Source organism: Lynx canadensis, chromosome C2 (assembly GCF_007474595.2).
Source record: "Lynx canadensis isolate LIC74 chromosome C2, mLynCan4.pri.v2, whole genome shotgun sequence".
Lineage (NCBI taxonomy): Eukaryota > Metazoa > Chordata > Mammalia > Carnivora > Felidae > Lynx > Lynx canadensis.
Window position 1 is genome coordinate 46,339,985 of NC_044311.2, and position 72,089 is coordinate 46,412,073.

Below are 72,089 nucleotides of genomic sequence, written 5' to 3' on the forward strand. Positions count from 1 at the left end.
CAGGTATCTGACAGAAATCTGAAACCCAAGAGGGGAGTTGGTTCACTTGTCTTTAAGGGTTTCCTGAATAGGGGTGGGTGAGAGCTCCCCTCTCCAGGGAGGAGAGAGTGGGATGATGTCATCTTCACCCCACCCACCAGCACTGTTGGACTTCAGTGGACTTTGCTCAGTGAGCAAAAAAAAAAAGTGCCCGCGATGCAGGCTGGAGCCACTTATACCAAACCCCGACCTCTGCATATTGCAGGTGCATCTTAAGGCAGTTCTGACTGTGAACCAGTGCAGAAAGCCTGTCGCACATAGAACAAATGCATGTGCCAAATGTACACATCATATAGTGCTCCAAAGTGTGAGTTTCAGTTCTGATAGAAATAGGACCAGGATTTCTTTTTTTTCATTCTTTAGATTCAGGCTTGTAGTGTTTGTTTGATTGTTTTTACATTTGCTTCCTTTTTTTTTCTCTCTCTCTCGTTTTCTTTGAAATCAGGCTTATAGTTTTTTGTTTGGTGTTTTGTTAGTTCCTTTTCATTTTCTCTTTTTTTGGATCGGGCTTATTTTAACAAACAAATCAAAGCACACCTAGTTAAAGGTCCAAACAATCCTCCATGCAAGAAAGGAGGAACTCTACAGAGGACTGACCTGTGGAAAAGAGCAGCAAAAACACAACAGCAAAGTGCACAAAGCACACACCAGAAACACTTCCTGAAGTGCTATGCCCTGGACAGTGTATGAACCCTTCTTAATATAGCATTACTGCCAGGAGCAGGAAACATAACAAGCTTTCATAACATGAAGAAAGAGAAACCTAGACAAAATGACATGACAGAGGGATTCTGCTCAAAAGACAGATCAAGAAGAAACCATATGTAGGGATTTACTCAAAAACAGATATAAGCCATATATCTGAACAAGAATTTAGAACAACAGTCATAAGAATGCTAGCTGGGCTCGGGAAAAGCATAGAAGACACCAGATAAAATACTTAAAAACTAGTCAGGTCAAAATAAAAAAATGCCAGTATAACTGAAATGCAAAACTGGATGTAATCATAATGAAGATGGAAGAGGCAGAGGAATGGATAGGTAATACAGAAGATAAAATTACAGAAAATAATGAAGCTGAAAAGAAGGGGGAAAGGAAACTATTAGATCATGAGTATATACTTAAGTGATACACAAAGCATAATAATATCTGTATGAAAGGAGTCCCAGAAGAAGAAGAGTGAGAAAAAGAAGGTTTATTTGAACAAATTACAGCTGAGGACTTCACTAATTTGAGGAAGGAAACAGGCATTCAAATCCAAGAGGCCAAGAACTCCCCTCAGAATCAACAAAAACAGGACAATACCAAGACATATAGTGAAACTTGCAAAATACAAAGATCGAGAATTCTGAAAGCAGCTGGGGACAAAACGTCCTTAATGTACAAGGGTAGATGCATAAGGTTAGCAGCAGACCTGTCCACAGAAAACTGGCAGGCCACAAGAGAGGAGCATGATATATATAATGTGCTAAGTGGGAAAAATATGCAGGCAAGAATACTTTATCTAGCAAGGAAGGAGAGAGAGAGTTCCCAACACAAGGAAAAACTAATGGAGTTTGTAAACACTAAACCAGCTCTGCAAGAATTATTGAAGGCAACACTTGGGGAAGAGAGACTAAGGCAACAAAGACTAGTAGCAACAGAGACAATGTACAGGAATAGTGACTTTCTGGGTAGCATGATGGTACTAAATTCATATCAATAATTACTCTGAATGTAAATGGACTAAATCCTCCAATACACATGATACACATAGGGTATCATAATGGATAAAAAACAAGACTTATTGATATACTTCTTACAAGAGACTCATTTTAGACACCTTCATATTGGAAATGAGGAAATAGAGAGCCATTTATCATGCTAATGGAGAATGTGATACACCACATTAATAAAAGAAAGTATAAGAACCATGTGATCTCAGTAGTTACAGAAAAAGCATTTGACAAAACACAGTATCCTTTCTTAATAAAAACCCTCAAGAAAGTAGGGATAAATGGAACTTACCTCAATATCATAAAGGCCATATGCAAAAGACCCATAGCTAATATCATCCTCAATGGAGAAAAACTGAGAGCTTTTCCCCTAAGGTCAAGAACACAACAGGGTTGTCCACTCTGACCACTGTTGTTCAGTTTGGTACTAGAAGTCCTAGCCTCAGATACCAGATAATCAAAAGAAATAAAAGGCATCCAACTTGGCAAGGAGGAAGTCAAACTTTCACACTTCATGGTTGATACTATACTTTATGTAGAAAACCTGAAAGACTTCACCATAAAATTTCTAGAACTGATACGTGAATTCAACAAAGTCACAGAATATAATATCAATGTACAGAAATTGGTTGCATTTCTATACACCAACAAAGAAGCAGCAAAAAGAGAAATCAAGGAATCAATCCCATTTACAATTGCACCAAAAACCATAAGATACCTAGGAATCAACCTAACCAAAGAAGTAAAAGATCTGTACTCTGAAAACTATACAACACTAATGAAATAAATTGTAGACACAAATGGAAAACCTTCCATGTTCATGAATTGGAAGAGCAAGTACTGTTAAAATGTCTGTTCTACCCAAAACAATCTACATATTTCATGTTATCAGAATAACATTGGCATCTTTCGCAGAGCTAGAAGAAACATTCTAAAACTTGTATGTAACCAAAAAATACCCCAAATATCCAAAGTAATGTTGAACAAGAAAAGCAAAGTGGAGGCATCACAATTCTAGATTTCAAACTGTATTACAAAACTGTAATCATCAAGAAGGTATGGTACTGGCACAAAACAAATAGATCAGTGGAACAGAATAGAGAACCCAGAAATGGATCCACAACTTTATCATCAACAAATCTTTGACAAACAAGGAAAGAATATCCAATGTAAAAAAGACAGTCTCTTCAACAAATGGTGTTGGGAAAACTGGACAGCCACATACAGAAGAATGAACTTGGACAACTTTCTTATACCATACACAAAAATAAATTCAAAATGGATAAAAGGCCTAAATGTGAGACAGGAAACCATCAAAATCTTAGAGGAGAACACAAGCAACAAACTTTGACCTCAGCCAGAGCAACTTCTTACTAGACACATCACTGAAGGCAAGGGACACAAAAGCAAAATTGAACTATTGGGACTTCATTGAGATAAAAAGCTTCTGCACAATGAAAGAAACAATCCACAAAACTACAAGGCAACCAATGGAATGAGAGAAGATATTTACAAGTGACATATCAGATAAAGGTCTAGTGTCCAAAATCTATAAAGAACTTATCAAACTCAACATCCAAAAAATATATATAATAATCGAGTTAAGAAATGGGCAGAAGACATGAACAGATATTTCTTCAAAGAAGACATACAAATGGCTAACATATACATGAAAAAATGCTCAAATAAGAAAGGCTCACATCATTCATCATCAGGGAAATACAAATCAGAACCAAAATGAGATATCACCTCACACCTGTCAGAATGGTGAAAATTAACAACTCAGGAAAAAACAGATATTGGCGAGGATAAACAAATAAGGGAATCGTCTTACACTGCTGGTGGGAATGCAAACTGATAGAAAACAGTATGGAGGTTCCTCAAAAAGTTAAAAAACAGAACTATCCAATGACCCAGCAATTACACTAGTAGGTATTTATCCAAAGGATACAAAAATTCGAGGTAGCACATGTACCCCAATGTTTATAGCAGCACTATCAACAACAGCCAAATTATGGAAAGAGCCCAAATGTCCATCGACTGATGAATGAATAAAGAAAATGTGGTATATACATATACAATGAAATATTATTCAGCTATCAGAAAGGTTGAAATATTGCAATTTGCAATGATGTGGATAGAGTGGGAATGTATTATGCTAAGCAAAATAAATCAGTCAGAGAAAGAAAAACAGCCTATGATTTCACTCATGTGAGTTTAAGAAACAAAACAGATGAACATAGGGGAAGGGAAGGAAAATTAAACAAGATAAAAATGGGGAGGCAAACCAAAAGAGACTCTTAACTAAAGAGAACAAACTGAGGGTTGCCTTAGGGGAAGTGGGTGAGGGAATGGGGTAAATGTGTGATGGGCTTTAAGGAGGGCAGTTGTGGTGAGCACTGGGTACTATATGCAGGTGATGAGCCACTAAATTCTACTCCTGAAACCAATACTACAGGTATATGTTAACTAACTTGAATTCAAATAAAAACTTGAGGAAAATAAAGTGGAACACCATATTATATGATAAATAAAAATAAGTTGTAAAAATACTAAAGATATGAATAATAATTCAAGAATAATTAAAAATATTAAAAGAAATTTTAGGAGTAAGCAATATGTCTCACTTGTCCTGTGACAAGAACCAGGTAGTGTTTTCCATTGCTACCTGTTAAACAGGCTCTCACAGGGAAGAAAGTGTTCCAGAGAATGAACAGTTTTTACAGAGAATGAATATTTGTACATTTTGTGAAAGTTCAAAAGATTTACATTAACATATAGACAGGAATCATGAGTTTTAACATCAAGGAATGCAGGGAGTAGAAGCATTGATGACTATCTTAAAGACAACATGATTTTCTTTCAGGCTGCTCATTTACAAACCAGGTATACAACATGCATTTGGTGGGCCATAAATCAGGCTTTCGGTTTCAGTAAAGTTTATGTACACTCGTGCTGACTTGGAAAGAAATCTAAAGGGCTTCCTTTAAAGACCAGGCCTTTAGAGAGTTTTTCTCTCATCGGGCTTTAGCTTGTATTGTTTCTCCTCCTTGCTGAAATATTCAGGCATGGTGTTACAGTTCCAAGTTAAAGGTCATGACTCCAGGGATTTAGTTTGTGAATTTCTGCCTTATGAAGCAACAGGAGGAAGATTGCTGTCCTCTCTGCAGGTGTTTGCATCACACACAATTCGGAGTTATCTGATCTTCAGTGGGTGTTTGGGTGTTTTTTCCAGTACCTTTCCCCTGTCAGCCTAACTATACCAGGTCAGACTTGTGTTTGGATGGATGTCCAAATAATGTATTGTGTAAACTAAGGTAATTGTGAAGGTGATGACCTCAGGTGAGAGGAACATATGATCACCCTCTACAGCATGGAGCGTTTCCCCAGTTCCTTCAGGATAGAGCTCAAATTCCCACATTTGTCTTACAAAGCCTGTCTTTGTCTCCAGGTCTGTCTGTCTCCGTGGCTTTAGCTGCTGTATATAATTAGACCACCAAACCAACATCTTCTACATGCCTGAGGCTTTCCTTGTGCCAGGAAGATGCTACCTCTTACCCTCCTCAAACACCAGAGAAGCACATATGCAGCTTTTGATTCACTTCTTAAGAGGTATTTAACTGCTCTATGATAGGTTTTTGTGACCCTTTCTCAGTAGAATTCACCACTGAAATAAAGAGAAAAGAGTGTGTACAAAGGCACATGTACATACATTCATATGCATACACTATGTCTCTATACAGCTGTTCTTTCATTTATTGGTGAGAGCTAGGAAAAATGGAGAATTTGCCATGGATGCATAACTCATAAATTTTAAGATTTTTTTTTTTAGAATTTAGCATAGATTTTCTCCTGTTGTTTAAATGGCTTTCTATACTTGTTAATGTCTATTTCATTCTTAGTACTTTCTATTTCAATTGAGTCTTTTTTTGATATTTAGTTGTTTAGAGATTTTTTTTTTTTAGTTTTTAACCTAATTGTGATGAGACCTGAGAATATGGTCAGTATGTTACAGTCCTACAAAACTTCTTGAGATTAGGGTTATTGCATAACATGTGATCAATTTGTGTATACGTTCATATGCATTTCTAAAGAATATTAATCTTTAATTGTTGGTTGAAACAGTCCACTTATACCATGAGTTTGAGCTTGTTAATGTGCTGTATAAATCTTCCACATCTTTCCTAAAACTTTTATCTACTTGATCTCTTAATGGTAGGAAAGAAGTATTAAAATTCTCTCATTAATGCAGTGAATTTTTCAGTTTCTTTTTGAGTTTTATGTTTTTTCCGTCCGTATTTTGAGGCTAGTTTACTAGAGTATGGAATTGATCTGTCATCTAGGTGCATAAAAATTTTTTGTCACTATTTGGTGAGTTTCTTTATAGTTTCTTTATCTATCTATAGTTTCTTTATCTATCTATCTATCTATCTATCTATCTATCTATCCTTTCTTTATCTGTCTATAGGCAAGAAATGATTCTTGCCTCGAGCAATGTAGCTATACCAGCTGCCAACTAGACCATATGTTTCTTGAAATATGTTTTGTAATATGTTGAATGCCAATATTTTTGTATACTATATTTTAGATTTGATTTCTGTGACCAATATATGGATATTTAAGAATGCTATCAGACTATGTTTATTTTATTTTTACGCTATATTAAAGCAACTCTTATTATGGTTCTAGTCATGAGAATTACTGCCCATTTTTTTTAAATGTGGGCTTAAAAAAGCCCATAACAGTGAATTTATCACGTTAACCATTTTTAAGTGTACAGTTCAGTAGTAGTGGTAATATCTTCACGTTGTTTTACAACAGATCACTAGAACTTTTTTTATCTTGCATCACTGAAATTCTTTACCAACTGAACACTAATTCCCCTCTTTCCTGCCCAGAGGCCTTGGCAATAGCTTTTTACTTTCTGTTTCTATCATGTTGACTGTCTTAGATACTTCATATGAGAAAAATCTGACAATATTTGTTCTTTTGTGACTGGCTGACTCTTGCTTGGCATAATGTCCTCAAGTTTCATTCATGTTGTAGCACATGACATGATTTCCTTCTTTTTAAAAGCTGCGTAGTATTCTAATATATGTATATGCCATGTTTTCATTATCCAGTTATCTGTTGTTGGACATTTGGGTTGCTTCCGCCTTTTGGTTATGGGGAATAATGCTGCAGTGAACATGGGTGTGCAAATATCTCTTTGAGATTCTGCTTTTCATTCTCTTTCATTTCACTCAGAAGTGAGATGGCTGGATCACATGATAATTCTACTTTTAATTTTATGAGTAATCTTCATACCGTTTTCCACATGACTGCACCATCTTACATTTGCATTAATGTAACCCGGTGCACAAGTATTCCATTTCTCCATATCCTCACATGTTATGTTTTGTTTTTCTGAATAATAGGCATACTAATGCTATAAGGTGATATCACACTGTGGTTTTGATTGGCATTTGTCTTATGAATAGAGATGTTGAACATGTTTTTGTGTGCATTTTGGCCATCTTATTTGGAGAACTGTTTATTCAAGTTTTTTGCCCAGTTTTTAAGGATGTTGTTTGTTTTTGTTGTTTGGTGGTAGAAGTTGTCTATATATTCTAGATATTAATCTCTTATCAGATATATGATTTGAAAATATTTTCTCCCATTCCACTGGTTTTCTTTTCACTCTGCTTTTGTTTTAAGTTTATTTTCTTAGAGAAAGAGAGAGAGAGAGAGAACAAGCAGAGCAGGGGCAGAGAGAAAAGAGAGAAAGAATCTCAAGCAGGTTCTGCACTGTCATCACAGAGCCCAGCGTGGGGCTCGAATTCATGAACCGTGACATCACGACCTGAGCTGAAACCAAGAGTTGGATGCATAACTGACTGAGCCTCCAGGGCACCCCCACTCTTCACTCTTTTGATTGACTCCTTTGATTCCCTGAAAAATTTTGGTTTAATTTTTGTATATTTTCCTTTCACTGACTGTGCTTATGGTATTATATCCAAGAAATCATGGCCAAATCCAATTTCCCCATGTTTTCTTCTAGTTGAATAGTTTTATGTCTTATATTAGGTTATGGAATTAATTTTTTTTATATGTTGTTAGACTATGTTTATTTCAAAATACTTTTTACTGTAAAATCAAACACAGATATGATAAACCACATTAAACAAGTATATAGTTAATGAATTAGGATACTGTGAAGACCCGTATCAACCGCCATTCTGGTTAAGAAATGCAACTTTGTCAAGTTACCCATGTGCCCATCCTTGTGTCACAATTAAATCACTACTCTCCCCTCTTTCCAAATGGAACCGCTGTTCTGAATTTTCGTTATAGCTTCACTGCATTTCTATATAATATTATCACCCAAGTATGAATCCCTAGAAACTCTATTCTTTCACAACTTGAAACATGGCAGTGTTCTTAATCAATCTCCAAGTACGCTTCATACTTTTTTTTTTTCCCTTTGGCCACTGGGCTCTCCTACAAGTACACTTTATTTCTAATTTATCTGTGGAAGAATCTCAGCCTGTACGGTTTCCTACAGTCTAGATTTTGCTGACTGCACACTTCTTGGCAGTTTACCATGTTCCTCTGTCTTCTGTGTTTCCTGGGAATTATCAGTTGGAATCCAGAGGTTTGACCAGACTTAGGTTCAATCTGTTTAGCAAGAATATATCTGATGGGGCTTTATTTCATCAGGAAACACGTATTTGTCACTTCATGTTAGGTTAAAAGCCATCGAGGCTGAAAATACAGATTTATTAATTCAGTGGAGATTGCAAAATGATATTTTAATTTGATTATTTCTTTTATACATTACCTTGAAAGTATTATACAAGATGGTTACCTTCATTTTTAGTATTTATTTCCTTGTATGCATTTCCTCTTTTCAAGATAACGAATTGATTCCCTGTTATCTTCAGGATGTAATCAACCGATTAATTAAAAAATAACATATCAGTACACACTTGAGAATTAAAGCCTATTTTATTGGTTAATTTCTCTTTTTTTAAAGCATTTTTTGTTTATTTATTTTATTTGAGAGAGTGCAAGGGAACAGGGGCGGGGCAGAGAGACAAGGAGAGAGAGAATCCCTATGCGGGGCTTGACCCCACAAGTGATGTGATTATGACCTGAGCCAAAATCAAGAGTTGGACACTCAACTGACTGAGCCATCCAGGTGCCCCATGTTGATTAATTTCGTGTTAAAGTAGTTCAGTATTCCCTCTTTGGGCCAGTGGAAGCTCCTTGCAGTCCTCTTGATATGACTCTTGGTATGATATTCTTTGCAACCTGATATGTCAATATTTTCCAGGCTCATTTTACACATTTTATGAAAGGGATCTTGGATTAGCCATTAATCCCAGATCCCTGGTTTTCCTTTAATATTTGATTTATTTTAATGGTGGTGATATTTCAATACCACAATCTGAGCAGTAGGGTTATTCAGCGGGCAAAACTAGGAATTTTTATGAATACCTATTTTAAAAGAAAAAATAATTCTTGATATCCTTGATAGTAATTGCAGTTTGTTATTTCCATCTCAAATTCAAGACCATAGGGTTTTTACTTGATCTCTTTAGTATCAGTTCCCTTTTTTTCCACACTGACAACCCAAGAATCTAGGCACTTGGGGAAACATATATATGAGAGAATAAAGACATCCCACAATTTTTTTTAATGTTTATTTTGAGAGAGAGAGAAAAGGAGTTTTAGCGGAGAAGGGGCAGAGTTAGGGAGAGAGAGAATCCCAAGCAAGCTCAGCGCTGTCAGCACAAAGCCCCACATAGGGCTTGAACTCTTGAACTGTGATATCATGACCTGAATGGAAATCAGGAGTCTGGTGCCTAACCAACTGAGCCATCCAGACACCCCTGTCCCACAATTTCTTACTTGTTTTTACTCACCTTACAAATTTAGTGGTCTTAGAATAACAATATGAACGTCACCACCACTAATTTTGATGACTAAAAACAGTTAAATTTTTTTTTCTCTCTGCTCTTTCTTTTCTTCCTTACTTGATCTGCTTTCACCTTTTGGTGCTATTAGACTACAATGCCCTTACTACTACACCCGCCCCTTTTTAACCATAATTGAACACTGACTCTACAATAACAATATATTTAATAATGTTAAGCAGTATTTAGGTTGTCTCACTATTAATTTTGATTACATGAAGCTCATTCTCTACTAGATTTCTTATGAAACACTCTTGGTACAACACACTGATTTATTATATGTTGAATAATTCCAGATATTAAATTATTTAGTCACATTATTTCTATTAAGTATGTTATATATGTATTATATTTTCTCCTGACATGAATAATGATAATTAAGTTCTCATGATAGTCTAATTATTTCCTTCATAAGCCAAATGACTTTTTGCCTGAAGATATAATTTCTTTCCTTTGTTCTTTTCAGTATAGTAACTTACAAGAATATATCTTGCTGTTGGCTATTCTGGTTCAATATTCTCAGGTACACAAAAGCAGTCTCTAATTATGTATTTTCAAGGTTTTGTTTTAATTTTAGGAAAGTTTCTTCAATTATAGTTTTTAATATTTTTCTCTTGTTTTAATTTTTTTAATAACTGCAATTGTCCAACTTGTCATTTCTTTGCCTATCTTTAAATTTGTCACTTTCCCTTGAATATCATTTATCTCTTTTATTTTTAAAGAATGTTTTATTTATTTTTTTCTTGAGAGAGAGCGAGAGAGCAGGAGAGAGTGTGAGAGACAGAGGCAGAGAGAGAATCTCAAGCAAGCTCCACACTGTCAGCACAGAGCTCAACATGGGGCTTGATCTCACAAACCCTGATATCATGAACTGAGCTGAAATCAAGAGTCGGATGCTTAACTAACTGAGCCACCCAGGCGACCCCTTCTTTTCTTTTTAATATTTAATTTTTTCCTTTTCCACATTGCATTTCTTGACCTAAATGGTTAGTTGTGTTTATTTCTTTCTGTTTCTTCTATTTTAGTTTTCTTGTCTATGTTGTATATTTTGTATGAGACTTGGACTTTGATACTTTTCTTCTTCACCATTTTTTTTTAAATTTTTTTTTCAACGTTTATTTATTTTTTGGGACAGAGAGAGACAGAGCATGAACGGGGGAGTGGCAGAGAGAGAGACAGACACAGAATCGGAAACAGGCTCCAGGCTCTGAGCCATCAGCCCAGAGCCTGACGCGGGGCTCGAACTCACGGACCGCAAGATCGTGACCTGGCTGAAGTCGGGCGCTTAACCGACTGGGCCAACCAGGCGCCCCTTCACCATTTTTTTTAATTTGGTTTTTTGAACTTGTAGAAAGAGACAGTTCAGATATTTTCTTCTAATATCAAGAGTTCCTGCTTCAGTTTTTATGAAGTGTTAAAAAGTAGAGTGTCTTGCTTTCAGATATTTTCTGATTCAGTAGTAACTTCCACTGGCCCCAAATGGGAAGTATGGAACTCTTTTATTATTTTTCAAGATTGTTTTGTCTATTTGGAGCCCCATGCAATTCCATACAAACTGAAAGATTGGCTTTTCCACTTATGTGGAAAAGACTGTTGGAATTTTGATAGGAATTGCATTAAATCTATAGATTACTTTGGGTTGTATTGACATCTTAACAATGTTAAGTCTACCTATCCATGAGCATGTTATGTCTTTCTATTTTTTAAATGTATTTTAAAGTTTCTTTCAGCACTGTTTTATAGTTTTCAACATGCAAGCTTCTCACCTCCTTGGTTAGAGTTATTCCTAAGTATGTAAGTCTTTTCATTGCTATTGTAAACAGAATTACTTTCCTAACTTCCTTTGTAATTGCTAGTGAACAGCTATATGTTGGTCTAGTACTCTGCAACTTTGCTGAATTATTTTATTAACTCTGGTATCTTTCTTGTGGGTTTACTGGGTTTTCTATACCTCTGATCATGTCAATTGCAGGAGTGCCTGGGTGGCTTAGTCAGTTGAGTGTCTGACTCTTGATTTCAGCTCAGGTCATGATCTCACGGTTTGTGAGTTTGAGCCCCACATCAGGCTCTGCACTGACAGTGTGGGTCCTGCTTTGGGTTCTCTCCCTCTGTCTCTCTCTTTCTTTCTCTCCATTGCTTGTTCTCTCTCAGTCTCAAAATAAACATTTTTAAAAAGACCATGTAAATTGCAAATCAAGATAGCTTTGTCTCTTCCTTTCCAATTTGGATGGGCTTTTCTTTTCTTATCTGGTAGCTCTACCTAGAACTTCCAGTATAGTGTCAAGTAATAGAGGTGAAGCAGGATCCTTGTCTTGTCCCTGACCTATTTATTTTTTATTTGTAATGCCTAACTGGCATAATACATTGATGTTAATGTTGTTTGTGGTTTGTCTTAGTCTGCTATAAAAAAACAAACAAACAAAACCAAACTGTAGACTGAGTAGCTAAAAGACAAACATGTATTTCTCAGTATTCTGGAGTCAGAAAAGCCCAAGATCAAGGTTCAGCAGATTTGCTGTTTGGTGAGGGACTGCTTCCTGGTTCACAGACAGCCATCCCCTTGTTGTGTCCTCACTGGCAAAAGGGACAAAGGAGCTGTCTGAAGTCTCTTTTATAAGGGCACCATCCCACTCATGAGGGATCTACTTTCATGACATAATCAGCTCCCCAGAGGTCACTTCCTAATACAATCACTTTGATCATTAAATTTTCAGCATGTAAATTTTGGGGGAACAGAAACATTCAGTCTATAACAGGGTTTAAAGAAATATTTGTACATACCATTAAGAGAGATTCATGCCTACTATGTAAATTCAGTTTAGTGTTACTGGGACTATGGCAAAAGTCTACACTTCTTTAGGAGGGTGTAAAGAAAGGGAAATTGATCAATCCTATCTGTCAGGGATCACAAAAAGCATCATAGAAGTGACTGCCTTGAATATTCAAAGCAGGAAAAGTGTTTGATAAGCAGGTATGAGCAGAGAGAACTTGAGAAGCTTTTTCTAGGAAAAGAGATACGACAAAAGCTCCAGAGGGCTTATACGGCTTGTTGCTATAGGATAACTTTCAGTAGTTGAAGTTGACCTGGATTGTAGGATCAAAGGAGAGACTCTGTGAAGATGACTAGAAACATACAATGTGCTACGGAAAAATTTGGATTTTATCTTGGAGGAAATGGGAAAAATATAAAGATGTTTGAGATTGTCCAATCTGCATAGAATTGAGATGATACTCCACAGATGTTAGTTGACTGATTATAATATTGTGTGGTGGAAACCTGTGGGGAAACTAAGCACACTTTGCTGTCAACTGAGTGCATGGTGTTTTTGTAATCTCACAAGCCAAAGGCCAAAAAATGCCAAAAGAAACTATTGTATGCAAAAAACACTACCTTTCTTTCATTTAGTGAGTAAAATAAAATGAAGATTAAAGACAGACCTAGTATGATGCTGTTGACAGCTCTTTAAAGTCGGAAAAGACCCACAGCCATTGAATCTTGGAGGAGATGGTATTAGTTTTATTCCTTCTTCATGTTGTGCATCTGATATGTTCTCCTTCCATACTGAACAATGGTGACCCAAGGGACTTGCAAAATTGTGAAAGTTAGAGATCTTTAGAAACCTAGGGCTGAATCTAAGGAACTGCAAAGTGAAATAAATTTGGGGGGCATTTTCTCCTTGTCTTCACCCCTCTCTCTAGCTCTTCAGATGCTTTTAACATTTGACTACAGTCAGAGATCTAAAGTCCCGCTATAACCTCACTACATAGATCTGGGTCTCCTTGGAGGATCCCATATTCTTAAGTTACCTCTTTTCTTTGATGTCAGCAATAATAAAATAATACTAGTAATATTACACAGGTAATATTTCTTGATTGCTTACTATGTGTTAGGCAAACTGTGTGATCAAAGTAATTCAGTCATTACATCAGATACCTCTGTTCATCTTTCCAAATATGAGAAAAAACCATGTCATGACAATAACAGGTAATATTTCTTGATTGCTTACTATGTGTTAGGCAAACTGCCATGATCAAAGTAATTCAGTCATTACATCAGATGCCTCTGCTCATTTTTCAAAAATGAGAAAAAACCACATCAGCTACATGATATCTGGCTTTTGAAAGATTCCAAACACCTTCTGCATACTTCTTGGCATACTTTGATTATATCTCCTAACTGCTTCTGATTAGGGCCTTCATGTTCACACAGGTACAGCAAATATTTAGCCTGATAACATTATTTCTGTTTCTTCCCAGTCCCCTTCTGTGAGTGTGTGTGTGCATGCATATGTGCATGGGGTGGGGGTGGAGTAGGAGAGACATGTGATGTGAAGGCAGAAACTTTATCTTAACTTTAACTCTATTCTCCTCTCAGTCTTTGTAATCAATGACCACTCCTGATTTTGGTTTTCAAACTTCATTGTTGTCGGTGAACTTGAGATTTCCCCCTTCCCAATATTCGTAAGCATTAATTAATCACTTAACTTGTTTATACATTAATTTATTAAAAATATGTATTTAGCAATTGAATGTGATCAAAGAGTTACATAATTAGGGTAGGTCTGTTAGTACCAGTTTCTCCAGGAAAGTTCCAGTTTAAATGCATTATTAATAGTGAAAGCACTTTTTATAGTGTTGTAGTTTGAAAAACAAATAATATTCCTAAATTACTCCTGGGGGATTCAGGGAAACTGCAATGTAAATGAAAAAAAATAAAAATTGTAGTAATAAAGTTTAGGAGAGACTTTGAAGTTAATACTTACGCTTTCAAGAGGTCCAGTATATACTTAAATTAGACTCTTGATTGAATTTAATTCTATCACTAAAATTTACTTTCTTTAAGTCCCAATCTCTGGGAATGAGCTTGAGAATTGTGGATTTATTGATTTATGACTGTTCTTTTAATTCCTAGGGCCTAACAGATCAGACAGAAAATCTCCAGTGCCTTACATCTCTAAAGAACATTGAAATGATCAGCTTTATGGACAGGAGCTTCTCAGGCTATCTTGGGTTGCAGCAAGCGTAAGTCCAATATTTGCACTTGTGGTTGCCTGCCACACTAGGCTACTTGGTGTAGATTGATTTTAAAGATTTACCAGTTAACCATTAGAATAAAGTCACTATACAATCTCTTTAAAAAGTGTTTCCTGAGATACTTATACCGAGCCTTGTTGTACTTCTATTAAAGTTCCAACTTGATGAATAATGTCATGTGGAAAAGTCCCCACACCCCTTATCTTTTAGCTCAAATTTTGGTCCAGCACAACAAGCAACAGAGTTAGTAATCCATGCTAATTTCATGAGCCAGGATCTTGATGAAATATTAGCTAGTTTTTTTTTAAACCTCTTCTTAAAAAATGCTGCAACCAACCCATCACAAAATTGGATTTTGTGGCTTATTAAGAATTCTCATCTAGGCTCTGACTCATACCTATCGTGCTTTAGGAAGATGACAGCGTCATAGGGTGAAGAAACACTGTGGGAGTTGCTTAATAATAATTAAGGCTTGAACTAATGTCTTGCAGTATCTGTCTCAGAATCTCTTTTTCTCAGCACTGTGAAGAGACTGGAGAAAGGGATATTATGGGGTTCAAAGCTCTCTGTTTGGGTCTGTTTTGTGCTCTCTGTGCTTCTTACATTTATATCACCATTCCAGGCAACATTGAAGAATACTGGAAAGTAATAGCCTTATTTACAGTTGCTAAAACCTGCACATTTATGGTAAGATTAACATTTTTTATTCTGGATATTGGAATGTCTTGTTGACTACAAATCGGTTCTTATGAACTTTTTAGAAATTACTGATTTGAAATAACCATTGCTTTTTTGTTAGAAAAAATAAATTACACAAAATTAACTAAAGTTATAAAACTAGCTATATCTACATCTGTGCAAACAGAGTGGGACAGAATTCTTGCTTCTAAGGAGTTTGTATCCAGATGTAAAGTTTGTGTATACTGTGATATGCATAAGTGGTATTCTTGACAGGAAAGCTTTGAAGCTTACTTGATACCTTACATTTGAGTTATATTTAACATATTTGAGTTTCCAGTTATATTTTACTTATATATAAGTGATACTTATCAACGTTATTGAGACTTGTGCCTATTTGGTGTTAATTTAGGGCTCTCAGTATTTCATTGGTTTCCACTGTTTATCTTTTTTTTTTAATTTTTTAAGGTTTATTCATGTTTTAGAGACAGAGACAGAGCATGAGTGGGGGAGGGGGAGAGAGAGACGGAGACACAGAATCCAAAGCAGGCTCCAGACTGTGAGCTGTCAGCACAGAGCCTGATGCAGGGCTCGAACCCATCAACTGTGAGATCATGACCTGAGCTAAAGTCATACACTGAACCAACTGAGTCACCCAGGTGCCACTCCATTGCTTATCTTTAATCAAAATTTCTAGATTTCAGAGATTGTCTGACTTGAAATATGCAGGGTCGATTATGAATTCAAGCAAAAACAGCTCTTGGTAAGGGAGAGATATGGTTAGGATAGCATTTTTCAGCTCTTAGAATACACAGGTTTTCAGTAATGTATACTTCTCTGAATCCCTACTACCTTCCGACTATTTGGACCAGTTTACAGAGGAGGAAAAGAAGTTCAGAGGAGCTCACGCAGCTAGAAAGCGACCACTTCAAAATTTGAAGCCACAAATGCCTCATTCCAAAACTTGTAGTCTCTCTGCCAAACCAAGTGGCTCCCAGAAAGGTCGTTTGATGACAGAAACAGTAAGAAGCTGAAAGGAGAAGACAAAGCAGCAGCAAATGATTAGAGAAGAGAGAACAATCTATGATATAAGGAGAGGCTGTCCCATGGTACTTTGCACAGCAGACAGTGGTTCTGTGAAAACACAACCATCTCCTGTCTGCATCTGCCGAGTCCTGCTTTTTCTCTCCCTGATCACTTCTAGCAGCTGGCCTTAAGCATAACTGCCTCTTTCTCCAATGCTTCTACTCCTTGACTTAACGTAACATGAAAGAAGATGTGGGGAAACAAGTGCTGACTCCATAGTCTTTTCCTTTTTCAGCTACAAATTATTCCCACCATTGTCCATCTATAACACAATTTTGCACTTTATAGATTTCACATTGTATATGGATTGTTCTTTATTTTTACAAAGATGCTAAGAAGAGCACCCATGTATTTACTTGCAAGATTATTCTAGTAAAATTAACAGTCCTTGGCTGTTCTCAAAAAAAAAAATATTCTTGTCAGTACTGAATTTTGTAACTCAAAGTTGAGATACCAGAAGATACATTACTGTATCACAGGAAATGGAAGTGAAAAGTAAAGTTTTTGAGGAAGTAATCTTGATAAATAAAATGCATTGCTATGGAGTCATATGTTAACTTGGAAGGCTGAGTTTGGTAAAAGAAAGCATGTCCAATCTTCTAAACTTTCCTTAATCCTCCATTGTACATTTTTAACCTATAAAATGGGGATATTAATCATAAATACTTTAGAGGATTGCTCTGAGAATTACAGATAATGTATGGTAGAACAGCACAAAATAATCTCTAAGGTGATACTTTTGTTATTCAAAAATACTTACCAGCTCAGAAACATAAAATGTCTGAGAAATGAGGAAAAAAAGCAATTCACTTTTTAAAATTCGCTTCAGTAAATGAAAAATTAGCTTAATTTACCCATTTCCCAAAATCTTGCCTTAAAGGACACTCTACCTGATTATATTCAGTTAGCATGAAATTACTTAAGAATTTTTAGTAGTAAAGAATACTTAAATAAGGCAAGATTCATTAAATACGTACATGTAGTAGGCACTCCTCTATGTACATTAGAAGTCCTAACTCACTTAGATCATACAACAGCCCACTGAGGGATTTGTTGTTATTATTATGATTACAATTGTGTAGATAAAAAAATTGAGGTAGAGCATAATTTGCTTCAGATCATATACTCAGTAAGTGATGGTATAAGTGGTTGGTCTGGAAAAATGAGTGCAGATTTGGCTTTGACCTTTACTAGCTGCAACTTAGGGCTTCTGCATGCTTCCTCATTGTTAAAGTATAGGAATTAGACATTCTCTAAGACCCTGTAATACCATACTCTGAAATAATTGTAGGAATGTGTTTGATGTACTATTGACCATGTATTTTTAAGTTTTTTTCTTTTGGGTAAACTGCCCAGTGACATGTCACGAATTTCCTAGAAAAGTTATCAGAAATAACAGGGAGATATTTTTTTTCAGTGCTATCAAATATGGGGTTTGGAGATGGGGGTTGGGTGCTAGGACACAGCTATTTAAAGTTGAAAACAGGGCATTAAACAAAAACAAAAATAAACTATTGGGGCCTCATCAAGATAAAAAGCTTCTGCACAATGAAGGAAACAATCAGCAAAACTAAAAGGCAAACTACAGAATGGAAGAAGATATTTGGAAATAACATATCAGACAATGGGTTAATATGAAATACCTATAAAGAATGTATCAAACTCAACACCCAAAAAACAAATAATCCAGTGAAGAAATGGACAGAAGACATGAACAAAGACTTTTCCAAAGATGACATCCATATGGCTTACAGACACATGAAAAGATGGTCAACATCACTCATCATCAGGGAAATACAAATCAAAACCACAACAAGATACCACCTCACCCCTGTCAGAATGGCTAAAACTAACAACTAAGGAAACAACAGATGTTGGCAAGAAGGCGGAGAAGGAGGAAGAGTTTTGCACTGTTGGTGGGAATGCAAACTGGTGCAGCTACTATGGAAACCAGTGTGGAGGTTCCTCAAAAAATTAAAAATAGAGCTACCCTACAATCCAGCAATTGCCCTACTAGGCATTTATCCAAAGGATACAAAAGTACTGATTTGATGGGGCATATGGACTCTAGTGTTCATAGCAGCAATAGTGACAATAGCCAAATTATGAAAAGGCTCAAATGTCCATCAACTGATGAATGCATAAAGAAAATATGGTGTGTATGTATGTGTGTATGGGTATGTGTGTGTGTATATATACATATACCCATACCCATACACACACACACACACACACACACACACACACACAAATTGGAATACTACTCAGTAATGAAAAAGAATGAAATCTTGCATTTGCAACAATATGGATAGAGATAGAATATATTTTGCTAAGCAAAATAAGTCAGGCAGAGAAAGACAAATACCATATGATTTCATTCATGTGAAATTTAACAAATGCAACAGATGAACATAGGGGAAGGAAAGGAAAAATAAGAACAGAGGGAGACAAACCATAAGAGACTCTTAAATACAGAGAACAGACTGGGGGTTGTTCGAGGGGAGGTAATTGGGAGTATGGGTTAAATGGGTGATGGGCACTAAGAAGGGCACTTGTTGGGCTGAGCACTGGGTGTTATATGTAAGTGATGAATCACTGGGTTCAACTCCTGAAACCAATACTACACTGAATGTTAACTAAATTGGATTAAAATAAATAAATAAAAAGCATTAAAAAGAAAAAAAAGATAACCAGGGCATTAAATAACTGTTAGTGTGAGCATAAGAGAACTTTTAAAATTTTGGATTAGATAAAATGAACAATAAAGAAGAAAAATATGACAACATTCCTATAAAACAAAAAGAAAAGAAAATATGTTATAAGACCTGGAAATTTTCCAGGTAAGAATTTACAATTATAAAATAACAGCCAGTAAATTGACAGCTTTTGAATGACCCAGTTACTAATAAAATACAGGATACTTTAGATTTTCAAAGGCAAAAAAGTATGGAATAAAGTCTATACAGTATTACTTGGAAATAAATATTACAAATTTGGTGTAATATAAGATGAAATGTTCAATTTTGTTTTGCTTTTACAGGATATGTGTTTTGAAAACTTAGGTATTATGAAACATGGGGACTTAATTTCCATGATATTCAGTCTGGACTATACACAGCCACTCTCAGATGAAAATGTCACAGTGACCGATACAATATTTGTTGATACTCCAGTACGTTTGTACTTGCCAAAGAGAAAGTCAGAAATCCGAAGACCAGCTGTCATCTATATTCATGGTGGTGGTTTTTGCTTTGGAAGTTTCAGTAAGTTTATCACATAAGGAAAAAACTATAACTGGCAATATGTTTTTGGTATAAGAAATATTTAATATAAATATACATACTTATATGTATAATAGGGATAAGTATAGCTATAAATATTAGATATTGAACAGATGTAGACATATGTTTGGAGAAAAATAGGCAGACCATTATTTCTGTTTTTGTTTTGCTTGGTTTTGATAAGCTCTTTCTTCTCAGCTTCCATATTGAATCAGCTCATATCAAATGAAATAAGACATGAAGGAGTCAATTAGTACAACTTCTTTTCTGTGACATTAGAATATATTCAGGAGCAGAAACGTTGAAGTGATATGGATGTTGTAAACAGTAAATCGGAATCACATGTTGTTGGTTGCTACAAGATCAAGTTTGTAAATACCAATAACAATAATGCTAACAGTTAGTAAAGCTTAGAATGATAGCTAGTCTCAATTCTTGTAAAGGAAAACACAAAATAGACATAGGTTACATTAAACTCCTTCTTATGAAGTCTAATTTCCCCCTTCATTTCTGGCTATGATTTAAGAGGAATAGGTAGAAGATTCAAACCAAAAACATGAATAAATTTTCCTTCATGAAAGCTTTGGAAAACTCTTTGATAGAATGGTGCTGGTATATCTGGAGGAGGCACCATTCTATTTAATTAAACAAATGAAGAGAATGGAGGAAAGATAAACAGGTAAGAAGTGATTTTTTTTAAGCTTTTGCCTTTCTCTAAGCCTCATTGGATTCTAAATAGTGAGAACCTTATAAAAATATGTGCATATAAGAAGCTACACTTCACCAAACAAAAGTTATGAGGATTAGTCACAGAGAAAATTGGCATGGAAAATTGATGAGGCACAAACACTCAGATGAATATACAAAAGGCCAAAACAGACTGAAATTTTGGCTTTCCAGATTTCTCCTTCCTAGCTTTCTGACAACTAACAAATTAGAAATAATATATAGTCAGTAAAATTTCATAGTGACTTGTCAAAAGAAAATTATTTACGTGATTTAAATGGAGGTTAGAGAGTTTAGTTGGCCAGGCTCACTTGAAAATCATTTGATGACCCCACAGGTCCTCACTTGAAGAAGGATGATGGGATTTGGGTTTGGGTTTTGGTTAGGATAAGCTGAGAAAAATTGAGTCCTTGTAATTCCAGCTCAGGAGGCAATATTCAACTTTAACCAAAACTCGTGGGTGGGGCTTGGTCCCTGTGTTCATGTCCCTTGGTTGGTTGGTTGGTTGGTAGATTCTTTTTTTTTTTTTTTTAATTTTTTTTTCAACGTTTATTTATTTTTGGGACAGAGAGAGACAGAGCATGAACGGGGGAGGGGCAGAGAGAGAGGGAGACACAGAATCAGAGACAGGCTCCAGGCTCTGAGCCATCAGCCCAGAGCCTGACGCGGGGCTCGAACTCACGGACCGCGAGATCGTGACCTGGCTGAAGTCGGACGCTTAACCGACTGCGCCACCCAGGCGCCCCGGTTGGTTGGTAGATTCTTGAAAACCATCCCAATAGTCACTATTGAATTTACGATCATCCTTACAAGTATAGGATGATAGCTTGCCTCCAAGACAATAATTAGTGAAAACAATTCTGCTTTTTTTATTTAATTTATGTATTTTGAGAAAGAGAGAGAATGCAGTAGGGGTAGAGGGAGAGAGAGAATCCCAGGTAGGCTCTGAGTTGTGAGCACAGAGCCCAACATAAGGCTCAAAGTCATGATCCATGAGATCATGACCTGAGCTGAAATCAAGAGTGGGACACTTAACTGACTGAGCCACCCAGGCAGCCCAGTCAAAGCAATTCTAGGAGCAGGTAATAGGATGCGGTAAAGATCAAGACTCTTGGAAAGATGTGATTCATAGGTGAATCTTATAACATCCAGGGAAGCAGGCATTCTGAATGTCCTTCAGGAAGTCCTCATAAAGATTGCTTTCTTTCTCAAAGATTTTAAAAGATTCTGGAAAGTGAATTCTAAAGCACACACTGTGACAAGGAAGGGAAGGACAGTCATGTCGTACTTCTAGTAATGTATGAAGCCCTAAGACAGTGCTTCTCAAATTTTAGTGTCTCAGCATGACCTAGTAGACTTGTTAAAAACTGTTGGGCCTGGCCTACAGAATTTGTGATTCAACAAGTAATGGTGGGGACCGATGATTTGCATTTCAAATTAATTTCTAGTTGCTGTTGATGATACTGATCCGGGCACTACACTATGCTTGACTGCTTGTGGAGATCAATGACCTGTGCCCTGCGGTGGCTCAGAAATCCTGTCCCATGTATCTGAGTTCTGTCTCTCATTCGTGTGTCACTCACGGCCTGTTTGACTCTAGGCCTCCCAGTGCCTCCCACTCAGCTAGAGAGCAAGCTTGTTGCTATTTCAGAGGAAAGAGGGTATGAAGGATTGTATGCCCTCACATTTCGAACGCTGTGTCCTTGGCTCAATCCCCCCTTCTGTAAGTTTGTTATCCACCATATCCATCCTTGGCTCACTTCTTTCTAATATTCTCACAGGAATATCAGACAAAATCTGTTGACAAAATCACTCTTTCTCCCTTTGCTCCATATCATATATCTCTTTCCTTCTTATTTGGCTTCATCAGTGTATCTCCACCAATACTCTGTTTTTTTTGCTTTTTAACTTTGAAAAACATGTTATGCTCATTTTTATCTTGAAAAAATATTTTTCCACTTGGCCATGAATTCCTCTGTCTCATTAGTCCCTTTGATTTCCCTTTCCTTCTCAGACCAATTTCTATACGCTGTAGGTTCTAGGACTTCCCTATTTCCTTCTTTACCCACCTTTAATTAATTCCTCGATCTCTCTACTCTAGTGCATTTGATGAATACTAGTCTCTTCTCCTCTTTGACATTCTCACTGCTGCTCCTTTTTCTTTCTATGACAAAGTATCTCCTAGATTTCCTCTGTTATTCATTGTTTTCTCATCTCACTCCCTCTCTCATTTAAAAACAAACCAAGCATGGGGCGCCTGGGTGGCGCAGTCGGTTAAGCGTCCGACTTCAGCCAGGTCACGATCTCGCGGTCTGTGAGTTTGAGCCCCGCGTCAGGCTCTGGGCTGATGGCTCAGAGCCTGGAGCCTGTTTCCGATTCTGTGTCTCCTTCTCTCTCTGCCCCTCCCCCGTTCGTGCTCTGTCTCTCTCTGTCCCAAAAATGAATAAACGTTGAAAAAAAAAATAAGTAAAAACAAACCAAGCAAACAAAATAACAGGTTTCCCATACTTACTCTTCATGAATATTCTTGTCCCCCAGAATTCTCTCCCTATCTTTGGGATTTGACTGTACATACTCTCTTTTCCAATCCCCGATCTTCTCCAAATACCCACATGCTGCTGACATCCAGTCCTGAATCTGCTTCTCTGACACTATTCCTGAGTCCTGATTCCACATATACACCTATCACTTAGACATTACAACTGGACAAACCACAGACATCTCAAGCTCCACATGATCGAGTATAATTTATTGTCTTGTGTCCAAATGGCCTCAGAAGAAACAAACAAAAGAACCACTATTGATCTAAAGCAACATTGAATGCTCTCAGTAAATAGCACTTATGATCAATTAATTATAGTTCCTTAGCACTTACATCTAATTACCATATCCCATTCATTGTACTTCTGAACATTTTGACTTCATTAACACAGTTTAGTACTTCGTCATCTTTTACAGATAATCTTCCCTGATGTCTCTGCCTCTTCCCTGCTCAACCTTATTTCATCTTCTACACTTAGTATACTGGATCTTTCTAACATGCAAGTCTGATTATATGATTTCTTTGTCTAAACTCTTCACTTTTATCACTTAATAAATTTAAATCCATTAGCATAGTGTTCAGATTTCCAGGTTCTTACATATTTAACTTGCCAATGCTCTCATTCATAATTTTGTTTCAGTCATACTGAACTTAATATTTAGTTCCCCACCGACCTGTGTATTCTTATTTCTATCTCTGCCTGTGCTTTTCTAGTATGTTCTTCCCATCTTACTGCTAGAAGACTTTTGGTCACCCTTTTATATTTAAGTAAAGTATCATTTTGTGTGGGGTGTGTGTGTGTGTGTGTGTGTGTGTGTGTGTACTTTTCCTTGGCTCTAAAAGACTTTAGTAATGTTTCCATGTGTCCATTGCAGCTTGTGTTTACCTGCTGGCAGCAATCCTTGTTTTATTTTAGAATCGTGTTGCATGTTTGGGTTAGCCTCTCTCCAGGAAGTGGGATCACCACTGAGCATCTAGCTAATAAGCACATTCCTTATAATGAAGGTTAAACAGATAAATGTCTTCTGGAAAAAATATACTGAATTACTGAAAGGAACTTGTGTTGTTGTTGTTCTAGAGGGATTCTTAGTCGAAATGCTTTCACAGTATTTCTTTTTTTTTTTTAATTTTTAATTTCATTTTTTTACTTTATATCCAAATGAGTTAGCATATAGTGCAACAGTGATTTCGTGAGTAGATTCCTTAATGCCCCTTACCCATTTAGGCCATCCCCCCTCCCACAACCCCTCTAGTAACCCTCTATTTGTTCTCCATATTTAAGAGTCTCTTATGTTTTGTCCCCCTTCCTGTTTTTTAATTTTTTTTTACATTTATTTATTTTTGATAGAGACAGAGCACATGTTGGGGAGGGGCAGAAAGAGAAGGAGACACAGAATCTGAGGCAGGCTCCAGGCTCCAAGCTGTCAGCACAGAGCCAGACGTGAGACTCGAACTCACAAACTGTGAAATCATGATCTGGCCGAATTTGGATGCTTAACCAACTGAGCCACCCGGGTGCCCCTGTCCCCCTCCCTATTTTTATATTATTTTTGTTTCCCTTCCCTTATGTTCATCTGTTTTTTATCTTAAAGTCCTCATATGAGTGAAGTCGTATGATATTTGCCTTTCTCTGACTGACTAATTTTGCTCAGCACAATACCTTCCAGTTCCATCCACGTTGTTGCAAATGGCAAGACTTCATTCTTTTTGATTGCTGAGTAATACTCCATTGTATGTATGTATGTATGTATGTATGTGTGTGTGTGTGTAGATATAGATATAGATATAGATATAGATATAGATATAGATATACACGCACCACATCTTCTTTATCCATTCATTCATCGACGGTCATTTGGGCTCTTTCCATATTTTGGTTCTTGTTGATAGTACTGCTATAAACATTGGGGTGCATGTATCCCTTCAAAACAGCACACCTGTATCCCTTGGATAAATACCTAGTAGTGCAATTACTGGGTTGTAGGGTAGTTCTATTTTTAATCTTTTGATAAACCTCCATACTGTTTTCCAGAGTGGCTGCACCAGCTTGCATTCCCACCAGCAGTGCAAAAGAGATCCTTTTTCTTCGCATCCTCGCCAACAGCTGTTGTTGCCGGAGTTGTTAATGTTAGTCATTCTGACAGGTGTGAGGTGGTATCTCATTGTGGTTTTGATCTGTATTTCCTTGATTATGAGTGATGTGGAGCATCTTCTCATGTGTCTGTTAACCATCTGGATGTCTTTTTTTTTTTTAATTTTTTAAATGTTTATTTATTTATTTTTTTTTTAATTTTTTTTCAACGTTTATTTATTTTTGGGACAGAGAGAGACAGAGCATAAACGGGGGAGGGGCAGAGAGAGAGGGAGACACAGAATCGGAAACAGGCTCCAGGCTCTGAGCCATCAGCCCAGAGCCCGACGCGGGGCTCGAACTCACGGACCGCGAGATCGTGACCTGGCTGAAGTCGGATGCTTAACCGACTGCGCCACCCAGGCGCCCCTTAAATGTTTATTTTTGAGAGACAGAGAGAGACAGAGTGCAAATGGGGGAGGGGCAGAGAGAGAAGGAGACACAGAATCCGAAGCAGCCTCCAGACTCTGAGCTGTCAGCACAGAGCCTGATGCGGGACCTGAACTCACAGACTCTGAGATCTTGACCTGAGCCAAGTTGGATGCTTTAACTGACTGAGCCACCCGAGCACCCCAGAACTGGATTTCTTTTGAAAAGTGTCTGTACATGTCTTTTGCCCATTTCTTCACTGGATTATTTGTTTTTTGGGTGTTGAGTTTGATCAGTTCCTTATAGATTTTGGATACTAACCCTTTATCTGATATATTGTTTGTAAAAATCTTCTCACATTCTATTGATAGCCTTTTAGTTTTGCCAAAAGTTTCCTTCACTGTGCAGAAGTTTTTATTTTCATGAGGTCCCAGTAGTTCATTTTCTCTTTTGTTTCCCTTGCCTCCGGAGACGTGTTGAGTAAGAAGTTGCTGTGGCCAAGATCAAAGAGGTTTTTGCCTGCTTTCACCTCTAGGATTTTGATGGCTTCCTGTCTTACATTTAGGTCTTTCATCCATTTTGAGTTTACTTTTGTGTATGATGGAAGAAAGTGGTTCAGGTTCATTCGTCTGCATGTCTCCGTCCAGTTTTCCCAGCACCATTTGCTGAAGAGACTGTCTTTTATTCCATTGGATATTCTTTCCTGCTTTGTCAAAGATTAGTTGGCCATATGTTTGTAGGTCCATTACTGGGTTCTCTATTCTGTTCCATTGATCTAAGTGTCTGTTCTTGTGCCAGTACCATACTGTCTTGATGATTACATATATATATTAATTGATGGTTACAGCTTTGTAGTATAGCTTGAAGTCTGGGATTGTGATGCCTCCTGCTTTGGTTTCTTTTTTCAAGATTGCTTTGGCTATTCAGGGTATTTTCTGGCTCCATACAAATTTTAGGATTATTTGTTTTAGCTCTCTGAAGAATGCTGGTGTTACTTTGATAGGGATTGCATTGAATATATAGATTGCCTTGGGTAGTATTGACATTTTAACAATATTTGTTCTTCCTATCCAGGAGCATGGAATCTTTTTCCATTTTTTTGTGTCTTCTTCAATTTATTTCATAAGCTTTCTATAGTTTTCAGTGTATAGATTATTCACCTCTTTGGTTAGATTTATTTCTAGATATTTTATGGTTTTTTTGTGCAATTGTAAAAGGGATCGATTCCCTGATTTCTCTTTCTGTGGCTACATTGTTGGTGAATAGGAATGCAACCTATTCTGTGCAACCAGTCAACACACCAATTTCTGTGCGTTGATTTTATATCCTGCAACTTTGCTGAATTCATGAATCAGTTCTAGCAGTTTTTTGGTGGAATCTTTTGGGTTTCCGTATAGAGTATCATGTCATCTTAGAAGACTGAAAGTTTGACCTCCTCCTGGCCGATTTGGATGCCTTTTATTTCTTTGTGTTGTCTGATTTCAGAGGCTAAGACTTTGAATACTATGTTGAATAACAGTGGCGAGAGTCGACATCCCTGTCTTGTTCGTGACCTTAGGGGGAAAGCTGTCAGTTTTTCCCCATTAAAGATGATATTATCGTTGGGTTGTTCATATATGGCTTGTATGATCTCGAGGTATGTTCCTTCCATCCCTACTTTCTTGAGGGTTTTTATCAAGAAAGCTTTGTGTATTTTGTCAAATGCTTTCTCTGCATCTATTGAGAGGATCATATGGTTCTTTCCTTTCTTTTATTGGTGTGATAAATCATGTTAACTGTTTTTCAGAATCAGCCCTGCATCCCAGGTATAAATCCAACTTAGTCATGCTGAATAATTTTTTTAGTGTATTGTTGGATCTGGTAGGCTAATATCTTGTTGAGGACTGTTCATCAGGGGAATTGGTCTGTAGTTCTCCTTTTTAGTGTGGTCTCTGTCGGGTTTTGGATTCAAGGTAATGCTGTCTTCATAGAAAGAGTTTGGAAGTTTTCCTTCTATTTCTATTTTTTGGAACAGCTTCAAGAGAATAGGTGTTAACTCTTCCTTAAATGTTTGGTAGAATTCCCCTGGAAAGCCATCTGGCCCTGGACTTTTGTTTTTTGGCAGATTTTTGATTACTAATTCGATTTCCTTACTGGTAATGGCTCTGTTCAAATTTTCCATTTCTTCCTGTTTCAGTTTTGGTAGTGTATATGTTTCTCAGAATTTGTCCATTTCTTCCAGATTACCCATTTTATTGGCATAAAATTGCTCATACTATTCTCTTATTATTGTTTTTATTTCTGCTGTGTTGGTTTGTGATCTCTTGTCCTTCATTCTTGATTTTATTTATTTGGGTCCTTTCCTTTTTCTTTTTGTTCAGACTGGCTAGTGATTTATCAATTTTGGTAATTCTTTCAAAGAACTAGCTTCTGGTTTCATCTGTTTTTTTTTGGTTTTGATAGCATTAATTTCTGCTCTAATCTTTATTATTTCCTGTCTTCTGCTGGTTTTGGGTTTTATTTGCTGTTCTTTTTCCAGCTCCTTAAGGCATAAGGTTAGGTTGTGTATCTGAGATCTTTCTTCCTTCTTTAGTAAAGCCTGGATTGCTATATACTTCGCTCTTATGACCGCCTTTGCTGCGTCCCAGAGGTTTTGGGTTGTGGTGTTATCATTTTAATTGACTTCCATATATTTTTTAATTTCCTCTTTAACTTTTTGGTTCCCCCATTCATTCTTTAGTAGGATGTTTTTCAGTCTCCATGTATTTGAGACCTTTCCAAATTTTTTCTTGTGGTTGATTTTGAGTTTCATAGCGTTGTGGTCTGAAAATATGCACGGTATGATCTCGATCTTTTTGTACTTACTTAGGGCTGATTTGTGTCCCAGTATGTGGTCTATTCTGGAGAACGTTTCATGCGCACTGGAGAAGAATGTACATTCTGCTGCTTTAGAATGAGATATTCTGAATATATCTGTTAAGTCCATCTGGTCCAGTGTGTCATTCAAAGCCATTGTTTCCTTGTTGATTTTTTGATTAGATGATCTGTCCATTTCTGTGAGTGGGGTGTTGAAGTCTCCTACTATTATGGTATTACTATCGATGAGTTTTTTCATGTTTGTGATTAGTTGATTTATATATTTGGGTGCTATCCCATTTGGTGCATAAATGTTTACAATTGTTAGGTCTTCTTGGTGGATAGACCCCCTGATTATGATATAATGTCCTTCTACATCTCAATACAGTCTTTATTTTCAAGTCTAGATTGTCTGATATAAGTATGGCTAATCTGGCTTTCTTTTGTTGACCACTAGCATGATAGATGCTTCTCCATCCCATTATTTTCAATCTGAAGGTGTCTTTAGGTCTGAAGTGGGTCTCTTGTAAACAGCATATAGATGGATCTTGGTTTCTAATCTATTCTGTTACCCTATGTCTTTTGATTAGAGCATTTAGTCCATTGACGTTTAGAGTGAGTACTGTAAGATATGAACTTATTACCAATATGTTGCTTGTAGAGTTGGAGTTCGCTGGTCCTTTTTAGTCTTTATTGCTTTTGGTCTTTATTTATTCGTTTGTTTATTTTTTCATCTTTTCTCCCATCAGAGAGACCCCCTTAAAATTTCTTGCAGGGCTGGTTTAGTGGTCACAAACTCCTTTAATTTTTGTTTGGGAAACTTTTTATCTCTCCTTATATTTTGAATGACAGCCTTGCTGGATAAAGAATTCATGGCTTCATATTTTTCTGATTCAGCACACTGAGTATATCCTGCCACTCCTTTCTGGCCTGCCAAGTTTCTGTGAATAGGTCTGCTGCAAACCTGATCTGTCTTCCCTTGTAGCTTAGGGACTTTTTTATTTACCTTGCTGCTTTCATGATTCTCCCCTTGTCTGAGTCTTTTGTGAATTTGACTCTGATATGCCTTATTGATGGTCGGTTTTTGTTGAGTCTAATGGGGGTCCTCTGTGCTTCCTGGATTTTGATGTCTGTGTTTTTCCCCAGGTTAGGAAAGTTTTGCGCTATGATTTGCTCACATAACACTTCTACCCCTATTTCTCTCTCATCCTCTTCTGGGACCCCTTATAATCTGATGTTGTTCCTTTTTAGTGAGTCACTGATTTCTCTAATTCTTAAATCGTGCTCTTTTGCCTTAGTCTCCCTCTTTTCTTCTGCTTCATTATTCTCCGTATGTTTGTGCTCTATATCGCTGATTCTCTGTTCTGCCTAATCCATCCTTGCCACCGCTGCATCTGTTTGAGATTGCAGCTCAGTTTTAGCATTTTTTAATTTCATTGACTAGCTTTTACTTCTTTTATCTCTGCAGAAAGGGATCTTATCTATTTTCGACACCAGCTCGTATTCTTATTATGGTGATTCTAATTCTGGTTCAGACATCTTGCTTGTATCTGTGTTGGTTAAGACCCTGGCTGTTGTTTCTTTCTGCTCTTTCTTCTGGGGCTAATTCCTCTGTTTCGTCATTTTGATGGGAAAAAAGGCATTAATGAGGTAGAAAAATTAAAATTAAAAAAATATTAAAATTAAAAAATTACAAACAATCACACACACACAAAATGGAATAAATGATGCTAGATCCTAGGTGTGTTTTGGTCTGGGTGTTGAAAGTGCTTGATAGATTAGAGAAAAGGGAAAAAAAGAAAAAAAAAGGAAATCGTTTGAAAATTTTAAAAAATGAATACACTGACGTAGACTAAAATGAAATGACGGTAGTAAAATAGAGTTTGGAAAAAATTACAAAAAAGTAAAAAATATAGTAGAAAAAATTTAAAGAAAAAGTATTTTTAATAAAAAATGATAATAAAAATGATTTTTTTCTCTTTCTGTATTCAATAAAAAGAAAAAAAAGAAAATCGGATAGGTGGACTGGCTAACAGACTGAAATATGACTGAAATTACATCGTTTTCCCCTAGAAGTCAAAGTATGAAGCACTTGACAGGCCATAAACTAAGTAGGTGGTGAGACTTGTGTTCTTGAAGAGTGAGGGTGGCCCAGTTGGGCGGGGCTTAGTGTCACAGCTCTGCTAGTTGTCATTCTCCATCCTCCACTAGATGGCGCTGCTAGCCTACTGGAGTGGATTGTTGTGGCGCTTGTAGGTGCATATTTGCATATGTGGGAGTGATGAAAATGGCGACACCCAGCTACCCAGTCTCTAGTATCGGAACTCTGTTCTCCTTGATCAGCAATCACGCACCCATCCTTCATCTTTGGTTTCCACCCACTCCCCCCTTTCACACTGTCCATGACCAAGCCCCAGGCAGCACCTCCTTTCCGAATTTTTTCTCAGATGCAGCTGCCTTCCCCAGCCCCCCCTTCTGAGGGACTGTGGCTTTGTCTCTATCCCTCTGTGAAGGGTCTTATTGAACAATGGCTGGGTGCTGGCAGCACGTAGGAACACTTGCTGGACCCTGCTGCTGCCGGTGCCCTGAGAATGTGGCCAGGTGCCAGCCCGCCCCAGAAAAAGTTTGTGAGATAGTGTAGCAGCAGCATTTCAGGGATTTTGGAAAATCACAACAGACATCTGGCACCAGGCTTCACCCCAAATGATCTTGTTCTAGCACCAGAGAATGGGGCCATTCTCTGGGGTCTTCTGGGACCAGGTGGCCTCACAGCCTCCAGCAAATGTCCTTCCAGCAGTGGAACTGTTCTCCCCGTGTGGCCTGAGAACCTTCTGGACCCAACTCTGCTCCTGGGGATTCACCCTTCCCACCAGAGCATTGCTAGTATCGAGCTGTGGAGTTTCAGACTCTGCACTCCTCCTGTTTACAGTCTTAATGGAATTTAAACCCTCTCCTTTCTCCTTTCTCCCTTTTTAGTTCAGTCCCTGTGGCTGTTTCCAATTTTCCACTTTCTCTTCAGCTGCTTTTGGGGAGCGGTGCTTTTCACATATTCTTCCCCCCCGCCCACCATCTCCATCCTCTCCCTGCATGAAAAGCAGCTCCCTGCCCTCTGCGGTTTCTGTCTCCCCACGTTCACCTCTCCATGCCACATACCTGCTGAATTCTGTCATTCAAGTTGTGTAGATTGTTGTGTTAATCCTCAGATCAGATTTAGTGTTGGTCTGGCTGTATTTCATGGACGCAAGACACACAGAAAACTTCCATGCTGTCTGCCATCTTGGCTCCTTGCTTTCCTAGTATTTCTATATCTTTTTTATCTCCTTAATGTTTTCTGTAAATTAGAGTTCACATATAATTTAATTTATACTAGGCATTTGTAGTTGGAATATTATGCTTCCTTTATAAAATACATTTTAAGATATTCTGAGATATATAAAAAGATAAATTAATGAGGCCAATTTGGCCTCATTTGTCTCAAAACAGATGCATTTTAAAAATTTATTTATTTTGAGAGACAGTGTGTAAGCAGGGGAGCAGCAGAGACGGAGAGGAGAGAATCCCAAGCAGACTCTATGTTCTCAGCACAGAGCCCAACATGGAGCTCTATACCACCAACAGTGAGATCATGACCTGAGCAGAAATCAAAAATCTAATGCTTAACTGACTGAGCCGCCCAGATGCTTCTCTAAAGAGATGTATTAATACCCTTAAAGTTCTTATAAGGTCTATGAAATATCCAAGTATCTATATACACATTACCTGGGTCTTCAGAGCAGAAGACAAATGCTCACAGATAGGAAAATATCACTTTGGAAAATACTTGGAAGTTCTCCTGATTATCATGTTGATTTCCCCTTTGTTGACAAATGCAATGATTGTGATCAGTAGTTCCTAAAAAATGTGCAAATTATCATTCAGGATGCATGTTCCAACATTTTGTTCAGCAAATTCCTATTGTGTCTTTATTCTGTGTCTTGGCTTTATATTTGTGTATTGTTTATAGATATGTGAGAGCTTATATTTATAAACTAGAAAGGACTTAGATAGCTTCTATTTTTTGACAGATCAGGACATATATAATATAACTATTTATTTATAAATTTCATTTTTCCTTTTTTGTTTCCTAGGCTTCCTATTTTTTCTTCTTTATAACTTGAAGTTGTTTTGAGAACTAAGAAATATAAGAATATCTTTCTCTAGTCGATTTATTTACATAAAACAGTGGTTGTTATTTTTCAACCTCAATACTAATACCTTCCTGTTTCTACCTGGGTTCTACAAGTGATATAAATTCAATTATTGGACATTGAAGAGGGAAAAACATGAGCCAACAAGTTTTATCAGAAATATGGTGTGACTTCGGACAGCTGGAGATAAAGAATAGGAAACAAAAAACTTAAAATGACTTTTGCTTTATGATAAATAAAAAGTATTGGGAGATAAAATGAAGACAGGTTTGAAATATATCATTGAGGTCTTTCATTGTGGGTATCAGTGACTTCTTATGTCTTGTACATTTTGGTATTCATCCACCCATTGCCTTTTCTTGCAAATTATCAACTCAGTCTTGAATGAAAACATTTGTCTACCTAAAAGGCTAGTTGATTTATTTTTCTGTTTTCATGGTATTCACATACCCAGTATTTAATTAGTTTTTAATTTGAAGTTTTGTTAATGTGCAGGAGACATCTTGGAACAGCTTCTCTGAATTTCTAGGATCTTGTGGTAAATAAAGAAGTAGCAGATGTCACAGAGTTGCCAAAGTTATGTGGCCAGGTTACTGGTAAATTGGGTTTGGAGGTACCTGGGGTTAGAGACACATGTGTACTAGGGAGAGAGGGGATGCCTTATGTGCTAAAATGAACATGTAAGAGCAGAAGGTTTATGACTCCTTGAATAGATAGACTGCAAACAAAATCAGTGCTGTTGTTGTGGGATTGGAGTAAGAGAATAATTTTCTTTGGCTTCACCAAGCAGAGGTTTGATTACCAAATCAAGTTAGCTATGCCTGAAATATCAATTAAAAAAATAATTCTCCTTATTTGTCACCATTGCAATGTAAACCATTCCTCAGGAGTCCACTATCTCATATTCTTCTGTGATTTTGGAAATCTCTCACTCGCCAGAGCCTCTCTCAAAATTAAGTTACTTTTCTTTAGACTCTGTCTTCAATACCAAGGTTATTACACCATTTCCTAATGTGACATATGCAAAGAATATGGAGATTCAAGGAACCGTATTATTGAGTGCTGTGGTTTTACAGAGTCAGTGTATCTATTACTTTCTTTCCCCCCAAATTCTAAACCAACTGAAGATTATATACAAAATTCAAATAAACGACAGTCAAAACATAACCATTATTTCTAAAGAAGACTTTGGGAGAAAGTGAATTTAGGTACTGAGTTAGATTGACTCATCTGTGGTGGCTGGCCCTGCTAACCAGCCATGCAGTTCCTCCCTATGGAACTTGCTGCCTGAAAAAGCAAGCAGAGTAAAACGCAACAAGCCACAAAATTTTCTTGAGAGGATCATTGTGTACAGGCAGCGGATGCAAATAGAAAAAATAGAATGGCCCAAGGCTACTTTCCCTTCCTCAAAACACCAATCTGCAAAGTCATCTTTTCATCACTGGAGACAGTGACAGAGGAGACACTCCTCCAGACTGTATCAGGCTGATTCTGGTCCCTCTGAATGAAATGGAGCGGGAAATTTAGGTTTCTATATAACACTCACATTTCTTTCCAAGTTCATAGCTACAAGCATTTCTGTTGCTGTTTTTTGTTTTTTGTTTTTGTTTTTTGTTTTTTTTACCAAAAGTACTCTCACATTTCTTTCTTCATTCCAGGGCAGAAGGCTTATGACTCCCTGAATAGATGGACTGCAAACAAACTCAATGCTGTTGTTGTGGGATTGGAGTAAGAGAATGTTTTTCTTTGGCTCCTATGATTTTTGCCTTCACCAGGTAGAGGTTTGATTTCCAAATCAAGTTAGCTTTGCCTGAAATATCAATTTAAAAAAATTATTCTATTTATTTATCACCATTGCAATGTAAACCATTCCTGAAGAGTCCACTATCTCATATTCTTCTGTGATTTTGGAAATCTCTGAGTAACATCCCTGAGTGAGCATTTTTGGATACACTTTTGCTCTAGACACTTAAAACTCAGGTCCCAACTTAAGCCCCAAGTAACATAGCTAGATAAGAAGATATAAATAAATCCTACAAATTTGGGATGGTAGATTATATTTGGGTTGGTAATAAAATGTTTTATAATCTTGTTTGGAGTAATGTAGGAGGCAAAGGCTGGGATCAGCTAAGAATTTTAAGTCATTCTCAGGAAAAGTGAATTTTACCTTCTGGATTTTGCTAGAAAATATCAGAATGTGTCAGGACAGTTCAATATTTTCTCATACTTATGCAGTCTGTATTTCTGAAGCCGACATCCCCAGGAGGGATTTTTTCGTACCTCTCTTCCCTAGTGCATAGTAGCAAAAACATACTTACAGACTTCTAATCTGTAATAGTGACATAGATTTGGGTTTTGTTGTTGTTGTTGTTTTGTTTTGATTTTTAGCTAGGAAGCTAGGAAAGTTTAGAGAGAAAACTAAAGTGACAATTTGGTCATCTAAAGAGTGATTGCCAATGCTGTTTGTTTTGATTACTCGCAGTGGCTAGAACTTCCTATTTTCAGGGATACTTCTCATTTATAACATTAGGATATATCCTTTATACCTCCATAACTTTTGAAGTAATCTAAAACTTATCATTTTAATCTATTTTAATATAGTGATATGTCTGTGTCTGGCTTATATATTTTTTCATATCCTTATGATTTGTGTTCTTCGCCCTAACGTCTAAATATACTGCATTTAAAGTAATAGATACCAACATACTTTGTTTAGGATTTTCTAAAGATAGTTTATGATAAAATTTTAAGGATCATCACACTAACATTTAATGTTAAGTACAGATATTTACAAATTTTGTTTTTCTAAAGAGCATGAGGAAAAAAGTTAGCCCTGATAGATAGCAGGCTGATAGAACCATTCTCCTATGTTTACTGGTCCATGTACATAGTGGGGGAAAAAATCCATTTGTATCCATTAAAAGAATAGTGTGATAGTTTGCCTCAGAAATGAATTCATCAGAAACAAACAATCTTCCTTGCATACTAAAAGGTTATTTATATTTCAAAATTTTTATCTAAAATCAACCCCTTGGCATTATCCTTGGTGAGATATATACATTGCAAGCATGTAGGATTTTTATCCACATGATCTTGAAAAATGTAACACTTTCCCTATAATAATCTCTCAGATATGCTGTCCTCAAATATCCATGGTGCTCTTTCAATAATTTTTTTAATGTTTGGACCACCAGTTACATTGAGAATATGGTATAAACTATAGAGTATCTCCAATCTAAAATGCATGTGGACTAAAAAGTATGCTTACAATTGTTGGGAGTTCCTAATATCTCCTTACCCCTCACACACAATGCTATCCGTGGAATGTAGATACAAGGTTGAAAACCTTTATATGAATTTTCTTTTCTTTTTTTTTCCATATACTAAGGAGTTAGTGGAAAACTCAAGTGTGATTTTTTTGACAGATTAAAAATAGAAACTGGTGTTAAATTGCATCTATTTGGTATTGAAAAACTAAAGATACAACCATAAATGGTACATTATAAAAAAATTGTTTAAATAAATCATTCTTTTTTAAAGCTATAGACTAGCTCCTCAACACCATTTTCCTGCTCAGTTTGAAGACAGTTTCACTGCAGTCAAATTTTTTCTTCAAGATAAAATTCTTAGAAAATATGGAGTGGATCCCACCCGAATCTGTGTTTCAGGAGACAGTTCTGGGGGCAATTTGGCAGCAGCTGTGACTCAACAGGTATGTTGCATTTATTTTTATTCTGAGAGGTAGAGGTCACAAATCATTTTTTTTTTTCCTATACACATAACCAGTTCTTTCAGCATCATTTGTTGAAAAGACCATACTTTCTCATTGGATTATAGTGATACTGGAGTCTAAGATCATTTAACTATCAATAAGACTATTTCTGAATCCTCTCTTTGGTTCCATTGACCTGTTTGTCTGTTCTTATGCCTGATACTATTCTGACTCCAGCTTTGGTCTTTCTTCAAAATTGTTTCTAATACTCTAGATCTTTTCCATCAAAATACTGGGATATCTTGTCAATTTCTAAAAACAAAAAGGCTAATTTGGATTTTGTATGGTATTGTGTTGAATCTATAGGTTAATAATCCTGGTACTTCCAATTAAAGTACATGGTTTATGTCATTTTTTATTTAAGTCCTCTTCACTTTCCTCAGTATTTTCCTTTTTCAGTGTAGAAATCTTACAAATTTTTTCTTAAATTTATTCCTGATTTATTTGGGAAAATTTTCATGTAAAATAATATTTTTCAAGTGCCTATTTGAAAGTATTCAGAAATCATTTGCATTTTACACTGACCTTTTACAATCATATCTTTAAAAAATTCACTTATAAATTCTAGGTTTTTTTTTTAATGTTTCCTAGGATATTCTACATAGTCATATCTCCTGCCACTAGAGACCATTTTAATTCTTCCTTTTTAATCTTTATGCTTTTCTTTTATTAATTAGTGCACTAGCTAGGGCTTCCAGGACTATATTGAATACAATTGTCATTCTCTGAATTTTAGAAGGAAATCATTCAATATTTCACCAATAAATATGATGTTAACTGAAAGCTTTTTACAGTTGGCTTTTGTCAGCCTGAGAAAGCCTTTACTATTCCTGATTTGATGATAGTGTTTGCATAAATAGGTATTAAGTTTGCTAAATGTTTTTAATGGATCTATTGAGATTACAGTGTGATTTTTCTCCTTTATTCTTTTGATGTAGTAAGTTATGTGAGTTGACTTTCAGATGTAAAATTATGCTGCATTCCAGACATGAGCCTCCCTGGTCATGATGACTTAAAGCTATTATATTTTGCTGGTTTCTTTTTGCTGAAATTAAAGATTTGAGGGATTGATGTCTATCTTTTAAAAGTTCTTTGTCAAAGTTTTTTTTTTTTTTTTTTTGAGAGAGAGAGAGAGAGCGAATGAGTGAGCACAGGCAAGAAGGTGTGGGGGTAGAGAAAGAGAATCCTTTTTTTTTAAATGTTTATTTAATTTGAGAGAGAGTGTAAGCAGCAGAGGAGCAGAGAGAGAAGGAGACAGAGAATCTGAAGCAGGCTCTAGGCTCAGAACTGTCAGTGCAGATACCAATGTGGAGTCCATTGCAGGGTCCAGCATGGAGCTCGTACCCATGAACTATGAGGTCATTACCTGAGATAAAGTTGGATGCTTATCCAGCTGAACCACCTAGTTGCCCCAAGAGACAGACAGAGAGAGAGAGAGAGAGAGAGTGAGAGAGAGAGAATTTTACCCCACACTGAATGTGGAGCCCTACACAGGCACCCCTTGTCAGGTTTTGACATAAAGTTATACTGGCCTCATTCAATCATTTGGGAAGCATCCCAACTCCTCCTCCAATTTTTTTTTTCAGAATACCTAATCATAAATATATTTATTTGTTCTTTAAAGGAGAAGAATGGTGAGGAAAATAGAAAGCTCACAGCTGAAATCAGAAGTCACAAGCTGAATTCGTTTGTCCAAATGACACTCAGCTCCTAAAAGTCAAACTTATAGAGGGATGTTGAGGAGGGACTAAGTTAGGTAATTTCCACCATGTGATTGTGGGGAAATCAGACACAGGCCAGTCACACAAGTCAATTAGTTGTCTGTGTTTCCTGAGCCCAAGTCCTCAAGGTTTACTAGCTTCATCATTGACGGCACCAAAGTTTGATGTTACATATGCAAAGAGAGACTCAAAGAGACACTCAAAAGAGTCATGGGCTTGCCCTCACTCAAAATTTGGGGGAATGATTTAGAACATTGGGAGGGACTCTTGTGGGTTGAGAGGAAACTTGCAGAGGTACTCCAAGTGAACTGTTGCTGTTGGGAAAAAGAAGTAAGGGGTCAGCTGGAACGGAACTGGGGTAGCTCCCAAGTGGAGTGCAGGAGAGGATTGGCAGGGGCAGACCTTGGGAGAGATGTGGGCCATGTGGGCCATATGAGGGGAGCACTCAATGTCTGTTGTAGGTTGTGGGACTTGGAGGTGGTGACCTACAGGAGTGCTGTTTCCAGGAGCCATCCACATAAATCCCTAGGATGAAGGAAGTGCCAGTGTTAATATCACCAATGATCACAAGGGCTTTTTTAAGGGTTTGGTATATCTCATCTCAGTGCTGAGGCTGCTCAGCAGATTCCTTCATCAGAGTATTTTGGTCCTGTAAAGAACCAAGCTGTGCTAAGAGCTCTGAAGTTATAAAAATCTTTAACATTTTTGATTAGCAGATGCATTATCATTTTGGGAATTTGATGTTGGCACATTTGTGGGTGGTAGACATGTAGGAATCTACCAGGTTATGAGTGGTATTTGCTTGTCTCTCCACTTGTGGGTCCATGGAAAAGTTTTCTGCTTGGCTATTCTCATTATTTGCAGTAAAAGATTCATCAGGAGAAACCCCAGTTCTCAGTAGAGACGTCTTCCAGCTGCCTACATCCTCCTGTGAATCACATGCCAGCTCAAGGAAGCAACAGTCTTTGTATACAGCCCTTTGTTCTTTATTAAAGAATATACATATGTGTTTGCTAGGCATAAAGCTCTTGTCCACATCCCAGACTTTCAGGTTGTCCCAGGGAAATACATACTTCTTTGCTTTTGCCTTGTCATCTTTGTACCAGGACAAACTTTCAGGGGTAAGTATAAACCAGTATCCTTTAGAGCCTCCTTTCATGATGCCACTGATGCTGATGGTTAGCTGCATCTTTCAAATTACTTAATTTCCAAATCTATTTTTCTTGTGAACCTGACTGATTCTCTGCTGAACATTTGCAAAGTTATGAAATCTTTATGATTAGTGTTGGTGTAGGAGACTGGATGTCAATCAATATCAGGACCTAGTACTTTGTCTTCCCTTCTGCTGTCAAATGTGGTCACCAATCATCCTTTCCATTTACTTGAAGAGTCTGGGGAAGTTTGCCAGTCTTTTTTTGTTTTGGTGTACTTTTTGACACTGTTGATAAATATTTGTTTTATCAGATCCACACACCTTAAGGAAGGGTTTGCAATTTGTTTCTTGACTATTGCTCAAAATGCCATGTCTTGAGTAAACAACCCTGTCCTGATACAGTGTATGTTTTTGATTGCATAGGTTATTTCTCTTCACAGTTCTTTCTCATTGAACCCCATCTTTACTGTCTCAGAAGGAAAGCCTTCATAGAAAATACAATGGATTTAAAGCCCTTTGAGAATTCCAGGGTAAATACTTGATCCCCTCACACTGTGATTCTCTTCTCAAAGTCCACAGCAAATTGTTGACCTACTTACAGCAATGCTTTGGTCTTCCTGGTGGGCTCTTCTGGCTTGAAGTGTTTGTAGGCTCCTACTTCACATTTTGTCATTCTGTGGAGGACAACTGTCCTTCTAATTTGTTCCTGAAGTTTGGCAGATTATGTCAAATGTGGTTGGTAAGTTGCTGATTAAGGAACTTCTCCAAGTATGGGATGCCCATCTGACTGGCAATATGTTTGTAAGCTGAATGTGAGAGAAACAATTTCCTTTCCTCCTTCCCATATATATTCTTCCAGCTTCTGTTTGCCACCATCACATAATCCCTGTGAAGGGGCAGCATCTTGTTCTCTAGGACATCTCTGGCATCTGTTTCTTTGTCTATAAAGTCTAGTTTGGTGATGACTCCAGTAGTTTTCAGACCTTGAGAATCAAATTCTTTCCTTTCCTTTCCTTTCCTTTCCTTTCCTTTCCTTTCCTTTCCTTTCCTTTCCTTTCCCTTTCTTTCTTCCTTTTCTTTCTTTCTTTCTTTCTTTCTTTCTTTCTTTCTTTCTTTCTTTCTTTCTTTCTTTTCTGACAGACACAGCATGAGCGGAGGAGGGGCAAAGGGAGAGGGAGAGAATCCCAAGCAGGCTCCATGCTGTCAGCATGTGAGATCATGACCTGAGCCTAAACCAAGGGTCTGACGCTTAACTGACCGAGCCAACCAAGCACCCTGAGAATCAACTTATTTAGTTATCTTCCATGATCTTAGTTTGTAAGATTGGTATTGGCTGGGGTAACAGCCAGTATCAGTTCTCCTGCATGATGAACTGTGAAATCATTTCTCTGATTGGTGACTGATATGGTGACTGATTTCCTGTGGACACTTTATCCAGGTAGGGCGATAAGGATTGGATTTCACACATGTAGGGAATAGAGTCATAAATAAATTGGATTGGAGGAAATGTCTGCATTCCTTCTGGTCACCTGATCTTTTTCTGCTTCAATTTAATGGCACACACCATCAAAATCTGTTTTCCTGTGTAAAGAAATCCAGCATATTCTCCTCATAGTGCAGCACAAGAGACCATCTCGTTGCAATGCCCAACCCCCAAGGGAGAATGTCCTAGATTAGCAGGTAATTATAAAAGGATAGGGAAGACATGGATAGGGCAAGGTATGGGCCAAGTGCACAGAGCTTTGAAACCCTCTCCATGTGTTCCACTCTTCCCAAATTTCCACCTCTTCACAAACCCAGAATCTTGCTCATTAAAAAAAAAATTAGGAATGAAAATAAAATACTCAGACCACTCAGAAGAAAATTATATACGGACACATATATGTATATTTTATATATACATATGCACATTGCAAAGAGAGATACACACATTCATAATATGAAAGTGTACGTATACATATGCATGTATACTAATCTGTAACACCACATACGCATACAAAACCCTATTGTGGAGCCAGAATGTCAGTAGTTAGCAAAGTTTCACCTTTGGCTCTGCAGAATTTCATTACCAAAAAGAAAATTTGTAAGCCATTAGACTTGTTGATTCCCGAGGCCTCTTCCAACCTAAACTAATTTGCTATGTATTTGAATTAATGCATCACTTATTTGAAAAATCTTGCTGGGATGGAGTGGGAAGTGTGGTAGAGAATGAATATTGGAGACTGTCCCCTGTTTTACATACGAATCGCTACACCAAATCATATAGTAATCGAATCTTGAATTTTATCTAAAACTGGTTTTATGGATATAGAAATTCTGAAAACTGTCCAATAATTACCCAATAATGATCAAGAAGCACCTTTACCACCTGTAATGTCTGTTTGCATTTTGTAATATTTGCCAGGCTTTGTAAATGAAGAAAGCTTTTGAAATGGTTATGACATGTAGCCATAAAGATCCATCAAGATGTGAAGACCTTTCCAGCAGGGCAATCCTGAATATTAACACAGCTACCAAAAACAGATGCGATTCTCAGTACAATTTGTAGGACAGTACAAGTTGTTGTCTTGAAGTGAATTAAAATTTGACATTATCGTATTCTTTGAATTGGCTACTTGTAGAAGAACATAATATCTATTTAACTTTCTTATATATCTGATCAAAGAAATTGTTTTACAGCTGAAAATACTGTATCAGAACTCAACATTGTTACATAGTATGACAAAAAAGTGATTTCCTTTAGCATTTCTTGTTTATTTTTTTTTAAAAAAATTAATGTTTATTTATTCTTGAGGGAGAGGGACAGAGAGGGGAAAGGGCAGAGAGAGGGAGATACAGAATCCTAAGAAGGCTCCAGGCTCTGAGCTGTCAGCACAGAGCCTGATGTGGGTCTCGAACCCGTGAACCACGAGATCATGACCTGAGCTAAAGTTGGACGCTCATCGGACTCAGCCACCCAAGTGCCCCTCCTGTTTTTTATGATCATACTTTAAGTTGTTTATTCTTCATGGTCAGCTAAACTTTCTACATGAGTTGTATTTTAATCAAAAAGTTTTATTCCCCATGCTAGGTTTATTCTTTATCTGGCTAATTAAAATCACCTTTTACTTTGTAAGTATTATACTACCACCCCCCCCCTTTTTTTCAAAGACTCATGTTTCAACAAAGCGTTTAATAGTATGTTACAGATTTATGGCCTGAAAAGCTCAGTTTCAGTAAGAATACCTCATTTAGAGATCGGTATTTTTGTGTACTCTGAGAAGACTTCAGGCGACATATTAGATATATCCTTCCTAATGGATACCAAATATATATATATATATATATATATATATATATATATATATATATAAAATTCATAGTGTAAAAAGATGTTCTCGTGGATTAAGAGGTTGAATAGATTCTTCTGTATTCTGTAATTTTCTTTTTGGACTTTGTCCATTTTTCAATTCTCTTCTACTTACTGAAAGAGAAATGAATATCTTTTCCCTACAATTCTGAGATTTTCTGGCAAAGTCACATAATGTGTCCTAAAATTACTAATATTGCTTACCAATTACAATGATCTGAATAATCACTATAGTCGAAAAACTTTCTCTCAACAAAGTTCCTTAATCTTTACTTTAAGGAGCAATTTTTTAAAAATTTAATAGCATTTAAATTCAATTTCCTGGCCATTTCATCTAATTATATTTTAATTTATGCATTATTTTTATTTATTTATGACATAAACATCTTCTTAATTTTAGAAAATAATATGAATTGATTCAATACTCTGAAGTAATTATTAAGTTCCACTCTTCTCAGTTTTTAAAAACTATGTGATTCTATGTAGGAAATTTGAAAAGGTAGTGGTAATATCAGATATCTCTATTTGTTTATAGGTTAACCTTTCTAAATATATTGTTCCTACTAATTTGCATCATTTGTCATAAGGTGTCAACGTGGCCTTGTGATCGATTTATAACAATATTTCTCTGACATCTCTACATATTTCTATGGCCACGTATGATCTTATATGTTTGACACTTCTCTAAAAATATTTTTAATGTTTTCTTTACCAGTCTTAAGAGTAAATATAAATCAGAGACTAATTAATGATGATGCCTTAAAAAAAAAGTGACACTACACACCCTTCAACCTGGGATATTTTCAGTAGCAGGTATACTATCTTCTGCCATGTTTATTAATCTCCATGTAATCACAACATATCAGTGTCACATGGACTACATGAAATCCACTGAACGTAGAAATACCAGTCCTCTGTTAATTTCGATCTTGCATCACCATCGCTCTCTGGAAACCTCTATCCATCTGTGCCAGCACAATCAAGATGGTTTTCTGAAGCCACTGTGTAGTCTCAGGAGGTCTTTGTCATCATTTGTTAGATCTTGGACCGATTATCCCTCTCTTAAGACTAAGAGAAATTCTTCCATTCTTCTTTCATGGGTCGATTAGCAGTAGGTCTTTCTCTCCCTGTGTTGGCCAAGCGGAAGACGTGTCTAGGAAAAGCATCTTGTCTTGGGATTTACATCTTCATTTCAGGGAAAAAATGACTTAGTACGTTTGCTAGATTAAATAAAAGATTGGCTAGGTTGCTCAGTTCTGTAAAACTAAAAGACCTTTATTAACAGTGCAAGTTAAGCCTGAAATTCATCTGGCTTTGAAATGATTACCTTTCAACATTTGAAAGCTGTTTACTTGACACACAGTAACAACAAAGTTGCCTTACTCTGGAGTTACAGGCGGAGGTCACTTTGGTAAGTAAGAAAGTTGTTTTGCTACAGCCTAACATCAGATATTCAACTCTCATCATTTTAAGCTCTTTTTCTACATACTCCTAATGTATACCTTCCTCATTTAATCACTTTGTATTCTCCCCTGGCCATTTGTTCAACTTGCTGTGGCTAAGTAGGTCCGGGATCTCATTATTTCTATATCTAAGGGCATTTTTGTTGTTGTTCTTTAACTTCTTTTCATCACTTGAAACTCTTGCCAACTTTTGTCTTAAAATACTCACTCTCCCTGTTCTTATCTTCTCTTCCATTCAGTTTTATGGGAGATGAACTCTTGGTCTATACACTCCTTTGAGTCTGATATTCCTTAGGACTCAACGTTTGGTCCTTCTGGCTTTTATCCCATTCTCTGCTTGGTCTCATGACTTCAGCTCTGAATGATCTGCTGAAGGCTCTTAAAGTTATGCCTCCCACTAATGCCACTGTCATGAGCTCAAAACCCATGTATCCAAATAGTTTTCCCCACCTGGATATTCCATAAGCACTAGAAACCCTTACAGGTGAACCTCCTCTATACTACCCAAAGCAGTTACACTCTAGTGATTATCCTATTATTTGTTACATGTGCACAATCCCAACTGGACTCTAAGTATTTTGGAATCTGGGACAATAATTTTTTTTTAATCTTTATATATCCAAACCCTGCCATCATACCTGTACTCTTGCTGTCTTCTTCCTCCACCCTTCAGAATACTCCAGAGTTGGACCTTTGCCTCTCTTCTGCCTGTTTTACCTGAGGGCAGCCTCTTTATCTGTCCCCTTGTGTAACACAGCACGATATTACAGATTATCCTCAACACATCTTTGTGGGAAAAATTTAGAGATTAAATAAAGACACTGGTCCTACATGCTGCTGAATTGAACCATAACTGATTATTGACCTTGGAATCAAGTTGTTTTTGCGACTTGCTGAGAAGAGTTGAACAGATTCATTCTGTCCCCTCCTTATTTATGCAGTTACTGTTTGTCTCTTTTGGAATCCTGGTTCAAAAAAAACAAAAACAAAAAACTAAGTGCATAGATACTACATCAGTGGAAGTACGGTGAATAGTGATGTTAGAAAGGATGGCAGGGGCAAATCATGCCTCTTTTGATTTTTTTTTCTCCAAGGGCATCGTGAAGTCATAGAAAAATTTTAATCACAATTGTATTTTAAAAAATACTGTTGCTTGTTGTATTTATCTTAGCATAATACTCTCTAGCTCTAGGCACTTTGTGGCAAATGGCAAGATCTCATTCTTTTCTATGGCTGAGGAACATTCCATTGTATATATGATTTCACTCATGTGGAATTTAAATATCAAAACAAATGATCATGGGGAAAAAGAGAGAGCAGCAAACCAAGAAATAGACTCTTAACCATAGAGGACAAACTGATGATACAGAGAGGTGGTGGGTGGGGGAATTGGTGAAATAAGTGATGGACGTTAAGGAGTCCCAAACACCCCATGGGCTAATACCACCATCTTGGACATTAGCTTTTCAACGTATGAATTTGGAGGAATATAAACATTCAGACTACAGTAGGCTCTATGTGGGAGTTCTCCAGCTCCTACAAAAGTTGGAACATGTGCTCTAGGGTGATGCCAAAAGTCCTCTTGTATTGGAGTTCCTTCATGGTGGCTCGTGGTCACCCAGATACTGGCTATCTGTGTGTTGGTGAAGTTGGATGTGGTACGAGGTAGGGGTGATCAATGAAAAGGAAGAGCAGTGAGGGAAGCAATCACAACTGCTATGAAGCTGGGTGCACCAGATTAAAAAATAGTAGATCTGCTAAGTTTGATGAACAGGATTATCAGTAGTGATGTGGGAACTCCATATATAACTAATATTTTACATACATCTATCTTTCTATTGTTGACAAGCACAGGATAAGTTGCTGTGGATGTGCAGAACGTTAAATAATACACATCTAAGCCAGGGGGCTAGATGGTAAGGACCTTTGCAAACCAGTGACTGGTTTGAGCTGGGCTGTGGATAATGAGGGACTCAATGCAGGAACAGTAATGTATGCCCTGGGCAGGAAGAACCGGCCATTCTCTAGGAAAGCACCATTGCCCTAATAGATGGCCTTGGGGCATTTGGGGAATGGGAGAGGATTCAGTAATGCTTCAGACTGTCTGGAGCAGGCTTTATGTCAGGCACAAGTATTCATGACAGGCAAATACATGGGCTTCAAAGCAGTTGAGTCAGTAAACTGATATAGGGCTCTCTGGGCAGGGTGTAAAGTCATGAGTGGTTTTTCTCTGTCTTTCCTATCAGCTACCCCTCAGTCACCATTCCCAACTAATGGGGGCTAGTTGTGAATAAAGAAATTAACGCAGGAGTGAAAATCCTTCTGACCTATATGTCATTCTAAGCTTTTTAGTATGATACAGAAGGCTTTTATGAACTGGTTTCGAATTTTGTTGCCAACTTTCTAGATTGAGGAGATCAGTCTTTACCATGGTGTTAATAAACTACTCTCATGGTAACAATACTATCAGTGGCATGACCTGGAACTTGAAAAACCAGTTAGAAATTTAAATTGCATGGTTTAATAAAAGAGGAGCAGAGGGAATAGTTTATATGGGAGAATTCCATTTTAGATTTCATGAGTTTAGAATTAATGGTATTTAAGTACAAAAGAAAAGTTGAAATGTATCACATCCATTGTGTTCTCATTGAAATAATGTTAATTATTAGAAGGGATTAAAAATAAGAATGGGCTTTTTTGAATGTATTCTGTAACCTTCTACTGAGTTACCCAGAGGTCTTTGTTATACTGAAAACAATAATAAAAATTTAAGTGGACAATTTAAGAACAGTTACCAGTGTTTAAACCTCAAGGATACCACAACAAGCAAGATGTGTTCTCTCAATTTTTTTCTTTGCTTTTGTATTTTCATTCTTGTTCTTTTTGAAGTGATAATATCCTGAGATAAATGTCTTACACACTTTTTGCAGCCAGGTACATATGGATTGCTCACAGAATGAGAAATATGTATCCATTAATGTGATATTCACATTTATGTTATAGGAAGGTTCATTCAGGGCTTTTCAGTAGTAATGTTTATGGTTCAGTATTAATGCTTATTTGCACTCTTGCACTCTGGCCATTTGTCTTTGAGTCCATGTGGATCTAGAAGGAAAGAACAATGCTATAGATAATTCAATAATTAAGTGTTATTGTTGGGACCTACTCATTATAAGTCTCTTACTGCTTCGTATGTCCTCTGGTTTCTGGTTCTAAGAGAACACAATGTCCTCTTAGAATTAGAAACTGAGCAGCAATTTTGATTTAGTTATTTCTCTGCTTTTAAAAAATATTATACTTAGCCTTTTATTGTCTTAGAACTGGTAAGACATACAATGACAACTTAGATATTATCAGTGCTTGTGGAATTCAAAATCGAGGAGAGAGATCCATTATATATACATTTTTAAAAGGTAAGGGGAAATTGATCATTGACCTGAAAGCGCTAGAGAGTTTTGGAAGTTTAGAGGAGTTTGAAGATAGAGAAGTGAACTTTGATCAGGTACTTACATGCATAATCATAACATTTTTGGTTAGAAATATATGTAAATATATAGAAAACATCTAAGAAGATTCATACTAGACTGATAACATGGTTGCTAAAACTAGGATAAAATTGCCAAACTTGGTGGATCTGACCAGCAGGTGCCCTTCCAGTATTTTCAAAGAGTTAACTTTAAAATGAGCTTCAAAGGATGACAGAGAGATAGGAAGAGGTATTGACTGGCAAAGCAACAAATGATATAGTAAGGTCATAGACATAGTAAGTAGTGACACATTTGTGCGAAAACAGTTTATTTCATATGACATTCCAGAAAGGACAGTTAGGGCCAGATAAGGTGTTGGTTGGTGTGTTTCTGTTTGCCCTCTCCCTGTGGATGTGGGCTGTTTGTTTCCTTGTCTAGGTTTGGGACATTGGCAGTGGGATGTTGATGGTAGACTTTGGCTCAGTAAATCATCTATCTACATGAGGGCACTTGGGAGAGATTTGGGAGTTTCCGTCAGGAAACATTGTCTTGGCTCGTTTTCATTCTAAACTTGTGAAGCCTCTAATGCCCTGAGAGAGCATCATAGAGGTGGTGGGATACTATTTCCCTTTCTGAGGTACATCTTGGATTTCAATTGATTCCCTCCTTTGAGTTCAGCCAGCCACTCTGGTGAGAGGTTGACTTACAGGTACATCTTCTAGTCACAGCAGGCGTTTTCATTTGTCCAGATATCATTGTCTCAGATGCCACACTCTAGCCTAGACTCTTGCTTTTTGGAAATTATTTTCAGTTCTCCTTTAGGGTTCTCAGGGTCATAGGTGAACCTCAGGACACCCCCCTTCACCTCTGGAAAGAAAAAAGGGCTCCATGTTACATATTGCACATTCTCTTCTTGTATGTCAAATGGAATATCAACAAGGTTTTTAAAAATAATTTCATCCCTTTGTTTTCCAAATATCACCATTCTTTCAGAAGGTAAGCTACCTATCCATTGGCTTTTTTTCTCTTTTCTGTCTCTGTACTTCTGCATTTAAATAATGTTTCTTAAAATTTACAGTATGTTGCTGGGAATTTGCTTAACAGCCAAATAATATTATTTTAAACTTTAAACTGTTTTAAAATATTTTAATTGCAATGCTAATTTTTAATTTTAATTTTCAAATTTATGATAAAATATTATTTCAATAGCTATATTTATTTTTTCCATTCACTTTGGTTTCATTCAGTCAATAATTCTTGCAGATTTTTTTATAGTGTCAGTTTCCTCCAGGGTTATCCTATTTAGATTATTTGCATTGGTGATTTTTGACAAAAACCTCATTCTATGTATGTATGTATGCATCTCTCTCTCTCTCTCTCTCTCTCTCTCTTTTCCCATTTACCCAATGTAATGAACTCATTTGATGCACCAACCCAGTTGACAATAAGGCATCAAATTGCTAAAGCAAATCTAGCAAGGTGTGTGCTATTAGTGGTTACAAAGCCAGGTTTCTGCTACTTCTGTCACTACCTGGGATTGAGATTCCTGTGGCTGCTGCTCCCAGTCTCTCAAATTGCTCTTGGGTACAGCCCAGTAGTGCCTCGCTTCCTGACATTGTCTGTTTTAAATTTGTTTTTAATCAATATACAATTGACATACAACATCATGTTAGTTTCAGGTATACAGCATAATCGATAGATGTACGTATTGCAGATTGATCAACATAGTAATATGTCAAGTTAACATCTATCACCACACCTAACTACAAATTGTTTTTCTTGTGATGTGAACATTTGAGATTTACTATTTTAATAGCATTCAAATATACAACACAGGATTATTAACCAAGTAACCACACTATACATGACATCCCTGGGACTTATTTGTTTTATACCTGGGCGTCTCTATCTCTCTCCCTTTTTCACACACAACCAACATTTTTAAAACTTTACTGTTGAAATGAGCTTGACAAGTTTTTATGCCACTGAAGGTCATTATAAATATTGTGAAAATAATATATTATCACATCAATTTATGTAGATTTGTTTATCTCATGATTGCTTACGTTTAAAAATTAAATCTCTCCCTCCTGAAGTTTTGGAATTTTTGCTTATAGGACATCATTATGTTTTTTTCAGGTGCAGATTGATCTTGAAATAAAGCATAAAATCAAGCTTCAAGCTTTAATTTACCCTGTCTTACAGATAATAGATTCTTGTTTGCCATCTCACCAAGAAAATGAGCATGGTATAATTCTAACAAAGGACTTGGGCATAAAACTCGTTAGCTCATATATCACCACTGATGAAACAGTTACCCAAGCAATGAGAAGAAACCAACATATGCCTCTGGAATCAAGACACCTGTTTAAGTTTGTTAACTGGAGTACTCTTTTACCCAAGAAGTATAGAAAAAACCATGTTTATACCGAACCAGTTCTTGGAAGACATAATTATTCATTGCCAGCACTTATGGATATCAGAGCATCTCCCTTGTTAGCCAATGATTCTCAGTTACAGAACTTGCCATCAACCTATATTCTTACCTGTCAGTATGATTGTGTAAGGGATGATGGACTTATGTATGTTACAAGACTTCAAAATGTTGGAGTTCAAGTTACTCATGACCATATTGAGAATGGGTTCCATGGAGCTTTATTGTTCATGGTGTCACCACCGTACTTACGTCTAGGTCTCAGGATAAGAGACATGTATGTTAGTTGGCTGGATAAGAATTTATAAATATAATATATATAAAATATATAGGGCCACCAGTTAATGGGTTGTAATTTGTGATATACAAATTATCACAGGTGTGGTACAAAGAACATTGTCATTTGTGTTATCTGAATGGAGATTAAAATCAGTTATAACAGCGACTATATGTCCTTGAGCTAGTTATTCCTAGAACTGCATGTGTAAAATGTATATAATCCTTTTTATTTATAGTTTATGATAATTATGTTGGTCCTAATACGAACCAACACCTATTCAAGTTGAGAATAAGAATGGTTACTGACACTTTGGAGAAGATGGCAGAGAAATTATAATAGTGAGTGGGCAAAGGAAAAATAAAGGGAAAAAGTTACAAGGTAATTGGATTAGTTTCCTGTGACTGCTGTAATGTTTTACTACAAATTTGGTGGCTTAAAACAACAGAAATGTTTTCTCTCAGAGGGTCACCAAATCAGGGTGCTGGCAAGAGCCACACTCCTTCTGGAGGCTCTAGACGGAGCTCTTTGCTTCCTTCATCCGATGGCTGTCATTATTCCTTGGGGTAGCCAGATCACATTATCTTCAAGGTTAGCATCTTCAAATTTTTCTTGGCTGCATCTTCACTGGCCTTCATCTGTGCCTCCCTTTTAGAAAGGTACATGTGTTTCCACCAAAGTGATCCAAGATCCTCTCCCCGTCTCAAAATCCTTAATTGCATTTGCAAATACCTGCCTTTTTTTCCCCATGTAAGGTAACATTCCCACGGAGTAGGATTTAGATTTTTTTCTGGAAGGCCTTTTTTTTTTTTCACATTTTCAGTCAAATGTTTTAAAAAGGCAACAGATCAACATTATAATTTGTTATAATTCAATCACATCTAAATATGCACTCAACGAGGGGAAGAGTTAAGATGGTGGAGTAGTAGGGGTACCCTGGGCTTGCATCCTTCCTCAAACATAGCTAGATCACATCAAATCATTCTGAATACCTAGGAAATTGATCTGAGGATCAAGAGAACAATCTGCATAATTTGAAGGAGAGAATGTGGCAGGTTAAGAGGTGTGGAGACGTGCATTAGGGGAGAGAAAAGCTGCAGTGCCACAGAAGTAGGAAGACCTTTTTACAGAAAGGAGAGGGAAATAGGGTGAGAGAGCATGGCGCTGGGTTTGCACAAGAAAAGGATTTTCTGAGAATCATTGGGGAATTGGGAGGAAATGATTATTGCAATATTTGCAAACAGTGGAGCTGAAATTCTGAGGTTTTGGAATTCTCTACCATTCGTGGGAGTCAATCTGGGAGGGCAGCAGTGCTCCTGGGGAAAGGAGGGTGGAAGGTCAGCAGTGGACAGCAGATAGTGGGTTGTGGGGAGCCCCTGGGTCACAGTGGGAGAGAAAGTTTCTCTTCCCTGCTGTGCATTTGGAAGATGGTATATTTCCTCTCCACGGACAAAAGACCTGGCTGGTGCCTTTGAGCAACGATTCAACAGCAGGGGACAGAAGTGTGTGCATAGGGCAGATAACCTGGTTCCAGCTTTTGGCTATGCTTCACCATAAACTCCAGGCACCTGTACATCTGTGCAGCCTATTTTCATGGGCATAACAGGACCAGGCACAGCACTGTGAGGATCTCCTCTGGAAGGGTGTACAGGCCTCTGGCTCACCTTGTCCTTTAAGATTAGTAATTTTGAATACAAGCCATGCACCAGAGATAAAACACAGGAGAGCTGTCACACTGGGCATATTGACAACCTAGGCACAAATGGGTTGAAGGCAGGGATCTGATTGAAGTGTAGGACATAGGAAGGGAGATGGTTTGCTTGTCTGTGAAGTCTAACTGAACAGAGGTGGGCAGCAGCTCCCCTAGCCAGGAAAGGAGAGTGGGGTGATGCCATCTTCCCCCACCCAGTACCTGGTGGGACTCCACCAACCAAAACAGTGCCGCCAGTGGTGGCTGGAACTACTTACAACAAACCTCACCCTGCTGTTCCCTACAGGTGCATCTGTACTAGCACAGGTCTGACAGAAAAGAATTTCAGAAAAGAATTCTGAAAGCAGCTGGGGACAAAATGTCCTTAAGCTACAAGAGTAGGCACATAAGGTTAGCAGCAGACCTGTCCACAGAAACCTGGCAGGCCATAAGGGAGTAGCATGATACATATAATGTGCTCAATGGGAAAAATATGTAGCCAAGAATTCTACCCAGCAAGCCTGTTATTCAGAATAGAAGGAGAGATAGAGTTTCCAAAACAAGCAAAAACTAAAGGACTGCTCTGCAAGAATTATTAAAGGGGATCGTTGAGTGGAAAAGATACCAAAAGAAACAAGAAAGAAACAGAGACCATCTATAGGAACAGTGACTTTACAGGTGGTACAAGGGCACTAAATTCATATCTATCAATAATTACTCTGAATGTAAATGGACTAAATCCTCCATTTAAAAGACATAGGGCATCAGAATGGATAAAAAATCATGACCCACAGTTATGCTACTTACAAGAGACTCATTTTAGACCCATAGACACCTCCAGATTGAAGGTCAGGGTGGAACACCATTTATCAGGCTAATGGACATCAAAAGACAGCTGCAGGAGCCATTCTAATATCAAATGAGATTTTAAACCAAAGACTATAATATGAGATGAAGGCTACAATATATAATTAAGGGATCTATCCAGCAAGAAGATATAACAATTGTAAATATTTATGCCCCTAACTTGAGAGCAGCCAAGCGTGTACATGAATTAATAACAAACTTACAGCAATGGACAATCAACTAAGCAGATGATCAACCAGGAAACAAGGGCTTTGAATGATACCCTGGACCAGATGGACTTGACAGATATATTCAGAGCATTTCATGTACTTATGTACATACACACACATATACATAAATAAGTATTTCCTTTTGGTATGAAAATAGTTATACATTATCTGAAGACCTTTCCTCTAGAAGTAATTTGGTCCTGTTTTCATTAATGTGTAAAAAATTCTTTTTTGTTTGTCTTTAAAGACTAATAATTTTTACTAAACTATGAATCAGTGTTGATATTTCTGGTTTGATTTTTTTCTCCAGGTATGCCATTTACCTCATTAATATCTAAGTTCAAGTAACTCTTTAAAAACTTTCAGTGACATCTTGAATAATAATTTTTAGTAATTGTTCCATTTCCTTGTTTTGGTTTTTCTTCTCTGGGAAATTTTATCATATCTATGTTAGATACTCTTTCCCTCTGTTCATTATTTGTAGATTTTAAAATAATTTTAATCTTGTTCTTAATCTCTACTTTGCACTCACTTTTTTTACATTTGAGGTATAGGCCTATATGTTTTGACAAAGGCATAGTATCATGTAAATTTTTCTACAGCGAAGACAGGGAACAGCTCTGTTCTGTGTTTCCTCCTGTTTCCCATAGCCCCTGCCAACTACTGTTCTGTTTTCTGTCTCTGTGAGTTTACCTTTCCTGGATTATCTTATAAATGGAATCATATGGGAGCCATTAAATTCCTTTTTGCTTTAAACTTTTTCCTAATTTAAGGCTGTTTTTCCCTCTGACATTTTCTGTATTTATTTTCCTTTGTGTTGATTCTGGCCTAATCTTCATTTTTGAAACAGTGTTTTGTTTTGTTTTCTGAATTATTTCTTGGGTGTTATTAATTAATTTTTGAGTTTTGATAATTCTGGATTATGTTTCTCTTTCACATTGTAGATCATTGTGTTAATAACTTCAGATAATTATAAAACATTAGGATATAGTTTTCCTTTGCTTTGTGGGCAAGTTTTTCTGTTTATGCTCTCATTGCCTGTATAGAGTTTATTCTGCTTCTTATTATGTTTGCTCTTACAAATTGCTCTTATTAATTCTGAGTGATATATAACTACAATCATTTTCTGATGCTCATTTTTACATGAAACTAATTATCTTAACTTCTAGAAGGTATGGGGAAGGCATGGTGTTACAGATTTTCTCACTTTATGACTCTTGAGCTCCCTCTTTTGTTATTATTGTGAAATACTACGTTTTGTTCTGGCCATTTAATCTGTGTTGTCTTTTCCCCTGTCCTGGTTACTTTGGATTCTATTCCCAGCAGTTTAGTCAGTGTGGAGCTCTGTGCCAGAAGAGGCTTTAATTGGTTTATGTTGAGGGATGGTAGGGTCTGCACTATCCCAGCCCCTTCAGATGTAATTGCAAATGGCTTGTATTCACCAACTAATAGGGCGCACAAATCCCTGAGAGTTTCAACTGTTTTCTAAATTTTACTAAGATTTCTGGTGAATACATGTTAAAATCTTAGTGTATCAAATGCTTTGTTGCTCCCCTGTGCTATCTCTTGTACAGGCACTGATGCTGCACAGGCCTTGTAGGTGTTGGTGGATTGTTCTTACCATTCATACTTAGAGGTTTGTAGGATACTTTATATTCTGGCTCATGTTTTGCTTCATATAATGCTGTTCATAGATTTTTGGTTTTCTTACCCAAATTTCTGTGTGGATTCTCATGGGGGAGATTTGGGGATTTTCAAAAATTAAGGACCCATAGTGGAATATTTGAATTCTTTTTTTTTTTTTTTTTGAGTAACTATTAGAAAAAAAAAAAAAAGAAACAGACTCAAATTGATAAGTATACAAGATTTCAACAACATAATTAATAAAAATGATTTAATTTACAAATATTGAACTCAATAGCAAATAATGTCATAATACATTCTTTTCAAGTATACTTTGAACATTAAAAATATTCTTGGCCATTAAGCAATTATTTTCAAATTTAAAATGATAGAAACCAGGTAAAGCATATTCTCAGACTCTAGTGAAATTAGGCTAGAATAACAACATGAAAATTTAAAAATCCCTATCTGTTTGGAAGTAATAAATGTATTACTAAATAACTCAGAGTTAAAAACTAACTCATTATACAAATTAGAACATGTTTTGAATGATAATGAAAACACATGACTTGTGGGATACAGGTAAAGCTGGTCTTAGAAGGGAATTTATAACATACATGATAATTTCTAATGCATACATTAGAATAGAAGCAAGGTCAATTGCCATTTAGCTAAATGATCCATCTGATGAAGTCTTCAGCTTGTATTTTGCAGAATCCCTTCTGCCTTTCACAGTCTAGTCCTCAAAATACCATAAAGTCCCGTAGTCACATCAGACTGTCATACCTATGGACTTGTGCTCATACAAACTCCTCTACTTACAAGACCTTCCTGGCCACCACTTTTGTCTAGTCTCCATTTTTGCTCTGTAGACCTCTATTAGCAGCTGTAACACTTTAATTATGCAGAGAATCTCATTTAAGAAGCTACGTTTTTAAAAATACTCCTTTTTCTTTTTCCTTGGAACCTGGGGGAATAGTTTGGTTGAGCAGCACTGGGGTCTTGGGGTGAGGGAGAGCTTATAAAAGGATGGAAGGTCTTAAATGGACTCTCTTTGTGACTTACACTTATTAACAGATTCCCTCTGCCATTCAATAGTGAATTCATTTCCTTCTTTATCTTCTCTCTCTTTTGAAAGTCTTAGTAATATAACAAACACCATAAATTTGCTATTGTGTTCACTTCAACTGAATATCACCAATATGTTTTATCCAGCTATATGTTTTTCCTGTCCAGTCTGTTTCCCCTGAGAAACAGCTAAAATTCTGATTTGGAGGTATGCAGTTCTCTTTTTTTTTAATTAAAAATATTTTTTAGATATATGTAAGCAGGCCTAAACAATATGCTTAGTTTTTCTTGCTTTAGGGGCAAAATATGGAATTATACGTTATGTAGTCTTTTGAGATATGACTTTCACTCAATCATATATATACTTGCCATAGATAGTGCAGGGAATGTAAGCTTATTCATTTTCACCAAGGTATAAAATGTTTTATTACCAGAATATACCACAATTTATTTAACCATTTTCTTGTTTTGGGGTATCTAGTTTTTCCCCAGGTTTTTGTTTGTTTGTTTTCTGTGTTCATTCTGGTTGTACAGCAGGATAATTTCACTCTGGGGAAAAAAACCAAACACTATGTTGATGTACATGAGTAGCTGAAGATGGTTAATCCAACTAGATAAAATACAGGAACTAACCTAATCAATAAATTTTCTAAGAATAACTTGATCCAGGATCTCGGGATACATTCCATGGATATATGGAATAAAATAGTCTCTGCTGGATGAACACTAAGAAATAAACTTCGTCCTTGCAGGCTATTTGAATATCGTTAGATGTATTTAGATATTGCTAGATGTATTAACCAACATAAGTAACTTACTAACTTTATACACTGAAATAGTATTGAATTTGGCCAGGGTCTAGAACAACAACTGGCATGCACACATGATTTTGGAGGTGTTCACTAGACACTTGCAGATAAAGTCAATTACTGCCATCTGGTGGTGTCTTTTGGGATTCTGGATTCAAAATCTCTGCTGTAGGAGCAAAGTATTACTTTTTTGGACAATTGCTAGTCTCTTATAGAGCCCTGGTGCAAACATCTACCATTACAGAAGGTCAGTAGATAAGAGCTGAGATACCATTTGTGTAATATGTAGTGTCAGAGAGATTTCTTTTTGATAACAGATATTATACGTATAGGACATATTTGGAGACTTCAATGTATGGGATTAAATCATCTTGCTATTTGTTTCCTCTTTGTTACATTTGCTCTTTTTTTTGTTTTACTATTTTCTTTATTTTTTATTATTTCAGTATTTTTGTGATTTAATTGTTTTCTCCTCTATTGGGTTATGAGATATACTTCTTGGTTTTATCCTTTTTAGTGGTTGCTTTAGAATTTACAGTATGCATGTTTATGTTATCACATCTAACTTCAAATAACGTTCTACTTCATGGAAGTGGTAAGAACTTTCCAACGGTATACCGCCATTTTTCTCTCACATCTTTTTGGTTATTGTTGCCATATATTTCAGTGCTACTTATGTTATGAACCCAACATTATATTAATAATTTTTTAAATTATTATCTTTTTAAGCATATTTAAGATGAGAAATAACATCTGTATTGATCCACATTATTATCTTTCTGTAGCTCTTAATTCTTTTGTATAAATCAGGGTTATCATCTTATTTTTTTCCTTCTGAAGAGGTCCTTCTATCATTTTTTGTAGTGTATGTTTGCTTGCAGTGATTTCTCTCAAGCTTCTGTTTCTTGAATAATATTTTATTTTGCTTGAGTTTAAGAAAATATTTTAACTTTGAGTAAGATTATAGTATGATTTTTCTTCAGAACTTTAAAGATGTTGATCTCTTCTTACAAATGTTATAATGAGAAGTCTGTGGTCAATCTTATCCTTTTGTATGTAATATTTCTTTTATCTCTGGATAGTTTGAAAACTTGTTTCTAATTACTGTTTTTCAGCATTTTGAATAAAATATGACTTGCTGTGGGGCGCCTTGGTGCCTGTCAGTTAAGTGTCTGACTCTTGGTTTCCACTCAGGTCAGGATCTTGTGGTTTCCTGAGTTCAAGCCTCACATTGGGCTCTGCACTGGCACTGCCCAACAGTGCCAGTGCAGAGCTTGCTTGGGATTCTCTCTCTCTACCCCCTTCTTTCTGCCCCTCCCACACTCACATGTCTCTGTCTCAAATAAAAAAAGTGACTTGTTGTGATTGATATTTTTATTCTCTTGGGATTTATCGAGTTTCTTGGATCTTTGAATTCATAGTTTTCTTTAGATTTAGAAAAATTTTGCCCCTTTTACCTTCATATAATTTATCCCTTCTCCTCCTGCCCCAACAATATATCTGCTACTTCTTTCTGGAACTCCCAATTATGTTGCAGGGAGTATGGCCGGAGTCGCAAAAGATGAGTCCACAAAGTGCATTCAAATGAAGGTCCTCATAGGTGCCCGACTCCAGAATGAAGCTTCTTTTTATTAGGATAATTGCTAAAGACTACGTGCATTAAATTACCTAAGCAAATATGTTAATCAATCTAATGGTTTAGCTTTTCAAGGTTGAATTTCGAATTAATTGGTTCTATAACACTAGGAAGGGTCAGGTGTGAAGGAGGATCCAGCCCTGGACAATGTTAATGGCTCTAGGCATTCCTTAGGAGCTGCAGCCACGTTCAACTATGTAAACATGTCCTAAGGCCTTGCACCTTCTCCAGCCCTTCCCTATTGAAGTCTTTTCCTTTGATGCTTCTCTCCTGCATTCCCACACAATTACACATATTTAGTTGCTTGATATTTTCCCAGAGATTACAAAACCCTTCATTTTTCCATGTTTCCTCCCCTGTGTACTTAATTTTAAATACTTTCTATTTCTACTCATGTTCACTGAATTTTATACTAAATTTGAAGTCTGGTTTTGTAAATTCTCCCATTTGGTTCTGTTTAAAAATTGTCTCAACTATTCTATGCTCTTTGCATTAAAAAAAATTACAACCTGCTTGTCAGTTTTTTCCCAAAAAAAATGTTTTTTGAAATTTTTAAGTCAGATATTGTTGAATCTTTGGGAGAATTGGTAAGTTAAAATTAGTACATTTTCAACCACGAACATGCTGTATCTCTCAATTGAATTAAGTCTTTTCTAATTTCTCTTGACAGTATTTTCAGTGTCACAGTCTTACAAATATTTTGTTAGATTTAATTATGGGAATTTAATGGTTTTTGTTGCTATTACGAATGGTCCTGATGTTTTAATTTTATTTTCTCATTTTTGTTATTGTATATAGGAACATATTCAATATTTTATTATTGATCTTTATATATTTTATTTATTTATTTATTTAATTTATTTTTTTATTTTTTTAAATTTACATCCAAATGAGTTAGCATATAGTGCAACAGTGATTTCAGGAGTAGATTCCTTAGTGCCCCTTACCCATTTAGCACATCCCCCCTCCCACAACCCCTCCAGTAACCCTCAGTTTGTTCTCCATATTTATGAGTCTCTTCTGTGTTGTCCCCCTCCCTGTTTTTATATTATTTTTGTTTCCCTTCCTTTATGTTCATCTGCTTTGTCTCTATATAAAGTCCTCATATGAATGAAGTCATATGATTTTTTGTTTTTCTCTAATTTCACTTAGCATAATCCCTCCAGTTCCATCCACGTAGTTGCAAATGGCAAGATTTCATTCTTTTTGATTGCCGAGTAATACTCCATTGTGTGTGTGTGTGTGTGTGTGTGTGTGTGTGTGTGTATACATACCACTTCTTTATCCATTCATCCATCAATGGACATTTGGGCTATTTCCATACTTTGGCTATTGTTGATAGTGCTGCTATAAACACAGGGGTGCATGTGTCCCTTCGAAACAGCACACCAATATCCCATGGATAAATGCCTAGTAGTGCAATTGCTGGGTTGTAGGGTAGTTCTATTTGTAGTTTTTTGAGGAACCTCCATACTGTTTTCCAGAGTGACTGCACCAGCTTGCATTGCCACCAACAATGCAAAAGAGATTCTCTTTCTCTGCATCCTTGCCAACATCTGTTGTTGCCTGAGTTGTTATGTTAGCCATTCTGACAGGTGTAAGATGGTATCTCATTGTGGTTTTGATTTGTATTTCCCTGATGATGAGTGATGTAGAGCATTTTTTCATGTGTCAGTTGGCCACCTGGATGTCTTCTTTGGAGAAGTGTCTATTCCTGTCTTTTGCCCATTTCTTCACTGGATTATTTGTTTTTTGGGTGTTGAGTTTGATCAGTTCTTTATAGATTTTGGATACTAACCCTTTATCTGATATGTCATTAGCAAATATCTTCTCCCATTCTGTTGGTTGCCTTTTAGTTTTGCTGATTGTTTCCTTCACTGTGCAGAAGCTTTTTATTTTGATGAAATCCCAATAGTTCATTTTTGCTTTTGTTTCCCTTGCTTCTGGAGACGTGTTGAGAAAGAAGTTGCTGTGGCCAAGATCAAAGAGGTTTTTGCCTGCTTTCTCCTCAAGGATTTTGATGGCTTCCTATCTTACATTTAGGTATTTCATCCATTTTGAGTTTATTTTTGTATATGGTGTAAGAAAGTGGTCCAGGTGCATTCTTCTGCATGTCTCTGTCCAGTTTTCCCAATCCCACTTGCTGAAGAGACTGTCTTTATTCCATTGGATATTCTTTCCTGCTTTGTCAAAGATTAGTTGGCCATACCTTTGTGGGTCCATTTCTGGGTTCTCTATTCTGTTCCATTGATCTGAGTGTCTCTTCTTATGCCAGTATCATACCGTCTTGATAACTACCACTTTGTAGTATAGCATGAAGTCGAGGATTGTGATGCCTCCTGCTTTGGTTTTCTTTTTCAAGATTGCTTTGGCTATTCGGGGTCTTTTCTGGTTCCATACAAATTTTAGGATTATTTGTTCTACCTCTGTGAAGAATGCTGCTGTTACTTTGATAGGGATTGCGCTGAATATGTAGATTGCTTTTGGTAGTATTGACATTTTAACAATATTTGTTCTTCCGATCTAGGAGCATGGAATCTTTTTCCATTTTTTTTGTGTCTTCTTCAATTTCTTTCATAAACTTTCTATAATGTTCAGTGTATAGATTTTTCACTTCTTTGGTTAGATTTATTCCTAGGTATTTTATGGTTTTTTTGTGCAACTCTAAATGGGATCGATTCCTTGATTTCTCTTTCTGTCACTTCATTGTTGGTGTATAGTAATGCAACCGATATCTGTGTGTTGATTTTATATCCTGCAACTTTGCTGAATTCATGAATCAGTTCTAGCAGTTTTTTGGTGGAATCTTTTGGGTTTTCCATATAGACTATCATGTCTTCTGAGAAGAGTGAAAGTTTGGCCTCCTCCTGGTCAATTTGGATGCCTTTTATTTCTTTGTGTTGTCTGATTGCAGAGGCTAAGACTTCCAATCCTATGTTGAGTAACAGTGGCAAGAGTGGAGATCCCTGTCTTGTTCCTGACCTTTGGGGGAAAGCTATCAGTTTTTCCCCACTGAGGATGATATTAGCGTTGGGTCGTTCATATATGACTTTTAGGATCTCGAGGTATGCTCTTTCCATCCTACTTTCTTGAGGATTTTTATCACGAAAGGATGCTGTATTTTGTCAAATGCTTTCTCTGCATCTATTGAGTGGATCATATGGTTCTTGTCCTTTCTTTTATTGATGTGATCAATCATGTTAATTGTTTTGCAGATATTGAAGCAGCCCTGCATCCCAGGTATAATCCGCTTGGTCGTGATGAATAATTTTTTTTAATGTTTTGTTGGATCCAGTTGGTTAATATCTTGTTGAGTATTTTTGCATCCATGTTCATCAGAGAAATTGGTCTATAGTTCTCCTTTTTAGTGTGGTCTCTGTCGGGTTTTGGATTCAAGGTAATGCTGTCTTCATAGAAAGAGTTTGGAAGTTTCCCTTCCATTTCTATTTTTTGGAATAGCTTCAAGAGAATAGGTGTTAACTCTTCCTTAAATGTTTGGTAGAATTCCCCTGGAAAGCCACCTGGCCTTGGACTCTTGTTTTTTGGCAGATTTTTGATTACTAATTTAATTTCCTTACTGGTGATGGGTCTCTTAAAATTTTCCATTTCTTCCTGTTTCAGTTTTGGTAGTGTATATGTTTCTAGGATTTTGCCCATTTCTTCGAGATTACCCACTTTATTGGCATAAAATTGCTCATATTATTCTCTTATTATTGTTTTTATTTCTGCTGTGTTGATTGTGATCTCTGGTCTTTCATTCTTGATTTTATTTATTTGGGTCCTTTCCTTTTTCTTTTTGTTCAGACTGGCTAGTGATTTATCAATTTTGGTAATTCTTTCAAAGAACTAGCTTCTGGTTTCATTGATCTGTTCTACTGTTGTTTTTTTTTTTTTGGTTTTGATAGCATTAATTTCTGCTCTAATCTTTATTTTTTCGTGTCTTCTGCCGGTTTGGGGTTTTATTTGCTATGCTTTTTCCAGCTCCTTAAGGCGTAAGGTTAGGTTGTGTATCTGAGATCTTTCTTCCTTCTTTAGTAAGGCCTGGATTGCTATATACTTCGCTCTTATGACCGCCTTTGCTGCGTCCCAGAGGTTTTGGGTTGTGGTGTTATCATTTTAATTGACTTCCATATATTTTTTAATTTCCTCTTTAACTGTTTGGTTCGCCCATTCACTCTTTAGTAGGATGTTCTTCAGTCTCCAAGTATTTGTGACCTTTCCAAATTTTTTCTTGTGGTTGATTTTGAGTTTCATAGCGTTGTGGTCTGAAAATATGCATGGTATGATCTCGATCTTTTTGTACTTACTTAGGGCTGATTTGTGTCAAAGTATGTGGTCTATTCTGGAGAACGTTTCATGCGCACTGGAGAAGAATGTACATTCTGCTGCTTTAGAATGAAATATTCTGAATATATCTGTTAAGTCCATCTGGTCCAGTGTGTCATTCAAAGCCATTGTTTCCTTGTTGATTTTTTGAATAGATGATCTGTCCATTTCTGTGAGTGGGGTGTTGAAGTCTCCTACTATTATGTTATTACTATCGATGAGTTTTTCATGTTTCTGATTAGTTGATATATATATTTGGGTGCTATCCCATTTAGTGCATAAATGTCTCCAATTGTTAGGTCTTCTTGGTGAATAGACCCCTTGATTATGATATAGTGCCCTTCTGCATCTCTTGATACAGTCTTTATTTTCAAGTCTAGATTGTCTGATATAAGTATGCCCACTCTGGCTTTCTTTTGTTGACCATTAGCATGATAGATGGTTCTCCATCCCCTTGTTTTCAAATTGAAGGTGTCTTTAGGTATCAAGTGGGTCTCTTGTAAACAGCAAATAGATGGATCTTGTTTCTTTATCCATTCTGTTTCCCTATGTCTTTTGATTGGAGCATTGAGTGCATTGACGTTTAGAGTGAGTACTGAAAGATACAAATTTATTGCCATTATGATGCTTGTAGAGTTGGAGTTTCTGGTGGTCTCTGGTTTTTCTAATCTTTGTTGGTTTTGATATCAAAACCAACAAAGATATATATAAATTTTGTTGAATTCCTTGATCTCCGGAGGTGCAGCTCCACGCGCTGCGCTGAGGCTTTGTGGGGGGCCGTCGGCGTTGGAAGCGCCTCAGCCTGGCTGCTGCCTACCCTCACCCCTTTTGAGGACAGTTCCAAAGGGCCCGGGAAGGCGTCCTGTCGCCGCCGTGCCAGCTCCTGGGGAGCCACCCAAACGCTGCGATGCAGTCGGGCAGCATGCAGGCCGCAGATGAAGAAGAGGAGCAGACCTGAGACCAGGGAACAGCTGCAGCAGGTCTCGTGCAGCTCGGCATGCCCCCCGTGCGGCGCCTCATGATTGAGGACTTTGAAATCGGGCGTCCTCTTGGCAAGGGAAAATTTGGGAACGTGTACCTGGCTCGGCTCAAGGAAAGCCATTTCCTTGTGGCCCTGAAAGTCATCTTCAAGTCCCAGATCGAAAAGGAAGGACTGGAGCACCAGCTGCGCCAGGAAATTGAGATCCAGGCGCATCTACAGCACCCCAATATCCTATGCCTATACAACTACTTCCATGATGCATGCCAGGTGTACCTGATTCTAGAATATGCTCCAAGGGGTGAGCTCTACAAGGAGCTGCAAAAGAGCAACACTTTGGATGAACAGCACACAGCCATGATAATGGAAGAATTAGCAGATGCTCTGACATACTGCCATGAGAAAAAGGTGATTCACAGGGATATCAAGCCAGAGAATCTGCTGCTGGGGTTCAGGGGTGAGGTGAAGATCACAGACTTTGGCTGGTCTGTGCACACCCCATCTCTGAGGTGGACATCAGGTTTCCTCCGTCAATACCTTTGGGGGCCCAGGACTTGATCTCCAAGCTTCTCAGATACCAGCCTTTGGAGCGGCTGCCTTTGGCGCAGATCCTGGAGCACCCCTGGGTCCGGGCCCACTCTCAGAGGGTGCTGCCTCCATCTGTTCAGATGGATTCTTGAGCCCTGTCTGCACCTGTTTCATTGCATTTGTCCAGGGAGCTCTCCTGGCTCTACTAACTTGTCTGTCTTTTGTTTCTTCTAAGATGCAAGATACTAATGAATAAAAGCTGAGTCATTTAAAAAATAAATAAATAAAAAATTAATTAGTTAATTAATTAAATTTTGTTCACAATATACTTAAAACAAGTCAAAAAGAGGATAGAGAAAAAGGTGCTTTGCATTTTATTCTACTGTTATTTTTTTATATTTGAGTAATAATTTGTTTCTTTAAAATATATATTATAATTTTTTTTCACAAGGGGACCTGTGAGATAAACACTTAGAAACAAGCTAATACATATTCATGATACTTTAGGTGGTTAGTAGAAAAGAGGTTGTCCAAACTAGAGAGCTTCTGTTTTCTTGGTGTCCAAACTACTTTGGCAAGTTTAAGGAAGATTTTTTGAAGCTTTTTTTTCTGTAATAATGTATTCTCAGTTAAAAACATTTGACTGATATACAATTTCATATTTCCCAATCACTTATCCAGATTTTCACTTTCATCAGCTGGGTTAAGTTTTCACCGTCCTACTCCTATTAAGTCTAAGTTAGAACTGTTTAACTAAGAGTGTTTTCATAGAGGTAGAACAATATAAAATAGTGCTTCTTAATTTTTTTTAACATTTATTCATTTTTGAGAGACAGAGACAGAGCACAAGCAGGGGTGGGGCAGATAGAGATGGAGACCCAGAATCCTAAGTAGGCTCCAGGCTCTGAGCTATTAGCTCAGAGCCTGATGGTGGGCTCCAACCCACAAACCATGAAATCATGACCTGAGCCAAAGTCGGACGCTTAACTGACTGAGCCACCCAGCTGCCCATAAAATAGTGATTCTTCATATAAGCTCTGGGAGGAAGGGCCATGACAGAATCATTTAAGAGGTTTTTAAAAGAATCTCTGTGTTACTCTCTTCCCGAAACACTGCACCATTAAGGGTTTGATGCTTTGTTCAAGGGGTACTTGACTGTCTCAGTTGCATATAACCTCCACTGTGAATCATCATTACTAATGGAATGATATTCCTTAACTCTTTTGAGGGTAGAAGAGTGTAGGAAACCACTGAAGTAAAAGAAAGAGCAGAAGTTTTGTTGTCAGACATATCTAGTTTTAGATCCTGGTTCTTGGTAGGAGAGTCAAAAACTAGGAATCACTGTGTTTGTTTAACAAACCCTTTACTCTGTGACCACGGGCAAAGTCCTTATTCCTCCCTGATCCTCAACTTTCTCATTAGTAAGAATTGGCAAAATAATACATAACGCATAAAATATTTGTAAAAATTGAATGAAGAAATTTTTTAAAACTCATGCCACAGAACCTGGCACATTGATAGGCACTCTTCAAATATTACTTCCTTTTGTGCTGGGTCTCAAATAGTCATTTAATTTTGTCTCCTACTCTTTCCAAGTGAATAGACATAAATAGAACATTTTTCAAAAGATAACTTTATTGCCAGACAACACTACACATGACAGAAAGAAATTGCACTGTGTAGTTTTCTGAGGGGAAAAAGTCAAAGTTTTAAGTGCTAGAAAGGAAAAGAAGAAAGAATGGCTGATGGAGGTAATGGTAACTAATGATTGAAGATTGAAAATGAGCTCAAAGGCTAGGGGAAATGAATCCATAGGTCTGTACACCATTGGTTAACCAAGTCTCATTATTCTTTGGCCTGGAAAAAATCTCTACTTACATTCATCTGACTTAGCAAGTTTCTTAAGATCATGGTTCTTTCAGAGCACTAATGCAAGAGCAGTTGATGTAAAATGCAGTATTTAGTGAGTAATGCTACAAATCCAAAGTTTTCATTTATACCCCCTCTTTCTATGTGGGAATCCCATTGGTAATGCAGAAGGAGGGGCTCATCCAACTTCTAGATGGTAAACAAACACATACACCCAAAGTCCAGCTGCTATGGATCAGTGCAGTTAATCAACAACAAATTGAACAAAATGCAGTCAGCCATAATTGCATATTAATTAAGATAAAACTTGTATAAAAGAATAGTTATATGTTAAATTGAGAAATTTCTCTTAAAAATTGTATTTACTAAATCTCCTTCATTACTTTACTAAATAAAGGACTCTTTATTTGAAAAGAATTTTAGCTGGAAAGTATTACTTTCTCTAACTTACCAACCCATTACCCTTACCCAAACACCTGTCTCAGTGTAACCTTTGCCATAAACCTTTATAATTTGCATATTTGTAGCTCTTGTATTTATCTTGTTTCATAAAAGATTTCAAAATTTATAGAATTCCTTTAGCACCTTCCTCTTTTCAAGGCAGGGGCTGTTGATGTGTACATATGTGCCCCCACAATATGAGCTCTTTGAAATCAGAAAACGTATTTCATTTTGGCCTTCCCAGCAACTAACACCATGTCAGTCACATTGAATGAAGACAGCTACATTGATGCTGGATGCTGGTATAGGATTTGAATGGGACTTGACAGAATGGAGCTTAGAAAGCTAATCATGAGCAAGTCAAAGAATCCCTGAGCAGTATTAGTTGATGTTTGGGACCACTGTTAGATTTTCTTCCTAGGATTTCAATATAAATTGTGGAAATACGAAATTATCATGGGAGGCTTTCTATGAAGAAAAAATCAAATCACATGATTTATTAATTCTCATTAATATTTTGATTTTGTCTTGTTTTACTTAAACTCTATAGATACGATTTTCTGTCAAGATGGACAGTAAACAGACTTGAAGTGTTATCAAGTAATTGAAGTATTGATTATACTTTAGTCCACATGTCCTGTATATCAAAATCCTCTCAACTTTATTGAAGGATTTATTATGTCCAAAATAAATCTGTGTCCCAGATGAACTAAGTATGGAAAGAGAAGCTGATGTCAGTGCCTTCCCTGGGTGTGGCTAGATAAGACAGATACAAGTAGGTAAAAAAGGATCTAAGTCCTAGAAGTTCAAGAATTTTTTTGAATAAAATTAACAGTGACACTACATGGACATGACCAGCTCCTATGGATTTCCCCTTCTCGTTAATTTGCAGAGTTAAGAATAAAGACCTCAGAGCCTGAGGATCTAGGCTAAAATGATAGCTTTGGAAATATGTAATGAAGTGATCTTGGGAAAGAACGAAACTTTTCATAGTCTTAGTTCTTACATTCCAGTGTTGATATGAGAGCTAAGTAATATAATATATTTAAAGTGATATGGGGATTATGTCACATATTTTAAACTTGGCATGAAATTTACTTGCTCCACAAGAAAATGCTTCTGGAGTTTGAGCACTTAAACTTTTGGGTCCCTTAGCAATCCAAACTACTTACATTTTGTGATGCTACCATTTTAAAAGATGGTTTGAGAGAGGGAGTCAAACTGTAAGAGAATCTTAACTCTGGAGAACAAACTGAGGGTTGCTAGAGGGAGGTGGGCATTAAGGAGGGCACTTGTGATGAGCACTGGGTGTCATATGTAAGGGATGAATCACTGAGTTCTACTCCTGAAACCAGTACTACACTATATGTTAACTAATTTGAGTTTTAATAAAATCTTGGAAGCAAAACAAAAACAAATGTTTTCCAGGTCTTTGGATCTTACTTAACTCCTTCTGTCTGGAAATGACAAATGACTTTCTATCAGGTCCTTTTTACCAGCACTAGCCCCATAACCTCACTTAACCTCAAGAGAAGGGATCTAAATATTACAGGGGTATTTAGTGAACAATAAGTGTCTCTAACACTGCTACTTGATTTTGTATGACCTTGACAAGTTACTTAATCTTCTTAATTTCAGGTATTTATCTGTAATCTGAGACTAATTGAAGACTGGGACAAGTGAGGTTTTAATGTGCACTCTTAGAGGACTGTACTGATTTCACTCCATACTGTTGAATGAGCTTGCACAAGTTTCTGAACTTTGTCTCAGTTTCTCTCTCTCTCTCTCTCTCTCATGTGACAATACTTTTGAACTTTAAATAAGTTTTAATTGTTTTAGTACACTTTCTTGGATCAGAGTAAGTAGTCAAAAACTGTTAGCTCTCTCCATGATTATTATATAATTTTAACATGATTATTATTCACTGGTAATTTTAATTGTAGCAAGACAATAAAAGTAATACAAAATACATATGACCATATCTATATTACTTTGTAAAAGCTCTCAATACTTTTCAAATATTTGTTGGTTCTCCCCAACTCTGAGATTTGTTATTTGAAGCATATACTGAGTTTCTTATATTGGATCATGGCCTATTCTTTAGTAGTTACTACACCTAGTAACTGTGCAATACGTGTTTGTTTACTGACTTGACTAGCAACATAATAAAGGCTGTTGGATATGATAAAATTTGCAACAGAAGAGTTCTTTGTACTTGTTACTAAGTTTAATGAGTAAACTTAGTAACAGGACAGCCAATGAAATGACAGACTAAGCAGTGGAATTTGTGTTCAGGAAGTTAGATGACACTTTATGAGGGTGCCAAAAAGTGGGTGTAATTTTCAGCCACTGAATATTTCAAGTGTATTTGCCGTGTCACCAAGTCAAAAGAGCAGATGAGAACCATCATGGGAAGAAAGACCATTTTACTTCTGATTATGGGGGTTCTTGGGGCATATTATGTTTATATACCTGTCCCAGATAACATTGAGGAGCCATGGAAACTAATGTTGGTTAACACATATATGAAAACTTTAACAGATTTGGTAGTTATAGAGCTTTATTGACTGACTATTTAACAATTTAATCAGGAGAAAGTATTTGTATTATTGTTATTTAAAAAAAATTTCTGGGGGCGCCTGGGTGGCGCAGTCGGTTAAGCGTCCGACTTCAGCCAGGTCACGATCTCGCGGTCCGGGAGTTCGAGCCCCGAGTCAGGCTCTGGGTTGATGGCTCAGAGCCTGGAGCCTGTTTCCGATTCTGTGTCTCCCTCTCTCTCTGCCCCTCCCCCGTTCATGCTCTGTCTCTCTCTGTCCCAAAAATAAATAAACGTTGAAAAAAAAATTAAAAAAAAAATTTCTGTCTTGGAAATTTTGTTCGTAAAACTGGCTTGCTGATTTTAAAAACTTTTTTTTTTATTTTAACTATTCCTTAATGCAGACCCCTAATAGAATAAATATGAAGGAAGTAGTCAAGTATCTTTAACTTTAAATATTAAAAGACAAATGTAATCTTTTAAATATTAAAAGACAGGAAGACAGACAAAAAGTCGTATTGTGAGTTTCATGGCATGAATCCTGCCCAAATGAAGCACTTTGAAGTGTGAACTTCAGAAACAGTAAGATTGACTAGCGCTGTGATTAGTTACAGAATTCTGTGCAATAACCTTGTATTTAAGCATGCAAATGCATTCATACTGAAATATTTGTAAACAAGTCAGCTGGTAAAAAGCCAAAGGAAACTGGATGTACATGATTTCCAGTTGTAAAGCATGACCTGCTAAGGTGACAGGGCAGCTGGCTGCCCTATCCAGTGTCTCCAGTAGCCCGTCAAAGACTTGTGGTTCTTTTCTAGTAAGGCTCATTATGTGAAATTGAAGCTTTTTTTTTTTTTTTTTTTTTTTAATCTCCTTTAAACATCTTGTAGCAAACTGCCTTCTGGAGCAAAAAACAAACAAAAAAAAAAAATTAGAATAATAATAATTTGAGAACAGTTAACCTGTGTATTAAACACTTGGCTCATTATCTCTTTCCTTGAATTTTTAAAGGTGTTCTTAAATATCTCTTCTGGCATTAATGTAGCTCTGAATAAGTGCAAGACTTGTCTTATTTTCATTTTATTAGTGATTTGATCATTTGTACTAATTTTGTTAGCAAGTATGTTGTTGGATTTGGGTCAGTTTCACTGGAGTATAGCTTCAACTCTTTATCTTTTATAAGTTATTCTTGAATTTTATTTAAAATATTTATTTTGGTCTATAGTTTTGTTTTCTTTTATTATTTAGATTAATTTTGTATGTATATATACATATATACACATGTAAATACATACACAATCCTCTCTGTATGTCTTCAAAGATGGTGTCATTTTCCCTCCTAGTACTTTTTAATCTTTTTCTACATTTTTTCTTCCTTTTGATTTTCTCATTTCTTTTTTTTTTTAATTTTTTTTTTTCAACGTTTATTTATTTTTGGGACAGAGAGAGACAGAGCATGAACGGGGGAGGGGCAGAGAGAGAGGGAGACACAGAATCGGAAACAGGCTCCAGGCTCTGAGCCATCAGCCCAGGGCCTGACGCGGGGCTCGAACTCACGGACCGCGAGATCGTGACCTGGCTGAAGTCGGACGCTTAACCGACTGCGCCACCCAGGCGCCCCGTGATTTTCTCATTTCTATCATATATAATACCTTGTGTTACTTTCAACTTAGTGTTTATTTCTGAAATTATTTTGTCTTTCATTATACATTCCTCTTCTAAGTTCTACCAGTACCAGTGTTTAGTCACCTCCTTGTTTTGACTAGTGATCACCACCAAATATGTCCATGTCTTCTATGAATATGTATATTTCTCCTTTGTGATATTTCTTCATACCATTCTTCTTAAAATCCATTCTGCAATACTGTGTAGTATATTATCCACTTTGTAGCAATTTTTTTTTCTAATTTGTTTTCTTCATGGGTTGGAAGCCGTTTGAATAGTAATTCAAACTTTTAATAATTCAATGATGAAGAAAAATGGAAGTCACTGAATATAATCACCTGTCAACTTGTCTGTGATGTAGCATTGTCTCCTGTAATAGAAATATCAAATATAATTAACCAAAATGCCAACTTTGATAGATGGCTCAGCATCACCTTGAAAGGACTTGGAGGTTGCATCTCGTCTTGGTAAGAAGTAACATTATAATCAAATAACACAACACTGTCAGCTCTATCTCCGGTTTGAGATTATAAGCATTTGTGAAAGTGTTTTCCATCATTATACCAGATTACAAGGTTTTCCTTAATTGTATTGGGACAATTTGAAGTTCCCTAGGTTTGAGACCATTTTTAAAAATACTGGTTTTATCATCTCTGTTCTTTTCCTACATTTGGCGTTGATTCTTCTAGCCCTGCTTATTTCGTTTTGCTACTCTTTGGCCTATAAAGGATGAACATTTTGAGGCCCAATTATCCTTTTAGTTTTCAAACTGCTGAATACCTACAATTGATATGCAGATCTGTAACTTGGGTGCAGCCAAAGTCATAGTACTGTTTCTTAAATTTGGATCACCAGAAATTTATTTTACTATTTTTCCTTTAGATGATAGATCTTTGGATGATAAAGATGCAAGAAATCATTTTGTCCATAAACTGAAGGATATAAATTCCAGAGTTGGTCGGAATTTTTTTTTGTTTATAATTTGATATCTCAAATTTACATTAAAAATCCTTTTAGGGTTTAGAGTTAGTGTAAAAACAGTAAATGATTTGAGAAGATATATCCATTAACTTAATGCTCTAACTCATCAGAGTTCATGAAAGGGAAGACAATTAAAGAAACTGTAAAGCCCTTCTTATTCAGTTCAGACTCCAGGGACAACGGACACTATTTTTAACATACTGATGACTTCCTAGTCTTTTGTTATACGTTTATTACACTGTAGTAGGATCCAAAAGTTTGTGAGATTATAAAGTCATCTTACAAAATTTTATACCTAGTACTGTCTTATACATGTGACAATTACTATTTCTATAACTAAGTCCTTTTCTTTAACTTGCATAACATAGACCATTTTCTATCATTTAAAATGATATTTATTTGAACTAAACAGTCTTATATTTTGCAGATAAAATACTTGAGTCCAGTGACTTATGTTTTGAAAGAGGGCCTTATATTTTCTGTACTTAGCTTTTATTTAAAGCCAGAGGGCCAACTAAATTCCCTCCATGTGGAAAATGTTGTGTTGATACGTACTTTATGTCGTAGGTTGTAGAAATTTTAAATTTGTTAAAACTAAATAAATTAATGCTTAAACAATCTATCGCTTTTCTGTGTTAACATTTA

General features: G+C 36.7%; 2 protein-coding genes and 2 pseudogenes across 2 annotated transcripts in view; 3 read left to right on the top strand and 1 right to left on the bottom strand.

The window, feature by feature from the left end:
• The first annotated feature begins 15,295 nt into the window (after positions 1–15,295).
• Positions 15,296–50,350, top strand: AADACL2 (arylacetamide deacetylase like 2). Its single transcript, XM_030329756.1, has 5 exons — positions 15,296–15,433; positions 19,551–19,773; positions 34,240–34,309; positions 36,122–36,293; positions 49,646–50,350. The coding sequence occupies exons 1-5, from the start codon at positions 15,296–15,298 to the stop codon at positions 50,246–50,248; spliced, it is 1,206 nt and encodes a 401-aa protein (XP_030185616.1). The 3' UTR covers positions 50,249–50,350.
• LOC115523780 lies at positions 38,520–40,695 on the bottom strand (annotated as a pseudogene).
• A 13,002-nt stretch (positions 50,351–63,352) lies between the features above and the next one.
• Positions 63,353–64,210, top strand: LOC115523988 (annotated as a pseudogene).
• Positions 64,211–68,670: 4,460 nt separating this feature from the next.
• The window catches only part of AADAC (arylacetamide deacetylase), an 18,972-nt gene continuing 15,553 nt past the window's right edge, over positions 68,671–72,089 (top strand). Inside the window, 1 exon segment of the mRNA XM_030328432.1 lies at positions 68,671–68,808. Coding sequence (XP_030184292.1) covers positions 68,671–68,808 — 138 coding nt within the window.

Coding starts and splice junctions, on each gene's coding strand:
- AADACL2 (XM_030329756.1), top strand. CDS start 15,296: ATGGGGTTCAAAGCTCTCTGTTTGGGTCTGTTTTGTGCTCTCTGTGCT. Junction 15,434..19,550: donor CTAAAACCTGCACATTTATG/GTAAGATTAACA, acceptor TTGCTTTTACAG/GATATGTGTTTTGAAAACTT. Junction 36,294..49,645: donor CAGCAGCTGTGACTCAACAG/GTATGTTGCATT, acceptor TGTTTTTTTCAG/GTGCAGATTGATCTTGAAAT.